Raw genomic sequence first — 72,089 nt, forward strand, 5'->3', positions numbered from 1 at the left:
ATTCTACCCACACACATTTCAAACTCTCCTGGCGTACCCTCACACATATTATTCCCTCATTTAGAGGATATTTCACAAAAAATTTAAATTTTCAAAAATCCAGAAAATTGGCTGAAAACAAATAAATATCAAGGACTCATTGGGCGAATCGCTCTGGAACTGAAATCGGAATGCTCACTGACATTTGCCCTATCTGAAAGTCTGATAAACGCCGGAAAAATGACTAAGTCCAAAAAAAAATTTTTTTTAACTTTTTTCATTTTTACCCCGTGGGATATATATTCTACCCACACACATTTTTAACTCTCCTGGGTTACCCTCACACATATTATTCCCTCATTTAGTGGATATTTAAACAAAAAAAGAGAAATTTTCAAAAATCCAGAAAATTGGCTGAAAACAAGTAAGTATCAAGGACTCATTGGGCGAATCGCTCTGGAACTGAAATCGGAACGCTCACTGACATTTCCCCTATCTGAAAGTCTGATAAACGCCGGAAAAATGACTAAGTTCAAAAAATAATTTTTTTCAACTTTTTTCAATTTTTCCCCGTGGGATATATATTCTACCCACACACATTTAGAACTCTCCTGGGATACCCTCACACATTTTTTTCCCTCATTTAGAGGATATTTCACAAAAAAGTGAAATTTTCAAAAATCCAGAAAATTGGCGGAAAACAAATAAATATCAAGGACTCATTGGGCGAATCGCTCTGGAACTGAAATCGGAATGCTCACTGAAATTTCCCCTATCTGAAAGTCTGATAAACGCCGGAAAAATGACTAAGTCCAAAAAAAAATTTTTTTCAATTTTACCCCCATGGGATATATATTCTACCCACACACATTTGGAACTCTGCTGGGGTGCCCTCACACATATTATTCCCTCATTTAGTGGATATTTTCACAAAAAAGTGAAATTTTCAAAAATCCAGAAAATTGGCTGAAAACGACTAAATATCAAGGACTCATTGGGCGAATCGCTCTGGAACTGAAATCGGAACACTCACTGACATTTCCCCTATCTGAAAGTCTGATTAATGGCGGAAAAATGATTAAGTCCAAAAAAAAAAAATGTCAACTTTTTTCAATTTTACCCCCGTGGGATATATATTCTACCCACACACATTTCGAACTCTCCTGGGGTACCCTCACACATATTATTCCCTCGTTTAGATATTTCACAAAAAAGTGAAATTTTCAAGAATCCAGAAAATTGGCTGAAAACAAATAAATATCAAGGACTCATTGGGCGAATCGCTCTGGAACTGAAATCGGAACGCTCACTGACATTTCCCCTATCTGAAAGTCTGATAAACGCCGGAAAAATGATTAAGTCCAAAAAAAAATTTTTTTCAACTTTTTTCAATTTTACCCCAGTGGGATATATATTCTACCCACACACATTTTTAACTCGCCTGGGGTACTCTCACACATATTATACCCTCATTTAGTGGATATTTTCACAAAAAAGTGAAATTTTCAAAAATCCAGAAAATTGGCTGAAAACGATTAAATATCAAGGACTCAATGGGCGAATCGCTCTGGAATTGGAATCGGAACGCTCACTGACATTTCCCCTATCTGAAAGTCTGATAAATGCCGGAAAAATAATTAAGTCCGAAAAAAAAAAATTTTTCAACTTTTTTCAATTTTACCCCCGTGGGATATATATTCTACCCACACACATTTGGAACTCTCCTGGGGTACCCTCACACATATTATTCCCTCATTTAGTGGATATTTTCACAAAAAAGTGAAATTTTCAAAAATCCAGAAAATTGGCTGAAAACGACTAAATATCAAGGACTCATTGGGTGAATCGCTCTGGAACTGAAATCAGAACGCTCACTGACATTTGCCCTATCTGAAATTCTGATAAACGCCGGAAAAATGACTAAGTCCAAAAAAAAATTTTTTTCAACTTTTTTAAAGTTTACTCCCGTGGGATAAATATTTTACCCACACATATTTGGAACTCTCCTGGGGTACCCTCACACATATTATTCTCTCATTTAGTGGATATTTGCACAAAAAAAGTGAAATTTTCAAAAATCCAGAAAATTGGCTGAAAACGACTAAATATCAAGGACTCATTGGGCGAATCGCTCTGGAACTGAAATCAGAACGCTCACTGACATTTCCCCTATCTGAAAGTCTGATAAACGCCGGAAAAATGACTAAGTTCAAAAAAATAATTTTTTTCAACTTTTTTCAATTTTTCCCCGTGGGATATATATTCTACCCACACACATTTGGAACTCTCCTGGGATACCCTCACACATTTTTTTCCCTCATTTAGAGGATATTTCACAAAAAAGTGAAATTTTCAAAAATCCAGAAAATTGGCTGAAAACAAATAAATATCAAGGACTCATTGGGCGAATCGCTCTGGAAATGAAATCGGAATGCTCACTGACATTTCCCCTATCTGAAAGTCTGACAAACGCCGGAAAAATGATTAAGTCCAAAAAAAAAAATTTTTCAACTTTTTTCAATTTTACCCCCGTGGGATGTATATTCTACCCACACACATTTGGAACTCTCCTGGGGTACCCTCACACATATTATTTCCTCATTTAGTGGATATTTTCACAAAAAAAGAGAAATTTTCAAAAATCCAGAAAATTGGCTGAAAATGACTAAATATCAAGGACTCATTGGGCGAATCACTCTGGAACTGAAATCGGAACGCTCACTGACATTTCCCCTATCTGAAAGTCTGATAAATGCCGGAAAAATGACTAAGTCCAAAAAAAAAAAATTTCAACTTTTTCCAATTTTACCCCCGTGGGATATATATTCTACCCACACACATTTCAAACTCTCCTGGGGTACCCTCACACATATTATTCCCTCATTTAGAGGATATTTCACAAAAAATTAAAATTTTCAAAAATCCAGAAAATTGGCTGAAAACAAATAAATATCAAGGACTCACTGGGCGAATCGCTCTGGAACTGAAATCGGAATGCTCACTGACATTTGCCCTATCTGAAAGTCTGATAAACGCCGGAAAAATGACTAAGTCCAAAAAAAAATTTTTTTTAACTTTTTTCATTTTTACCCCGTGGGATATATATTCCACCCACACACATTTTTAACTCTCCTGGGTTACCCTCACACTTATTATTCCCTCATTTAGTGGATATTTAAACAAAAAAAGAGAAATTTTCAAAAATCCAGAAAATTGGCTGAAAACAAGTAAGTATCAAGGACTCATTGGGCGAATCGCTCTGGAACTGAAATCGGAACGCTCACTGACATTTCCCCTATCTGAAAGTCTGATAAACGCCGGAAAAATGACTAAGTTCAAAAAATAATTTTTTTCAACTTTTTTCAATTTTTCCCCGTGGGATATATATTCTACCCACACACATTTGGAACTCTCCTGGGATACCCTCACACATTTTTTTCCCTCATTTAGAGGATATTTCACAAAAAGTGAAATTTTCAAAAATCCAGAAAATTGGCTGAAAACAAATAAATATCAAGGACTCATTGGGCGAATCGCTCTGGAACTGAAATCGGAATGCTCACTGAAATTTCCCCTATCTGAAAGTCTGATAAACGCCGGAAAAATGACTAAGTCCAAAAAAAAAATTTTTTAAACTTTTTTCATTTTTACCCCGTGGGATATATATTCTACCCACACACATTTGGAACTCTCCTGGGATACCCTCACACATTTTTTTCCCTCATTTAGAGGATATTTCACAAAAAAGTGAAATTTTCAAAAATCCAGAAAATTGGCTGAAAACGACTAAATATCAAGGACTCATTGGGCGAATCTGTTAGAACCTTGCTCTTAGTTTTTTTCCTTTGCTGGTCACATGACCTTGTTGGCCTATTTAATCCTGCTCCGCCCTTCTGGCTTTGCTGGACTTCATTGTATATCTACTTTCTAGCTAGCCTGTGCTCTGTGTCTTGCTCTGTTAGTTTGCTTGGTCTACGGACATCTATGTTCTATATATTTTGTTTGTTCGTCTGTCTGCTACTCTTTCTGTTAGGAGGTGTCCCATATTCCTCCCAGTCCTTAGTACTTGTAGGGATTCCTTCCCCACATCTATAGGTCTCCGTACAGACTAGCTTAGGACTTTAGCAGGTCTGATCGCAGGATCAGGTCCCCTGTTACATCGTAGGGATTAAGCTGAGTTCTATTGCAGGGACAGATTTCCTCTCTTTCCTTAGCTCTGGTAGCAGAACATAACAGTAAGTCCAGCCTGCAAATTCTCTAAGGAAAGATTTTTCTGTTCCATCATGGTGTCGGTTCAGGATTTGGCTCATCGCCTGCAGGGACTCTCTCTGGAGGTGGCCGAGCTCCGTCAGCACGTGAGTAACTGTCCTGGAGCACATTTCTTGGAGCCTAAGGTATGTTTGCCGGATTTATTTTTTGGTGAACACTGAGAATTTTTTTCATTTAAAAATGCTTGCTTGTTGTATTTTCGTTTGAGACCCAAGTCCTCTGGGGATGAATCCCAGCGCATAGGGTTCATAATGTCACTTTTGTGCAAAGAGCCTCAGGAGTGGGCCTTTTCTTTGCAACCTAGTGATACATGCTTCAGATCAGTGGATAGTTTTTTTTCTGCTTTGGGCCTATTATATGATGATCCTGACCGTGTCGCATCAGCTGAGACTGAGTTGAGACGTTTAAAACAAGGATCAGGCAATGTGGAAAAATATTGTACTCATTTCCGTCGGTGGTCTACTCAAACAGGGTGGAACGATTCTGCTCTGAAAAGTCTATTTCTTGCTGGGCTCAGTGAAAGGGTTAAAGACCTGCTAATTGCTTATCCTACACCTGAAGATTTGCAACAGGCTATGCAATTAGCTATACGGGTGGATAGAAGACTGCGTGCAAGGGTTAATGAGAGCAAATCCTCTGCTATGTCAGTTTCTGGTTATGAGAATGTATGTACTAACAGTGGTGAACCGATGGAGATTGGATCGGTGGCACCTCGCTCTCAAGAAAAAGATCGTCGATTTTTTGAAGGCTTGTGTTTCTATTGCGGAAAATCTGGTCATTTGATAAAAGCCTGTGAGCTTCGTATTAAGAAAGAAAAAAAAATGGTCAGTCACGCCCGTATTGCCTGTTTAAATTCCAAGGGTATATTTTTAGCTGCTTCCACGATTGCTCAGGAAAAAGTAATGGAATTTCGGGTGTTTGTTGATTGCGGGTCTACTCTGAATGTAATTGATGGGGGATTCTTGGAAAGACTCAATTTAAAACCCGAACCTTTGTCATCCCCCATTGCTGTGGTTTCTGTGGATGGTTCCCCTTTGAAGAATATTACTCTCAAGGTCAGTGAATTTCCTCTCACTATTAATGGTGTTCACCATGAGAAATTGGATTTGGTAGTGTTGAATAACTTGCCTTCTCCAGTAATATTGGGATTGCCCTGGTTAAAATTTCACAATCCTGTACTGGATTGATCTACCAGTGAAATTAAATCCTGGAGCCATAAATGTTATGACAAGTGTTGTAACGGGCGTATTGCAGCTTTGGATAGGGGAGAATTGCCTGTTCCTATTCAGGATTTTTGGAGAGTTTTTTCTGAGAAGGAATCGCAGGTTTTGCCTCCCCATAGAGACTATGATTGCTCTATTGAATTTGTCCCTGGAGCGACTCTTCCTAAAAGTTGTTTATTTAACCTTACTATTCCTGAGAGGAAGGCTTTGGAGGAATACATACAGACAAGTTTGGCCGCCGGTCACATTAGGCCCTCTAAGTCTCCTGTGGCGGTTGGATTTTTTTTTGTAAAAAAAAAGGACGGCGGTTTACGTCCTTGTCTGGATTTTCGTGAGATTAACAAAATTACTGTACGCAATCCTTACCCACTGCCATTGATTCCTGATCTGTTTAACCAGTTAATGGGGGCCAAGTGGTTCTCTAAAATTGACCTTAAGGGGGCATACAATCTGTTGCGCATGAAGGAGGGTGACGAATGGAAGACTGCTTTTAACACTCCTGTGGGTCATTTTGAGAATCTGGTTATGCCTTTTGGTCTTACCAATGCTTCTGCATTTTTTCAGAATCTTATTAATGACATCCTTGGGCCTTTGATCGGCAAAAATGTGGTTGTGTATTTGGATGACATTTTGATTTATTCGCCGGATCTGGAGTCTCATTGGCGGAGCGTACGTGAGGTATTACAGTTATTAATGGACAATTCGCTTTTTGCTAAGCTGGAGAAATGTGAATTCGCTGTACAGAGAATTAGTTTTTTGGGTTACATTATCTCCAGCGAAGGTTTTGAGATGGACCCGGTTAAAGTTCAAGCTATACAGGAATGGCCTAGGCCTATTGGTTTGAAATCGATACAGAGGTTTTTAGGTTTCGCCAATTATTACAGAAAATTCATAAAAATTTTTTCTAGTATTGTCAAACCTCTGACCGATCTCACCAGAAAAGGTGCTGATGCGGTTCAGTGGTCTGCTGAGGCCATTGAAGCTTTTGTGTATCTCAAGGAGAGGTTCACCTCTGCTCCCATCCTTATGCAGCCTGATGTGACTAAGCCGTTTTTGGTTGAGGTTGATGCTTCCTCTGTGGGGGTTGGAGCAGTATTGTCTCAGGATAACGGGGATGGATTACATCCCTGTGCCTTTTTTTCCAAAAAATTTTCGGAGACTGAACTGAATTACGATATTGGTAATCGGGAATTATTGGCTATTAAGCTCGCATTTGAACCCCGGCGCCACTTCTTGGAAGGTGCGGAATTTCCCGTTCAGGTTCTTACGGATCATAAAAATCTGATATATCTTGATGCTGCCAAGCGCCTGAATGCCCGTCAGGCTAGGTGGGCACTGTTTTTCTCGCGGTTTAATTTCTCCGTTACTTACATCCCTGGTACTAAGAATGTTAAGGCGGATGCCTTGTCTCGCAGTTTTTCTCCCATAGTCGGTGCTGAGAAAGAGGAGAACATTTTACAAGAAGGTGTTATGATATCTGCTTTAGACTCCGTTTTGGAAGATGAGATTCTTAAAGCACAGGAGAATGCCCCTTCTAACACTCCTCATGGGAGGTTGTTTGTGCCTGGGACCTTTAGGAGAGATTTGTCTGTTGAGTGTCACGAATCTCGGTTGGCAGGTCATCCCGGAATCTCTGAGACCAAGAGACTGGTGGGTCGCAGTTTTTGGTGGCCTGGATGGCAGAAGGAAGTCATTAAGTGGGTGCGCCAATGTACTATATGTGCTAGATCTAAGTCCTCACATACTCCTGCTGCGGGGTTGCTTTGTCCTTTGGAGGTCCCCAGTGCTCCTTGGACACATTTGGCTATGGACTTTATAACTGACCTTCCCCCCTCTGAGGGTTTTACTGTCATCTGGGTGGTCGTGGACCGTTTTAGCAAGATGTGTCACTTGGTTCCCTTCGTCAAACTGCCCTGCGCTAAAACTCTCGCTAAGGCCTTTGTCAAGGAAATTGTCAGACTTCATGGCGTTCCTACTGACATTGTTTCTGATAGGGGTCCTCAGTTTGTGGCTCGTTTTTGGCGTGCCTTTTGTGACAGGTTGGGAATTCATTTGTCGTTTTCGTCCGGATATCATCCTGAATCTAATGGCCAGACAGAAAGGAAAAACCAGGATGTTGAGCAGTTCTTGCGTTGTTTTGTGGCAGACAATCAAGAGGGGTGGTCTGAGTTTCTGCCACTTGCTGAATTTGCTCTGAACATTCATACATCTTCTTCTGCTGGTTGTTCGCCTTTTTTTTGTTGTTCTTGGAGACATCCGTCGTTTGGGTCGTTCTCCAAGTTGGGATCTGCCGTGCCTGAGGAGGAGAATTTTTCCGGTGATTTGGAGAGAGTTTGGACGGATGTGCGTGGTAATCTTCAGGAGGCCAACAGAAAATCTAAAGACTACTTTGATAGGAAACGACAGGAGGTTTTGTTCGCTGTTGGTGACATGGTTTGGTTGTCCTCTAGGAATCTGCGGTTGAGGATTCCTTCTAAGAAATTGGGTCCCAAGTTTGTAGGGCCCTTTAAGGTGCTTCAAGTTGTCAACCAATCTGCTGTTAGGTTGGAGGCTCCTACCTCCTGGAGAATTAATCCGGTATTTCATGTCTCTCTGTTAAAAAAAGCTGTTGTGTCGGATGGTGACGCCTCTGCCTCTGTTCCTCCGGTGGTGGAGTACGGGGAATATGAAATTTCTCGCATCCTTGACTCGAGACGGTATAGAGGTAGTTTGCAGTATCTTGTGGCCTGGAAAGGTTTCGGACCCGAGGATAACTCTTGGGTGAGGTCAGATGATGTTTCCGCGTCCAGACTTATCAGAGCGTTTCACAGGAGATTTCCTGATAAGCCTGGTCCTAGGGGATCCGGAGGATCCTCTTAGAAGGGGGGTACTGTTAGAACCTTGCTCTTAGTTTTTTTCCTTTGCTGGTCACATGACCTTGTTGGCCTATTTATTCCTGCTCCGCCCTTCTGGCTTTGCTGGACTTCATTGTATATCTACTTTCCAGCTAGCCTGTGCTCTGTGTCTTGCTCTGTTAGTTTGCTTGGTCTACGGACCTCTATGTTCTATATATTTTGTTTGTTCGTCTGTCTGCTACTATTTCTGTTAGGAGGTGTCCCATATTCCTCCCAGTCCTTAGTACTTGTAGGGATTCCTTCCCCACATCTATAGGTCTCCGTACAGACTAGCTTAGGACTTTAGCAGGTCTGATCGCAGGATCAGGTCCCCTGTTACATCGTAGGGATTAAGCTGAGTTCTATTGCAGGGACAGATCTCCTCTCTTTCCTTAGCTCTGGTAGCAGAACATAACAGAATCGGTCTGGAACTGAAATCAGAATGCTCACTGACATTTCCCCTATCTGAAAGTCTGATAAACGCCGGAAAAATGACTAAGTCCAAAAAAAAAATTTTTAAACTTTTTTCAATTTTACCCCCGTGGGATATATATTCTACCCACACACATTTTTAACTCTCCTGGGTTACCCTCACACATATTATTCCCTCATTTAGTGGATATTTTCACAAAACAGTGAAATTTTCAAAAATCCAGAAAATTGGCTTAAAACAAGTAAATATCAAGGACTCATTGGACAAATCACTCTGGAACTGAAATCGGAACGCTTACTGACATTTTCCCTATCTGAAAGTCTGATGAACGCCGGAAAAATGACTAAGTCCAAAAAAATTTTTTTTTCAACTTTTTTCAATTTTACCCCCATGGGATATATATTCTACCCACACACATTTGGAACTCTCCTGGGGTACCCTCACACATATTATTCCCTCATTTAGAGGATATTTCACAAAAAAGTGAAATTTTGAAAAATCCAGAAAATTGGCTGAAAACGAATAAATATTAAGGATTCATTGGGCGAATTGCTCTGGAACTGAAATCGGAACGCTCACTGATATTTGCCCTATCTGAAAGTCTGATAAACGCCGGAAAAATGACTAAGTCCAAAAAAAAAAATGTTTCAACTTTTTTCAATTTTACCCCCGTGGGATTTATATTCTACCCACACACATTTGGAACTCTGCTGGGGTGCCCTCACACATATTATTCCCTCATTTAGTGGATATTTTCACAAAAAAGTGAAATTTTCAAAAATCCAGAAAATTGGCTGAAAACAACTAAATATCAAGGACTCATTGGGCTAATCGCTCTGGAACTGAAATCAGAACGCTCACTGACATTTGCCCTATCTGAAAGTCTGATAAACGCCGGAAAAATGACTAAGTCCAAAAAAAAATTTTTTTTAACTTTTTTAAAGTTTACCCCCGTGGGATATATCTTTTACCACACACATTTGGAACTCTCCTGGGGTACCCTCACACATATTATTCTCTCATTTAGTGGATATTTTCACAAAAAAGTGAAATTTTCAAAAATCCAGAAAATTGGCTGAAAACGACTAAATATCAAGGACTCATTGGGCGAATCGCTCTGGAACTGAAATCGGAACGCTCACTGACATTTCCCCTATCTGAAAGTCTGATAAACGCCGGAAAAATGATTAAGTTCAAAAAATAATTTTTTTCAACTTTTTTCAATTTTACCCCGTGGGATATATATTCTACCCACACACATTTGGAACTCTCCTGGGATACCCTCACACATTTTTTTCCCTCATTTAGAGGATATTTCACAAAAAAGTGAAATTTTCAAAAATCCAGAAAATTGGCTGAAAACGACTAAATATCAAGGACTCATTGGGCAAATCGCTCTGGAACTGAAATCGGAATGCTCACTGACATTTCCCCTATCTGAAAGTCTGATAAACGCCGGAAAAATGACTAAGTCCAAAAAAAAATTTTTTTTTTACTTTTTTCAATTTTACCCCGTGGGATATATATTCTACCCACACACATTTTTAACTCTCCTGGGTTACCCTCACACATATTATTCCCTCATTTAGTGGATATTTTCACAAAACAGTGAAATTTTCAAAAATCCAGAAAATTGGCTGAAAACAAGTAAATATCAAGGACTCATTGGGCAAATCGCTCTGGAACTGAAATCGGAATGCTTACTGAAATTTTCCCTATCTGAAAGTCTGATAAACGCCGGAAAAATGACGAAGTCCAAAAAAAATTTTTTTTTTACTTTTTTCAATTTTACCCCGTGGGATATATATTCTACCCACACACATTTTTAACTCTCCTGGGTTACCCTCACACATATTATTCCCTCATTTAGTGGATATTTTCACAAAAAAAGAGAAATTTTCAAAAATTCAGAAAATTGGCTGAAAACAAGTAAATATCAAGGACTCATTGGACGAATCACTCTGGAACTGAAATCAGAACGCTCACTGACATTTCCCCTATCTGAAAGTCTGATAAACGCCGGAAAAATGACTAAGTCCAAAAAAAAATTTTTTTAAACTTTTTTCAATTTTACACCCGTGGGATATATTTTCTACCCACACACATTTGGAACTCTCCTGGGGTACCCTCACACATATTATTCCCTCATTTAGTGGATATTTTCACAAAAAAAGAGAAATTTTCAAAAATTCAGAAAATTGGCTGTAAAAAAGTAAATATCAAGGACTCATTGGGCGAATCGCTCTGGAACTGAAATCGGAACGCTCACTGACATTGGCCCTATCTGAAAGTCTGATAAACGCCGGAAAAATGACTAAGTCCAAAAAAAAAAAATTTTCAACTTTTTTTCAATTTTACCCCCGTGGGATATATATTCTACCCACACACATTTGGAACTCTCCTAGGGTACCCTCACACATATTATTCCCTCATTTAGTGGATATTTTCACAAAAAACTGAAATTTTCAAAAATCCAGAAAATTGGCTGAAAACGACTAAATATCAAAGACTCATTGGGCGAATCGCTCTGGAACTGAAATCAGAACGCTCACTGACATTTCCCCTATCTGAAAGTCTGATAAACGCCGGAAAAATGACTAAGTCCAAAAAAATATATTTTTTTAATTTTTTTCAATTTTCCCCCGTGGGATATATATTCTACCCACACACATTTGGAACTCTCCTGGGGTACCCTCACACATTTTATTCCCTCATTTAGAGGATATTTCACAAAAAAGTAAAATTTTCAAAAATCCAGAAAATTGGCTGAAAACAAATAAATATCAAGGACTCATTGGGCGAATCGCTCTGTAACTGAAATCGGAACGCTCACTGACATTTCCCCTATCTGAAAGTCTGATAAACGCCGGAAAAATGACTAAGTTCAAAAAATAATTTTTTTCAACTTTTTTCAATTTTACCCCGTGGGATATATATTCTACCCACACACAATTGGTACTCTCCTGGGATACCCTCACACATTTTTTTCCCTCATTTAGAGGATATTTTCACTAAAAAGTGAAATTTTCAAAAATCCAGAAAATTGGCTGAAAACGACTAAATATCAAGGACTCATTGGGCAAATCACTCTGGAACTGAAATCGGAACGCTCACTGACATTTTCCCTATCTGAAAGTCTGATAAACGCCGGAAAAATGACTAAGTCCAAAAAAAAAATTTTTTCAACTTTTTTCAATTTTACCCCCGTGGGATATATATTCTACCCACACACATTTTTAACCCTCCTGGGTTACCCTCACACATATTATTCCCTCATTTAGTGGATATTTTCACAAAAAGTTAAATTTTCAAAAATCCAGAAAATTGGCTGAAAACGACTAAATATCAAAGACTCATTGGGCGAATCGCTCTGGAACTGAAATCGGAACGCTCACTGACATTTCCCCTATCTGAAAGTCTGATAAACGCCGGAAAAATGACTAGGTTCAAAAAATAATTTTTTTCAACTTTTTTCAATTTTACCCCGTGGGATATATATTCTACCCACACACATTTGGAACTCTCCTAGGGTACCCTCACACATATTATTCCCTCATTTAGTGGATATTTTCACAAAAAACTGAAATTTTCAAAAATCCAGAAAATTGGCTGAAAACGACTAAATATCAAGGACTCATTGAGCGAATCGCTCTGGAACTGAAATCAGAACGCTCACTGACATTTCCCCTATCTGAAAGTCTGATAAACGCCGGAAAAATGACTAAGTCCAAAAAAAAAATTTTTTCAACTTTTTTCAATTTTACCCCCGTGGGATATATATTCTACCCACACACATTTTTAACCCTCCTGGGTTACCCTCACACATATTATTCCCTCATTTAGTGGATATTTTCACAAAAAGTTAAATTTTCAAAAATCCAGAAAATTGTCTGAAAACGACTAAATATCAAAGACTCAATGGGCGAATCGCTCTGGAACTGAAATCGGAACGCTCACTGACATTTCCCCTATCTGAAAGTCTGATAAACGCCGGAAAAATGACTAAGTTCAAAAAATAATTTTTTTCAACTTTTTTCAATTTTACCCCGTGGGATATATATTCTACCCACACACATTTGGAACTCTCCTGGGATACCCTCACACATTTTTTTCCCTCATTTAGAGGATATTTCACAAAAAAGTGAAATTTTCAAAAATCCAGAAAATTGGCTGAAAATGACTAAATATCAAGGACTCATTGGGCGAATCGCTCTGGAACTGAAATAAGAACGCTCACTGACATTTCCCCTATCTGAAAGTCTGATAAACGCCGGAAAAATGACTAAGTCCAAAAAAATATATTTTTTTAATTTTTTTCAATATTGCCCCCGTGGGATATATATTCTACCCACACACATTTTTAACCCTCCTGGGTTACCCTCACACATATTATTCCCTCATTTAGTGGATATTTTCACAAAAAAGTGAAATTTTCAAAAATCCAGAAAATTGGCTGAAAATGACTAAATATCAAGGACTCATTGGGCGAATCGCTCTGGAACTGAAATCAGAACGCTCACTGACATTTCCCCTATCTGAAAGTCTGATAAACGCCGGAAAAATGACTAAGTTCAAAAAATAATTTTTTTCAACTTTTTTAAATTTTACCCCGTGGGATATATATTCTACCCACCCACAATTGGAACTCTCCTGGGATACCCTCACACATTTTTTTCCCTCATTTAGAGGATATTTTCACTAAAAAGTGAAATTTTCAAAAATCCAGAAAATTGGCTGAAAACGACTAAATATCAAGGACTCATTGGGCGAATCGCTCTGGAGCTGAAATCGGAACGCTCACTGACATTTCCCCTATCTGAAAGTCTGATAAACGCCGGAAAAATGACTAAGTTCAAAAAATAATTTTTTTCAACTTTTTTCAATTTTACCCCGTGGGATATATATTCTACCCACACACATTTGGAACTCTCCTGGGTTACCCTCACACATATTATTCCCTCATTTAGTGGATATTTTCACAAAACAGTGAAATTTTCAAAAATCCAGAAAATTGGCTGAAAACAAATAAATATCAAGGACTCATTGGGCGAATCGCTCTGGAAGTGAAATCGGAACGCTCACTGACATTGGCCCTATCTGAAAGTCTGATAAACGCCGGAAAAATTACTAAGTCCAAAAAATAAATTTTTTTTAACTTTTTTCAATTTTACCCCGTGGGATATATATTCTACCCACACACATTTTTAACCCTCCTGGGTTACCCTCACACATATTATTCCCTCATTTAGTGGATATTTTCACAAAAAAGTGAAATTTTCAAAAATCCAGAAAATTGGCTGAAAATGACTAAATATCAAGGACTCATTGGGCGAATCGCTCTGGAACTGAAATCAGAACGCTCACTGACATTTCCCCTATCTGAAAGTCTGATAAACGCCAGAAAAATGACAGTCCAAAAAAAAAAATTTTTCAACTTTTTTCAATTTTACCCCCGTGGGATTTATATTCTACCCACACACATTTGGAACTCTGCTGGGGTGCCCTCACACATATTATTCCCTCATTTAGTGGATATTTTCACAAAAAAGTGAAATTTTCAAAAATCCAGAAAATTGGCTGAAAACGACTAAATATCAAGGACTCATTGGGCTAATCGCTCTGGAACTGAAATCAGAATGCTCACTGACATTTGCCCTATCTGAAAGTCTGATAAACGCCGGAAAAATGACTAAGCACAAAAAAAAATTTTTTTTAACTTTTTTCAATTTTAGCCCGTGGGATATATATTCTACCCACACACATTTTTAACTCTCCTAGGGTACCCTCACACATATTATTCCCTCATTTAGTGCATATTTTCACAAAAAAGTGAAATTTTCAAAAATCCAGAAAATTGGCTGAAAACGACTAAATATCAAGGACTCATTGGGCGAATCGCTCTGGAGCTGAAATCGGAACGCTCACTGACATTTCCCCTATCTGAAAGTCTGATAAACGCCGGAAAAATGACTAAGTTCAAAAAATATTTTTTTTCAACTTTTTTCAATTTTACCCCGTGGGATATATATTCTACCCACACACATTTGGAACTCTCCTGGGATACCCTCACACATTTTATTCCCTCATTTAGAGGATATTTCACAAAAAAGTAAAATTTTCAAAAATCCAGAAAATTGGCTGAAAACAAATAAATATCAAGGACTCATCGGGCGAATCGCTCTGGAACTGAAATCAGAACGCTCACTGACATTTCCCCTATCTGAAAGTCTGATAAATGCCGGAAAAATGACTAAGTCCAAAAAATATATTTTTTTAATTTTTTTCAATTTTGCCCCCGTGGGATATATATTCTACCCACACACATTTTTAACCCTCCTGGGTTACCCTCACACATATTATTCCCTCATTTAGTGGATATTTTCACAAAAAAGTGAAATTTTCAAAACTCCAGAAAATTGGCTGAAAACGACTAAATATCAAGGACTCATTGGGCGAATCGCTCTGGAGCTGAAATCGGAACGCTCACTGACATTTCCCCTATCTGAAAGTCTGATAAACCCCGGAAAAATGACTAAGTTCAAAAAATAATTTTTTTCAACTTTTTTCAATTTTACCCCGTGGGATATATATTCTACCCACACACATTTGGAACTCTCCTGGGATACCCTCACACATTTTTTTCCCTCATTTAGAGGATATTTCACAAAAAAGTGAAATTTTCAAAAATCCAGAAAATTGGCTGAAAATGACTAAATATCAAGGACTCATTGGGCGAATCGCTCTGGAACTGAAATCAGAACGCTCACTGACATTTCCCCTATCTGAAAGTCTGATAAACGCCGGAAAAATGACTAAGTCCAAAAAAATATATTTTTTTAATTTTTTTCAATTTTGCCCCCGTGGGATATATATTCTACCCACACACATTTGGAACTCTCCTGGGGTACCCTCACACATTTTATTCCCTCATTTAGAGGATATTTCACAAAAAAGTAAAATTTTCAAAAATCCAGAAAATTGGCTGAAAACAAATAAATATCAAGGACTCATTGGGCGAATCGCTCTGGAACTGAAATCGGAACGCTCACTGACATTGGCCCTATCTGAAAGTCTGATAAACGCCGGAAAAATTACTAAGTCCAAAAAAAATATTTTTTTAACTTTTTTCAATTTTACCCCGTGGGATATATATTCTACCCACACACATTTTTAACCCTCCTGGGTTACCCTCACACATATTATTCCCTCATTTAGTGGATATTTTCACAAAAAAGTGAAATTTTCAAAAATCCAGAAAATTGGCTGAAAACGACTAAATATCAAAGACTCATTGGGCGAATCGCTCTGGAACTGAAATCAGAACGCTCACTGACATTTCCCCTATCTGAAAGTCTGATAAACGCCGGAAAAATGATTAAGTTCAAAAAATAATTTTTTTCAACTTTTTTCAATTTTACCCCGTGGGATATATATTCTACCCACACACATTTGGAACTCTCCTGGGATACCCTCACAAATTTTTTTCCCTCATTTAGAGGATATTTCACAAAAAAGTGAAATTTTCAAAAATCCAGAAAATTGGCTGAAAATGACTAAATATCAAGGACTCATTGGACGAATCGCTCTGGAACTGAAATCAGAACGCTCACTGACATTTCCCCTATCTGAAAGTCTGATAAACGCCGGAAAAATGACTAAGTCCAAAAAAATATATTTTTTTAATTTTTTTCAATTTTGCCCCCGTGGGATATATATTCTACCCACACACATTTGGAACTCTCCTGGGGTACCCTCACACATTTTATTCCCTCATTTAGAGGATATTTCACAAAAAAGTAAAATTTTCAAAAATCCAGAAAATTGGCTGAAAACAAATAAATATCAAGGACTCATTGGGCGAATCGCTCTGGAACTGAAATCGGAACGCTCACTGACATTGGCCCTATCTGAAAGTCTGATAAACGCCGGAAAAAATACTAAGTCCAAAAAAAATATTTTTTTAACTTTTTTCAATTTTACCCCGTGGGATATATATTATACCCACACACATTTTTAACCCTCCTGGGTTACCCTCACACATATTATTCCCTCATTTAGTGGATATTTTCACAAAAAAGTGAAATTTTCAAAAATCCAGAAAATTGGCTGAAAACGACTAAATATCAAAGACTCATTGGGCGAATCGCTCTGGAACTGAAATCGGAACGCTCACTGACATTTCCCCTATCTGAAAGTCTGATAAACGCCGGAAAAATGACTAAGTTCAAAAAATAATTTTTTTCAACTTTTTTCAATTTTACCCCGTGGGATATATATTCTACCCACACACATTTGGAACTCTCCTGGGATACCCTCACACATTTTTTTCCCTCATTTAGAGGATATTTCACAAAAAAGTGAAATTTTCAAAAATCCAGAAAATTGGCTGAAAATGACTAAATATCAAGGACTCATTGGACGAATCGCTCTGGAACTGAAATCAGAACGCTCACTGACATTTCCCCTATCTGAAAGTTTGATAAACGCCGGAAAAATGACTAAGTCCAAAAAAATATATTTTTTTAATTTTTTTCAATTTTGCCCCCGTGGGATATATATTCTACCCACACACATTTGGAACTCTCCTGGGGTACCCTCACACATTTTATTCCCTCATTTAGAGGATATTTCACAAAAAAGTAAAATTTTCAAAAATCCAGAAAATTGGCTGAAAACAAATAAATATCAAGGACTCATTGGGCGAATCGCTCTGGAACTGAAATCGGAACGCTCACTGACATTGGCCCTATCTGAAAGTCTGATAAACGCCGGAAAAATTACTAAGTCCATAAAAAAATTTTTTTTAACTTTTTTCAATTTTACCCCGTGGGATATATATTCTACCCACACACATTTTTAACCCTCCTGGGTTACCCTCACACATATTATTCCCTCATTTAGTGGATATTTTCACAAAAAAGTGAAATTTTCAAAAATCCAGAAAATTGGCTGAAAATGACTAAATATCAAGGACTCATTGGACGAATCGCTCTGGAACTGAAATCAGAACGCTCACTGACATTTCCCCTATCTGAAAGTCTGATAAACGCCGGAAAAATGACTAAGTCCAAAAAAATATATTTTTTTAATTTTTTTCAATTTTGCCCCCGTGGGATATATATTCTACCCACACACATTTGGAACTCTCCTGGGGTACCCTCACACATTTTATTCCCTCATTTAGAGGATATTTCACAAAAAAGTAAAATTTTCAAAAATCCAGAAAATTGGCTGAAAACAAATAAATATCTAGGACTCATTGGGCGAATCGCTCTGGAACTGAAATCGGAACGCTCACTGACATTGGCCCTATCTGAAAGTCTGATAAACGCTGGAAAAATTACTAAGTCCAAAAAAAAAAATTTTTTAACTTTTTTCAATTTTACCCCGTGGGATATATATTCTACCCACACACATTTTTAACCCTCCTGGGTTACCCTCACACATATTATTCCCTCATTTAGTGGATATTTTCACAAAAAAGTGAAATTTTCAAAAATCCAGAAAATTGGCTGAAAACGACTAAATATCAAAGACTCATTGGGCGAATCGCTCTGGAACTGAAATCGGAACGCTCACTGACATTTCCCCTATCTGAAAGTCTGATAAACGCCGGAAAAATGACTAAGTTCAAAAAATAATTTTTTTCAACTTTTTTCAATTTTACCACGTGGGATATATATTCTACCCACACACATTTGGAACTCTCCTGGGATACCCTCACACATTTTTTTCCCTCATTTAGAGGATATTTCACAAAAAAGTGAAATTTTCAAAAATCCAGAAAATTGGCTGAAAATAACTAAATATCAAGGACTCATTGGACGAATCGCTCTGGAACTGAAATCAGAACGCTCACTGACATTTCCCCTATCTGAAAGTCTGATAAACGCCGGAAAAATGACTAAGTCCAAAAAAATATATTTTTTTAATTTTTTTCAATTTTGCCCCCGTGGGATATATATTCTACCCACACACATTTGGAACTCTCCTGGGGTACCCTCACACATTTTATTCCCTCATTTAGAGGATATTTCACAAAAAAGTAAAATTTTCAAAAATCCAGAAAATTGGCTGAAAACAAATAAATATCAAGGACTCATTGGGCGAATCGCTCAGGAACTGAAATCGGAACGCTCACTGACAGTTCCCCTATCTGAAAGTCTGATAAACGCCGGAAAAATGACTAAGTTCAAAAAATAATTTTTTTCAACTTTTTTCAATTTTACCCCGTGGGATATATATTCTACCCACACACAATTGGAACTCTCCTGGGATACCCTCACACATTTTTTTCCCTCATTTAGTGGATATTTTCACAAAAAAGTGAAATTTTCAAAAATCCAGAAAATTGGCTGAAAACGACTAAATATCAAGGACTCATTGGGCGAATCGCTCTGGAGCTGAAATCGGAATGCTCACTGACATTTCCCCTATCTGAAAGTCTGATAAACGCCGGAAAAATAACTAAGTTCAAAAAATAATTTTTTTCAACTTTTTTCAATTTTACCCCGTGGGATATATATTCTACCCACACACATTTGGAACTCTCCTGGGATACCCTCACACATTTTTTTCCCTCATTTAGAGGATATTTCACAAAAAAGTGAAATTTTCAAAAATCCTGAAAATTGGCTGAAAATGACTAAATATCAAAGACTCATTGGGCGAATCGCTCTGGAACTGAAATCAGAACGCTCACTGACATTTCCCCTATCTGAAAGTCTGATAAACGCCGGAAAAATGACTAAGTCCAAAAAAATATATTTTTTTAATTTTTTTCAATTTTGCCCCCGTGGGATATATATTCTACCCACACACATTTGGAACTCTCCTGGGGTACCCTCACACATTTTATTCCCTCATTTAGAGGATATTTCACAAAAAAGTAAAATTTTCAAAAATCCAGAAAATTGGCTGAAAACAAATAAATATCAAGGACTCATTGGGCGAATCGCTCTGGAACTGAAATCGGAACGCTCACTGACATTGGCCCTATCTGAAAGTCTGATAAACGCCGGAAAAATTACTAAGTCCAAAAAAAAAATTTTTTTAACTTTTTTCAATTTTACCCCGTGGGATATATATTCTACCCACACACAATTGGAACTCTCCTGGGATACCCTCACACATTTTTTTCCCTCATTTAGTGGATATTTTCACAAAAAAGTGAAATTTTCAAAAATCCAGAAAATTGGCTGAAAACGACTAAATATCAAGGACTCATTGGGCGAATCGCTCTGGAGCTGAAATCGAAACGCTCACTGACATTTCCCCTATCTGAAAGTCTGATAAACGCCGGAAAAATGACTAAGTTCAAAAAATAATTTTTTTCAACTTTTTTCAATTTTACCCCGTGGGATATATATTCTACCCACACACATTTGGAACTCTCCTGGGATACCCTCACACATTTTTTTCCCTCATTTAGAGGATATTTCACAAAAAAGTGAAATTTTCAAAAATCCAGAAAATTGGCTGAAAATGACTAAATATCAAGGACTCATTGGGCGAATCGCTCTGGAACTGAAATCAGAACGCTCACTGACATTTCCCCTATCTGAAAGTCTGATAAACGCCGGAAAAATGACTAAGTCCAAAAAAATATATTTTTTTAATTTTTTTCAATTTTGCCCCCGTGGGATATATATTCTACCCACACACATTTGGAACTCTCCTGGGGTACCCTCACACATTTTATTCCCTCATTTAGAGGATATTTCACAAAAAAGTAAAATTTTCAAAAATCCAGAAAATTGGCTGAAAACAAATAAATATCAAGGACTCATTGGGCGAATCGCTCTGGAACTGAAATCGGAACGCTCACTGACATTGGCCCTATCTGAAAGTCTGATAAACGCCGGAAAAATTACTAAGTCCAAAAAAAATTTTTTTTTAACTTTTTTCAATTTTACCCCGTGGGATATATATTCTACCCACACACATTTTTAACCCTCCTGGGTTACCCTCACACATATTATTCCCTCATTTAGTGGATATTTTCACAAAAAAGTGAAATTTTCAAAAATCCAGAAAATTGGCTGAAAACGACTAAATATCAAGGACTCATTGGGCGAATCGCTCTGGAACTGAAATCGGAATGCTCACTGACATTTCCCCTATCTGAAAGTCTGATAAACGCCGGAAAAATGACTAAGTACAAAAAAAAAAAAAATTTCAACTTTTTTCAATTTTACCCCCGTGGGATATATATTCTACCCACACACATTTGGAACTCTCCTGGGGTACCCTCACACATATTATTCCCTCATTTAGTGGATATTTTCACAAAAAAGTGAAATGTTAAAAAATCCAGAAAATTGGCTGAAAACAAGTAAATATCAAGGACTCATTGGGCGAATCGCTCTGGAACTGAAATCGGAACGCTCACTGACATTTCCCCTATCTGAAAGTCTGAAAAACGCCGGAAAAATTACTAAGTTCAAAAAATAATTTTTTTCAACTTTTTTCAATTTTACCCCGCGGGATATATATTCTACCCACACACATTTTTAACTCTCCTGGGGTATCCTCACACATATTATTCCCTCATTTAGTGCATATTTTCACAAAAAAGTGAAATTTTCAAAAATCCAGAAAATTGGCTGAAAACGACTAAATATCAAGGACTCATTGGGCGAATCACTCTGGAACTGAAATCAGAACGCTCACTGACATTTCCCCTATCTGAAAGTCTGATGAACGCCGGAAAAATGACTAGGTCAAAAAAAAAAATTTTTTTCAACTTTTTTCAATTTTACCCCCGTGGGATATATATTCTACCCACACACATTTGGAACTCTCCTGGGGTACCCTCACACATATTATTCCCTCATTTAGAGGATATTTTCACAAAAAAGTGAAATTTTCAAAAATCCAGAAAATTGGCTGAAAACAAGTAACTATCAAGGACTCATTGGGCGAATCGCTCTGGAACTGAAATCGGAACGCTCACTGATATTTCCCCTATCTGAAAGTCTGATGAACGCCGGAAAAATGACTAAGTTCAAAAAATTATTTTTTTTAACTTTTTTCAATTTTACCCCGTGGGATATATATTCTACCCACACACATTTTTAACTCTCCTGGGGTACCCTCACACATATTATTCCCTCATTTAGTGGATATTTTCACAAAAAAAGAGAAATTTTCAAAAATTCAGAAAATTGGCTGAAAACAAGTAAATATCAAGGACTCATTGGACGAATCACTCTGGAACTGAAATCAGTACGCTCACTGACATTTCCCCTATCTGAAAGTCTGATAAACGCCGGAAAAATGACGAAGTCCAAAAAAAAAAAATTTTTCAACTTTTTTCAATTTTACCCCCGTGGGATATATATTCTACCCACACACATTTTTAACTCTCCTGGGGTACCCTCACACATATTATTCCCTCATTTAGTGGATATTTTCACAAACAAGTGAAATTTTCAAAAATCCAGAAAATTGGCTGAAAACGACTAGATATCAAGGACTCATTGGGCGAATCGCTCTGGAACTGAAATCAGAATGCTCACTGACATTTCCCCTATGTGAAAGTCTTAAAAACGCCAGAAACATGACTAAGTCCAAAAAAAAATTTTTTTAAACTTTTTTCAATTTTACCCCCGTGGGATATATTTTCTACCCACACACATTTGGAACTCTCCTGGGGTACCCTCACACATATTATTCCCTCATTTAGTGGATATTTTCACAAAAAACGAGAAATTTTCAAAAATTCAGAAAATTGGCTGAAAACAAGTAAATATCAAGGACTCATTGGACGAATCACTCTGGAACTGAAATCAGAACGCTCACTGACATTTCGCCTATCTGAAAGTCTGATAAACGCCAGAAAAATGACTAAGTCCAAAAAAAATTTTTTTTAACTTTTTTCAATTTTACCCCGTGGGATATATATTCTACCCACACACATTTGGAACTCTGCTGGGGTACCCTCACACATATTATTCCCTCATTTAGTGGATATTTAAACAAAAAAAGAGAAATTTTCAAAAATCCAGAAAATTGGCTGAAAACAAGTAAATATCAAGGACTCATTGGGCGAATCGCTCTGGAGCTGAAATCGGAACGCTCACTGACATTTCCCCTATCTGAAAGTCTGAAAAACGCCGGAAAAATGACTAAGTCTAAAAAAAAATTTTTTTCAACTTTTTTCAATTTTACTCCTGTGGGATATATATTCTACCCACACATTTTTAACTCTCCTGGGGTACCCTCACACATATTATTCCCTCACTTAGAGGATATTTTCACAAAAAAGTGAAATTTTCAAAAATCCAGAAAATTGGCTGAAAACGACTAAATATCAAGGATTCATTGGGCGAATCGCTCTGGAACTGAAATCGGAATGCTCACTGATATTTCCCAAATCTGAAAGTCTGATAAACGCTAGAAAAATGACTAAGTCCAAAAAAAAAATTTTTTCAACTTTTTTCAATTTTACCCCCGTGGGATATGTATTCTACCCACACACATTTTTAACTCTCCTGGGGTACCCTCACACACATTATTCCCTCATTTAGTGGATATTTTCACAAAAAAGGGAAATTTTCAAAAATCCAGAAAATTGGCTGAAAACTACTAAATATCAAGGACTCATTGGGTGAATCGCTCTGGAACTGAAATCAGAACGCTCACTGACATTTCCCCTATCTGAAAGTCTGATAAACGCCGGAAAAATGACTAAGTCCAAAAAAAAAAGTTTTTAAACTTTTTTCAATTTTACCCCCGTGGGATATATTTTCTACCCACACACATTTGGAACTCTCCTGGGGTACCCTCACACATATTATTCCCTCATTTAGTGGATATTTTCACAAAAAAGTAAAATTTTCAAAATCCAGACAATTGTCTGAAAACGACTAAATATCAAGGACTCATTGGGCGAATCGCTCTGGAACTGAAATCGGAACGCTCACTGACATTTCCCCTATCTGAAAGTCTGATAAACGCCGGAAAAATGACAGTCCAAAAAAAAAAATTTTTCAACTTTTTTCAATTTTACCCCCGTGGGATATATATTCTACCCACACACATTTGGAACTCTCCTGGGTTACCCTCACACATATTATTCCCTCATTTAGTGGATATTTTCACAAAAAAGTGAAATTTTCAAAAATCCAGAAAATTGGCTGAAAACGACTAATTATCAAGGACTCATTGGTCGAACCACTCTGGAACTGAAATCTGAACGCTCACTGACATTTGCCCTATCTGAAAGTCTGATACACGCCGGAAAAATGACTAAGTCCCCCAAAATATTTTTTTTCACTTTTTTCAATTTTACCCCCGTGGGATATATATTCTACCCACACACATTTGGAACTCTCCTGGGGTACCCTCACACATATTATTCCCTCATTTAGTGGATATTTTCACAAAAAAGTGAAATTTTCAAAAATCCAGAAAATTGGCTGAAAACGACTAAATATCAAGGACTCATTGGGCGAATCGCTCTGGAACTGAAATCAGAACGCTCACTAATATTTCCCCTATCTGAAAGTCTGATAAACGCCGGAAAAATGACTAAGTCCAAAAAAAATAATTTTTCAACTTTTTTCAATTTTACCCCCTTGGGATATATATTATACCCACACACATTTGGAACTCTCCTGGGGTACCCTCACACATATTATTCCCTCATTTAGTGGATATTTTCACAAAAAAGTGAAATTTTCAAAAATCCAGAAAATTGGCTGAAAACGACTAATTATCAAGGACTCATTGGTCGAACCACTCTGGAACTGAAATCTGAACGCTCACTGACATTTGCCCTATCTGAAAGTCTGATACACGCCGGAAAAATGACTAAGTCCCCCAAAATATTTTTTTTCACTTTTTTCAATTTTACCCCCGTGGGATATATATTCTACCCACACACATTTGGAACTCTCCTGGGGTACCCTCACACATATTATTCCCTCATTTAGTGGATATTTTCACAAAAAAGTGAAATTTTCAAAAATCCAGAAAATTGGCTGAAAACGACTAAATATCAAGGACTCATTGGGCGAATCGCTCTGGAACTGAAATCGGAATGCTCACTGACATTTGCCCTATCTGAAAGTCTGATAAACGGCGGAAAAATGACTAAGTCCAAAAAAATAATTTTTTCAACTTTTTTGAATTTTACCCCGTGGGATATATATTCTACCCACACACATTTGGAACTCTCCTGGGGTACCCTCACACATATTATACCCTCATTTAGTGGATATTTTCACAAAAAAGTGAAATTTTCAAAAATTTAGGAAATTGGCTGAAAACGACTAGATATCAAGGACTCATTGGGCGAATCGCTCTGGAACTGAAATCGGAATGCTCACTGACATTTGCCCTATCTGAAAGTCTGATTAACGCCGGAAAAATGACTAAGTCCAAAAAAATAATTTTTTCAACTTTTTTGAATTTTACCCCGTGGGATATATATTCTACCCACACACATTTGGAACTCTCCTGGGGTACCCTCACACATATTATACCCTCATTTAGTGGATATTTTCACAAAAAAGTGAAATTTTCAAAAATTTAGGAAATTGGCTGAAAACGACTAGATATCAAGGACTCATTGGGCGAATCGCTCTGGAACTGAAATCGGAATGCTCACTGACATTTGCCCTATCTGAAAGTCTGATAAACGCCGGAAAAATGACTAAGTCCAAAAAAATAATTTTTTCAACTTTTTTGAATTTTACCCCGTGGGATATATATTCTACCCACACACATTTGGAACTCTCCTGGGGTACCCTCACACATATTATACCCTCATTTAGTGGATATTTTCACAAAAAAGTGAAATTTTCAAAAATTTAGGAAATTGGCTGAAAACGACTAGATATCAAGGACTCATTGGGCGAATCGCTCTGGAACTGAAATCAGAACGCTCACTGACATTTCCCCTATCTGAAAGTCTGATAAACGCCGGAAAAATGTCTAAGTCCAAAAAAAAAAGTTTTTAAACTTTTTTCAATTTTACCCCCGTGGGATAAATATTCTACCCACACACATTTTTAACTCTCCTGGGGTACCCTCACACATATTATTCCCTCATTTAGTGGATATTTTCCCAAAAAAGTGAAATTTTCAAAAATCCAGAAAATTGGCTGAAAACAACTAAATATCAAGGACTCATTGGGCGAATCGCTCTGGAAATGAAATCAGAACGCTCACTAACATTTCCCCTATCTGAGAGTCTGATAAACGCCAGAAAAATGACTAAGTCCAAAAAAAAAAGTTTTTAAACTTTTTTCAATTTTACCCCCATGGGATATATATTCTACCCACACACATATTTAACTCTCCTGGGGTACCCTCACACATATTATTCCCTCATTTAGTGGATATGTTCACAAAAAAGTGAAATTTTCAAAAATCCAGAAAATTGGCTGAAAACGACTAAATATCAAGGACTCATTGGGCGAATCGCTCTGGAACTGAAATCAGAACGCTCACTGACATTTCCCCTCTCTGAAAGTCTGATAAACACCGGAAAAATGACTAAGTTAAAAAAAAAAATGTTTTCAACTTTTTTCAATTTTACCCCCGTGTGATTTATATTCCACCCACACACATTTTTAACTCTCCTGAGGTACCCTCACACATATTATTCCCTCATTTAGTGGATATTTTCACAAAAAAGTGAAATTTTCAAAAATCCAGAAAATTGGCTGAAAACGACTAAATATCAAGGACTCATTGGGCGAATCGCTCTGGAACTAAAATCGGAACGCTCACTGACATTTGCGCTATCTGAAAGTCTGATAAACGCCGGAAAAATGACTAAGTCCAAAAAAAAAATTTTTTCAACTTTTTTAAATTTTACCCCGTGGGATATATATTCTACCCACACACATTTGGAACTCTCCTGGGGTACCCTCACACATATTATTCCCTCATTTAGTGGATATTTTCACAAAAAAGTGAAATTTTCAAAAATTTAGGAAATTGGCTGAAAACGACTAAATATCAAGGACTCATTGGGCGAATCGCTCTGGAACTGAAATCGGAATGCTCACTGATATTTCCCAAATCTGAAAGTCTGATAAACGCCAGAAAAATGACTAAGTCCAAAAAAAAAAGTTTTTCAACTTCTTTCAATTTTACCCCCGTGGGATATATATTCTACCCACACACATTTTTAACTCTCCTGGGGTACCCTCACACACATTATTCCCTCATTTAGTGGATATTTTCACAAAAAAGGGAAATTTTCAAAAATCCAGAAAATTGGCTGAAAACTACTAAATATCAAGGACTCATTGGGCGAATCGCTCTGGAACTGAAATCAGAACGCTCACTGACATTTCCCCTATCTGAAAGTCTGATAAACGCTGGAAAAATGACTAAGTCCAAAAAAAAAAGTTTTTAAACTTTTTTCAATTTTACCCCCGTGGGATAAATATTCTACCCACACACATTTTTAACTCTCCTGGGGTACCCTCACACATATTATTCCCTCATTTAGTGGATATTTTCCCAAAAAAGTGAAATTTTCAAAAATCCTGAAAATTGGCTGAAAACAACTAAATATCAAGGACTCATTGGGCGAATCGCTCTGGAAATGAAATCAGAACGCTCACTGACATTTCCCCTATCTGAAAGTCTGATAAACGCCGGAAAAATGACTAAGTCCAAAAAAAAAAGTTTTTAAACTTTTTTCAATTTTACCCCCATGGGATATATATTCTACCCACACACATATTTAACTCTCCTGGGGTACCCTCACACATATTATTCCCTCATTTAGTGGATATGTTCACAAAAAAGTGAAATTTTCAAAAATCCAGAAAATTGGCTGAAAACGACTAAATATCAAGGACTCATTGGGCGAATCGCTCTGGAACTGAAATCAGAACGCTCACTGACATTTCCCCTCTCTAAAAAGTCTGATAAACACCGGAAAAATGACTAAGTCCAAAAAAATAATTTTTTCAACTTTTTTCAATTTTACCCCCGTGGGATATATATTCTACCCACACACATTTTTAACTCTCCTGGGGTACCCTCACACATATTATTCCCTCATTTAGTGGATATTTTCACAAAAAAGTGAAATTTTCAAAAATCCAGAAAATTGGCTGAAAACGACTAAATATCAAGGACCCATTGGGCGAATCGCTCTGGAACTAAAATCGGAACGCTCACTGACATTTGCGCTATCTGAAAGTCTGATAAACGCCGGAAAAATGACTAAGTCCAAAAAAATAATTTTTTCAACTTTTTTAAATTTTACCCCGTGGGATATATATTCTACCCACACACATTTGGAACTCTCCTGGGGTACCCTCACACATATTATACCCTCATTTAGTGGATATTTTCACAAAAAAGTGAAATTTTCAAAAATTTAGGAAATTGGCTGAAAACGACTAAATATCAAGGACTCATTGGGCGAATCGCTCTGGAACTGAAATCGGAATGCTCACTGATATTTCCCAAATCTGAAAGTCTGATAAACGCCAGAAAAATGACTAAGTCCAAAAAAAAAATTTTTTCAACTTTTTTCAATTTTACCCCCGTGGGATATATATTCTACCCACACACATTTTTAACTCTCCTGGGGTACCCTCACACACATTATTCCCTCATTTAGTGGATATTTTCACAAAAAAGGGAAATTTTCAAAAATCCAGAAAATTGGCTGAAAACTACTAAATATCAAGGACTCATTGGGCGAATCGCTCTGGAACTGAAATCAGAACGCTCACTGACATTTCCCCTATCTGAAAGTCTGATAAACGCCGGAAAAATGACTAAGTCCAAAAAAAAAAGTTTTTAAACTTTTTTCAATTTTTCCCCCGTGGGATAAATATTCTACCCACACACATTTTTAACTCTCCTGGGGTACCCTCACACATATTATTCCCTCATTTAGTGGATATTTTCCCAAAAAAGTGAAATTTTCAAAAATCCTGAAAATTGGCTGAAAACAACTAAATATCAAGGACTCATTGGGCGAATCGCTCTGGAAATGAAATCAGAACGCTCACTAACATTTCCCCTATCTGAGAGTCTGATAAACGCCAGAAAAATGACTAAGTCCAAAAAAAAAAGTTTTTAAACTTTTTTCAATTTTACCCCCATGGGATATATATTCTACCCACACACATATTTAACTCTCCTGGGGTACCCTCACACATATTATTCCCTCATTTAGTGGATATGTTCACAAAAAAGTGAAATTTTCAAAAATCCAGAAAATTGGCTGAAAACGACTAAATATCAAGGACTCATTGGGCGAATCGCTCTGGAACTGAAATCAGAACGCTCACTGACATTTCCCCTCTCTAAAAAGTCTGATAAACACCGGAAAAATGACTAAGTCCAAAAAAATAATTTTTTCAACTTTTTTCAATTTTACCCCCGTGGGATATATATTCTACCCACACACATTTTTAACTCTCCTGGGGTACCCTCACACATATTATTCCCTCATTTAGTGGATATTTTCACAAAAAAGTGAAATTTTCAAAAATCCAGAAAATTGGCTGAAAACGACTAAATATCAAGGACCCATTGGGCGAATCGCTCTGGAACTAAAATCGGAACGCTCACTGACATTTGCGCTATCTGAAAGTCTGATAAACGCCGGAAAAATGACTAAGTCCAAAAAAATAATTTTTTCAACTTTTTTAAATTTTACCCCGTGGGATATATATTCTACCCACACACATTTGGAACTCTCCTGGGGTACCCTCACACATATTATACCCTCATTTAGTGGATATTTTCACAAAAAAGTGAAATTTTCAAAAATTTAGGAAATTGGCTGAAAACGACTAAATATCAAGGACTCATTGGGCGAATCGCTCTGGAACTGAAATCGGAATGCTCACTGATATTTCCCAAATCTGAAAGTCTGATAAACGCCAGAAAAATGACTAAGTCCAAAAAAAAAATTTTTTCAACTTTTTTCAATTTTACCCCCGTGGGATATATATTCTACCCACACACATTTTTAACTCTCCTGGGGTACCCTCACACACATTATTCCCTCATTTAGTGGATATTTTCACAAAAAAGGGAAATTTTCAAAAATCCAGAAAATTGGCTGAAAACTACTAAATATCAAGGACTCATTGGGCGAATCGCTCTGGAACTGAAATCAGAACCCTCACTGACATTTCCCCTATCTGAAAGTCTGATAAACACCGGAAAAATGACTAAGTCCAAAAAAAAAAGTTTTTAAACTTTTTTCAATTTTAACCCGTGGGATAAATATTCTACCCACACACATTTTTAACTCTCCTGGGGTACCCTCACACATATTATTCCCTCATTTAGTGGATATTTTCCCAAAAAAGTGAAATTTTCAAAAATCCTGAAAATTGGCTGAAAACAACTAAATATCAAGGACTCATTGGGCGAATCGCTCTGGAAATGAAATCAGAACGCTCACTGACATTTCCCCTATCTGAAAGTCTGATAAACGCCGGAAAAATGACTAAGTCCAAAAAAAAAAGTTTTTAAACTTTTTTCAATTTTACCCCCATGGGATATATATTCTACCCACACACATATTTAACTCTCCTGGGGTACCCTCACACATATTATTCCCTCATTTAGTGGATATGTTCACAAAAAAGTGAAATTTTCAAAAATCCAGAAAATTGGCTGAAAACGACTAAATATCAAGGACTCATTGGGCGAATCGCTCTGGAACTGAAATCAGAACGCTCACTGACATTTCCTCTCTCTAAAAAGTCTGATAAACACCGGAAAAATGACTAAGTCCAAAAAAAAAATTTTTTCAACTTTTTTCAATTTTACCCCCGTGGGATATATATTCTACCCACACACATTTTTAACTTTCCTGGGGTACCCTCACACATATTATTCCCTCATTTAGTGGATATTTTCACAAAAAAGTGAAATTTTCAAAAATCCAGAAAATTGGCTGAAAACGACTAAATATCAAGGACTCATTGGGCGAATCGCTCTGGAACTAAAATCGGAACGCTCACTGACATTTGCGCTATCTGAAAGTCTGATAAACGCCGGAAAAATGACTAAGTCCAAAAAAATAATTTTTTCAACTTTTTTAAATTTTACCCCGTGGGATATATATTCTACCCACACACATTTGGAACTCTCCTGGGGTACCCTCACACATATTATACCCTCATTTAGTGGATATTTTCACAAAAAAGTGAAATTTTCAAAAATTTAGGAAATTGGCTGAAAACGACTAAATATCAAGGACTCATTGGGCGAATCGCTCTGGAACTGAAATCGGAATGCTCACTGATATTTCCCAAATCTGAAAGTCTGATAAACGCCAGAAAAATGACTAAGTCCAAAAAAAAAATTTTTTCAACTTTTTTCAATTTTACCCCCGTGGGATAAATATTCTACCCACACACATTTTTAACTCTCCTGGGGTACCCTCACACACATTATTCCCTCATTTAGTGGATATTTTCACAAAAAAGGGAAATTTTCAAAAATCCAGAAAATTGGCTGAAAACTACTAAATATCAAGGACTCATTGGGCGAATCGCTCTGGAACTGAAATCAGAATGCTCACTGACATTTCCCCTATCTGAAAGTCTGATAAACGCCGGAAAAATGACTAAGTCCAAAAAAAAAAGTTTTTAAACTTTTTTCAATTTTTCCCCCGTGGGATAAATATTCTACCCACACACATTTTTAACTCTCCTGGGGTACCCTCACACATATTATTCCCTCATTTAGTGGATATTTTCCCAAAAAAGTGAAATTTTCAAAAATCCTGAAAATTGGCTGAAAACAACTAAATATCAAGGACTCATTGGGCGAATCGCTCTGGAAATGAAATCAGAACGCTCACTAACATTTCCCCTATCTGAGAGTCTGATAAACGCCAGAAAAATGACTAAGTCCAAAAAAAAAATTTTTAAACTTTTTTCAATTTTACCCCCATGGGATATATATTCTACCCACACACATATTTAACTCTCCTGGGGTACCCTCACACATATTATTCCCTCATTTAGTGGATATGTTCACAAAAAAGTGAAATTTTCAAAAATCCAGAAAATTGGCTGAAAACGACTAAATATCAAGGACTCATTGGGCGAATCGCTCTGGAAATGAAATCAGAACGCTCACTGACATTTCCCCTATCTGAAAGTCTGATAAACGCCGGAAAAATGACTAAGTCCAAAAAAAAAAGTTTTTAAACTTTTTTCAATTTTACCCCCATGGGATATATATTCTACCCACACACATATTTAACTCTCCTGGGGTACCCTCACACATATTATTCCCTCATTTAGTGGATATGTTCACAAAAAAGTGAAATTTTCAAAAATCCAGAAAATTGGCTGAAAACGACTAAATATCAAGGACTCATTGGGCGAATCGCTCTGGAACTGAAATCAGAACGCTCACTGACATTTCCTCTCTCTAAAAAGTCTGATAAACACCGGAAAAATGACTAAGTCCAAAAAAATAATTTTTTCAACTTTTTTCAATTTTACCCCCGTGGGATATATATTCTACCCACACACATTTTTAACTTTCCTGGGGTACCCTCACACATATTATTCCCTCATTTAGTGGATATTTTCACAAAAAAGTGAAATTTTCAAAAATCCAGAAAATTGGCTGAAAACGACTAAATATCAAGGACTCATTGGGCGAATCGCTCTGGAACTAAAATCGGAACGCTCACTGACATTTGCGCTATCTGAAAGTCTGATAAACGCCGGAAAAATGACTAAGTCCAAAAAAATAATTTTTTCAACTTTTTTAAATTTTACCCCGTGGGATATATATTCTACCCACACACATTTGGAACTCTCCTGGGGTACCCTCACACATATTATACCCTCATTTAGTGGATATTTTCACAAAAAAGTGAAATTTTCAAAAATTTAGGAAATTGGCTGAAAACGACTAAATATCAAGGACTCATTGGGCGAATCGCTCTGGAACTGAAATCGGAATGCTCACTGATATTTCCCAAATCTGAAAGTCTGATAAACGCCAGAAAAATGACTAAGTCCAAAAAAAAAATTTTTTCAACTTTTTTCAATTTTACCCCCGTGGGATAAATATTCTACCCACACACATTTTTAACTCTCCTGGGGTACCCTCACACACATTATTCCCTCATTTAGTGGATATTTTCACAAAAAAGTGAAATTTTCAAAAATCCTGAAAATTGGCTGAAAACAACTAAATATCAAGGACTCATTGGGCGAATCGCTCTGGAAATGAAATCAGAACGCTCACTAACATTTCCCCTATCTGAGAGTCTGATAAACGCCAGAAAAATGACTAAGTCCAAAAAAAAAATTTTTAAACTTTTTTCAATTTTACCCCCATGGGATATATATTCTACCCACACACATATTTAACTCTCCTGGGGTACCCTCACACATATTATTCCCTCATTTAGTGGATATGTTCACAAAAAAGTGAAATTTTCAAAAATCCAGAAAATTGGCTGAAAACGACTAAATATCAAGGACTCATTGGGCGAATCGCTCTGGAAATGAAATCAGAACGCTCACTGACATTTCCCCTATCTGAAAGTCTGATAAACGCCGGAAAAATGACTAAGTCCAAAAAAAAAAGTTTTTAAACTTTTTTCAATTTTACCCCCATGGGATATATATTCTACCCACACACATATTTAACTCTCCTGGGGTACCCTCACACATATTATTCCCTCATTTAGTGGATATGTTCACAAAAAAGTGAAATTTTCAAAAATCCAGAAAATTGGCTGAAAACGACTAAATATCAAGGACTCATTGGGCGAATCGCTCTGGAACTAAAATCGGAACGCTCACTGACATTTGCGCTATCTGAAAGTCTGATAAACTCCGGAAAAATGACTAAGTCCAAAAAAATAATTTTTTCAACTTTTTTCAATTTTACCCCGTGGGATAAATATTCTACCCTCACACATTTGGAACTCTCCTGGGGTACCCTCTCACATATTATACCCTCATTTAGTGGATATTTTCACAAAAAAGTGAAATTTTCAAAAATTTAGAAAATTGGCTGAAAACGACTAAATATCAAGGACTCATTGGGCGAATCGCTCTGGAACTGAAATCGGAATGCTCTCTGATATTTCCCAAATCTGAAAGTCTGATAAACGCCAGAAAAATGACTAAGTCCAAAAAAAAAATTTTTTAGACTTTTTTCAATTTTACCCCCGTGGGATATATATTCTACCCACACACATTTTTAACTCTCCTGGGGTACCCTCACACATATTATTCCCTCATTTAGTGGATATTTTCACAAAAAAGTGAAATTTTCAAAAATTCAGAAAATTGGCTGAAAATGACTAAATATCAAGGACTCATTGGGCGAATCGCTCTGGAACTGAAATCAGAATGCTCACAGACATTTCCCCTATCTGAAAGTCTGATAAACGCCAGAAAAATGACTAAATAAAAAAAAAATAATTTTTCAACTTTTTCAATTTTACCCCCTTGGGATATATATTCTACCCACACACATTTGGAACTCTCCTGGGGTACCCTCACACATATTATTCCCTCATTTAGTGGATATTTTCACAAAAAAGTGAAATTTTCAAAAATCCAGAAAATTGCCTGAAAATGACTAAATATCAAGGACTCATTGGGCGAATCGCTCTGGAACTGAAATCGGAACGCTCACTGACATTTGCCCTATCTGAAAGTCTGATAAACGCCGGAAAAATGACTAAGTCCAAAAAAAAGATGTTTTCAACTTTTTTCAATTTTACCCCCGTGGTATATATATTCTACCCACACACATTTGGAACTCTTCTGGGGTACCCTCACACATATTATTCCCTCATTTAGTGGATATTTTCACAAAAAAGTGAAATTTTCAAAAATCCAGAAAATTGGCTGAAAACGACTAAATATCAAGGACTCATTGGGCGAATCGCTCTGGAACTGAAATCGGAATGCTCACTGACATTTCCCCTATCTGAAAGTCTGATAAACGCCAGAAAAATGACTAAATCCAAAAAAATAATTTTTTCAACTTTTTTCAATTTTACCCCGTGGGATAAATATTCTACCCACACACATTTGGAACTCTCCTGGGGTACCCTCACACATATTATACCCTCTTTTAGTGCATATTTTCACAAAAAAGTGAAATTTTCAAAAATTCAGAAAATTGGCTGAAAACGACTAAATATCAAGGACTCATTGGGCGAATAGCTCTGGAACTGAAATCGGAATGCTCCCTGATATTTGCCAAATCTGAAAGTCTGATAAACGCCAGAAAAATGACTAAGTCCAAAAAAAAAATTTTTTAAACTTTTTTCAATTTTACCCCCGTGTGATTTATATTCCACCCACACACATTTTTAACTCTCCTGAGGTACCCTCACACATATTATTCCCTCATTTAGTGGATATTTTCACAAAAAAGTGAAATTTAAAAAATCCAGAAAGTTGGCTGAAAACGACTAAATATCAAGGACTCATTGGGCGAATCGCTCTGGAACTAAAATCGGAACGCTCACTGACATTTGCGCTATCTGAAAGTCTGATAAACGCCGGAAAAATGACTAAGTCCAAAAAAAAGATGTTTTCAACTTTTTTCAATTTTACCCCGTGGGATAAATATTCTACCCACACACATTTGGATCTCTCCTGGGGTACCCTCACACATATTATACCCTCATTTAGTGGATATTTTCACAAAAAAGTGAAATTTTCAAAAATTTAGAAAATTGGCTGAAAACGACTAAATATCAAGGACTCATTGGGCGAATCGCTCTGGAACTGAAATCGGAATGCTCTCTGATATTTCCCAAATCTGAAAGTCTGATAAACGCCAGAAAAATGACTAAGTCCAAAAAAAAAATTTTTTAGACTTTTTTCAATTTTACCCCCGTGGGATATATATTCTACCCACACACATTTTTAACTCTCCTGGGGTACCCTCACACATATTATTCCCTCATTTAGTGGATATTTTCACAAAAAAGTGAAATTTTCAAAAATTCAGAAAAATGGCTGAAAATGACTAAATATCAAGGACTCATTGGGCGAGTCGCTCTGGAACTGAAATCAGAATGCTCACAGACATTTCCCCTATCTGAAAGTCTGATAAACGCCAGAAAAATGACTAAATAAAAAAAAAATAATTTTTCAACTTTTTTCAATTTTACCCCCTTGGGATATATATTCTACCCACACACATTTGGAACTCTCCTGGGGTACCCTCACACATATTATTCCCTCATTTAGTGGATATTTTCACAAAAAAGTGAAATTTTCAAAAATCCAGAAAATTGCCTGAAAATGACTAAATATCAAGGACTCATTGGGCGAATCGCTCTGGAACTGAAATCGGAACGCTCACTGACATTTGCCCTATCTGAAAGTCTGATAAACGCCGGAAAAATGACTAAGTCCAAAAAAAAGATGTTTTCAACTTTTTTCAATTTTACCCCCGTGGTATATATATTCTACCCACACACATTTGGAACTCTTCTGGGGTACCCTCACACATATTATTCCCTCATTTAGTGGATATTTTCACAAAAAAGTGAAATTTTCAAAAATCCAGAAAATTGTCTGAAAACGACTAAATATCAAGGACTCATTGGGCGAATCGCTCTGGAACTGAAATCGGAATGCTCACTGACATTTCCCCTATCTGAAAGTCTGATAAACGCCAGAAAAATGACTAAGTCCAAAAAAATAATTTTTTCAACTTTTTTCAATTTTACCCCGTGGGATAAATATTCTACCCACACACATTTGGAACTCTCCTGGGGTACCCTCACACATATTATACCCTCTTTTAGTGCATATTTTCACAAAAAAGTGAAATTTTCAAAAATTCAGAAAATTGGCTGAAAACGACTAAATATCAAGGACTCATTGGGCGAATAGCTCTGGAACTGAAATCGGAATGCTCCCTGATATTTGCCAAATCTGAAAGTCTGATAAACGCCAGAAAAATGACTAAGTCCAAAAAAAAAATTTTTTAAACTTTTTTCAATTTTACCCCCGTGTGATTTATATTCCACCCACACACATTTTTAACTCTCCTGAGGTACCCTCACACATATTATTCCCTCATTTAGTGGATATTTTCACAAAAAAGTGAAATTTAAAAAATCCAGAAAGTTGGCTGAAAACGACTAAATATCAAGGACTCATTGGGCGAATCGCTCTGGAACTAAAATCGGAACGCTCACTGACATTTGCGCTATCTGAAAGTCTGATAAACGCCGGAAAAATGACTAAGTCCAAAAAAAAGATGTTTTCAACTTTTTTCAATTTTACCCCGTGGGAGAAATATTCTACCCACACACATTTGGAACTCTCCTGGGGTACCCTCACACATATTATACCCTCATTTAGTGGATATTTTCACAAAAAAGTGAAATTTTCAAAAATTTAGAAAATTGGCTGAAAACGACTAAATATCAAGGACTCATTGGGCGAATCGCTCTGGAACTGAAATCGGAATGCTCTCTGATATTTCCCAAATCTGAAAGTCTGATAAACGCCAGAAAAATGACTAAGTCCAAAAAAAAAATTTTTTAGACTTTTTTCAATTTTACCCCCGTGGGATATATATTCTACCCACACACATTTTTAACTCTCCTGGGGTACCCTCACACATATTATTCCCTCATTTAGTGGATATTTTCACAAAAAAGTGAAATTTTCAAAAATTCAGAAAATTGGCTGAAAATGACTAAATATCAAGGACTCATTGGGCGAATCGCTCTGGAACTGAAATCAGAATGCTCACAGACATTTCCCCTATCTGAAAGTCTGATAAACGCCAGAAAAATGACTAAATAAAAAAAAAATAATTTTTCAACTTTTTTCAATTTTACCCCCTTGGGATATATATTCTACCCACACACATTTGGAACTCTCCTGGGGTACCCTCACACATATTATTCCCTCATTTAGTGGATATTTTCACAAAAAAGTGAAATTTTCAAAAATCCAGAAAATTGCCTGAAAATGACTAAATATCAAGGACTCATTGGGCGAATCGCTCTGGAACTGAAATCGGAACGCTCACTGACATTTGCCCTATCTGAAAGTCTGATAAACGCCGGAAAAATGACTAAGTCCAAAAAAAAGATGTTTTCAACTTTTTTCAATTTTACCCCCGTGGTATATATATTCTACCCACACACATTTGGAACTCTTCTGGGGTACCCTCACATATATTATACCCTCTTTTAGTGCATATTTTCACAAAAAAGTGAAATTTTCAAAAATTCAGAAAATTGGCTGAAAACGACTAAATATCAAGGACTCATTGGGCGAATAGCTCTGGAACTGAAATCGGAATGCTCCCTGATATTTGCCAAATCTGAAAGTCTGATAAACGCCAGAAAAATGACTAAGTCCAAAAAAAAAATTTTTTAAACTTTTTTCAATTTTACCCCCGTGGGATATATATTCTACCCACACACATTTTTAACTCTCCTGGGGTACCCTCACACATATTATTCCCTCATTTAGTGGATATTTTCACAAAAAAGTGAAATTTTCAAAAATTCAGAAAATTGGCTGAAAATGACTAAATATCAAGGACTCATTGGGCGAATCGCTTTGGAACTGAAATCAGAATGCTCACAGACATTTCCCCTATCTGAAAGTCTGATAAACGCCAGAAAAATGACTAAATAAAAAAAAAATAATTTTTCAACTTTTTTCAATTTTACCCCCTTGGGATATATATTCTACCCACACACATTTGGAACTCTCCTGGGGTACCCTCACACATATTATTCCCTCATTTAGTGGATATTTTCACAAAAAAGTGAAATTTTCAAAAATCCAGAAAATTGGCTGAAAACGACTAAATATCAAGGACTCATTGGGCGAATCGCTCTGGAACTAAAATCGGAACGCTCACTGACATTTGCGCTATCTGAAAGTCTGATAAACGCCGGGAAAATGACTAAGTCCAAAAAAAAGATGTTTTCAACTTTTTTCAATTTTACCCCGTGGGATAAATATTCTACCCACACACATTTGGAACTCTCCTGGGGTACCCTCACACATATTATACCCTCATTTAGTGGATATTTTCACAAAAAAGTGAAATTTTCAAAAATTCAGAAAATTGGCTGAAAACGACTAAATATCAAGGACTCATTGGGCGAATAGCTCTGGAACTGAAATCGGAATGCTCCCTGATATTTGCCAAATCTGAAAGTCTGATAAACGCCAGAAAAATGACTAAGTCCAAAAAAAAAATTTTTTAAACTTTTTTCAATTTTACCCCCGTGGGATATATATTCTACCCACACACATTTTTAACTCTCCTGGGGTACCCTCACACATATTATTCCCTCATTTAGTGGATATTTTCACAAAAAAGTGAAATTTTCAAAAATCCAGAAAATTGGCTGAAAACGACTAAATATCAAGAACTCATTGGGCGAATCGCTCTGGAACTGAAATCGGAACGCTCACTGACATTTGCCCTATCTGAAAGTCTGATAAACGCCGGAAAAATGACTAAGTCCAAAAAAATAATTTTTTCCATTTTTTTCAATTTTACCCCGTGGGATAAATATTCTACCCACACACATTTGGAACTCTCCTGGGGTACCCTCACACATATTATACCCTCTTTTAGTGCATATTTTCACAAAAAAGTGAAATTTTCAAAAATTCAGAAAATTGGCTGAAAACGACTAAATATCAAGGACTCATTGGGCGAATAGCTCTGGAACTGAAATCGGAATGCTCCCTGATATTTGCCAAATCTGAAAGTCTGAAAAACGCCAGAAAAATGACTAAGTCCAAAAAAAAAATTTTTTAAACTTTTTTCAATTTTACCCCCGTGGGATATATATTCTACCCACACAAATTTTTAGCTCTCCTGGGGTACCCTCACACATATTATTCCCTCATTTAGTGGATATTTTCACAAAAAAGTGAAATTTTCAAAAATCCAGAAAATTGGCTGAAAACGACTAAATATCAAGGATTCATTGGGCGAATCGCTCTGGAACTGAAATCGGAACGCTCACTGACATTTCCCCAATCTGAAAGTCTGATAAATGCCGGAAAAATGACTAAGTCCAAAAATAAAAAATGTTTCAACTTTTTTCAATTTTACCCGCGTGGGATATATATTCTACCCACACACATTTGGAACTCTCCTGGGGTACCCTCACACACATTATTCCCTCATTTAGTGGATATTTTCACAAAAAAGGGAAATTTTCAAAAATCCAGAAAATTGGCTGAAAACGACTAAATATCAAGGACTCATTGGGCGAATCGCTCTGGAACTAAAATCGGAATGCTCACTGACATTTGCGCTATCTGAAAGTCTGATAAACGCCGGAAAAATGACTAAGTCCAAAAAAATAATTTTTTCAACTTTTTTCAATTTTACCCCGTGGGATAAATATTCTACCCACACACATTTGGAACTCTCCTGGGGTACCCTCACACATATTATACCCTCATTTAGTGGATATTTTCACAAAAAAGTGAAATTTTCAAAAATTTAGAAAATTGGCTGAAAACGACTAAATATCAAGGACTCATTGGGCGAATCGCTCTGGAACTGAAATCGGAATGCTCTCTGATATTTCCCAAATCTGAAAGTCTGATAAACGCCAGAAAAATGACTAAGTCCAAAAAAAAAATTTTTTAGACTTTTTTCAATTTTACCCCCGTGGGATATATATTCTACCCACACACATTTTTAACTCTCCTGGGGTACCCTCACACATATTATTCCCTCATTTAGTGGATATTTTCACAAAAAAGTGAAATTTTCAAAAATTCAGAAAATTGGCTGATAATGACTAAATATCAAGGACTCATTGGGCGAATCGCTCTGGAACTGAAATCAGAATGCTCACAGACATTTCCCCTATCTGAAAGTCTGATAAACGCCAGAAAAATGACTAAATAAAAAAAAAATAATTTTTCAACTTTTTTCAATTTTACCCCCTTGGGATATATATTCTACCCACACACATTTGGAACTCTCCTGGGGTACCCTCACACATATTATTCCCTCATTTAGTGGATATTTTCACAAAAAAGTGAAATTTTCAAAAATCCAGAAAATTGCCTGAAAATGACTAAATATCAAGGACTCATTGGGCGAATCGCTCTGGAACTGAAATCGGAACGCTCACTGACATTTGCCCTATCTGAAAGTCTGATAAACGCCGGAAAAATGACTAAGTCCAAAAAAAAGATGTTTTCAAGTTTTTTCAATTTTACCCCCGTGGTATATATATTCTACCCACACACATTTGGAACTCTTCTGGGGTACCCTCACACATATTATTCCCTCATTTAGTGGATATTTTCACAAAAAAGTGAAATTTTCAAAAATCCAGAAAATTGGCTGAAAACGACTAAATATCAAGGACTCATTGGGCGAATCGCTCTGGAACTGAAATCGGAATGCTCACTGACATTTCCCCTATCTGAAAGTCTGATAAACGCCAGAAAAATGACTAAGTCCAAAAAAATAATTTTTTCAACTTTTTTGAATTTTACCCCGTGGGATAAATATTCTACCCACACACATTTGGAACTCTCCTGGGGTACCCTCACTTATATTATACCCTCTTTTAGTGCATATTTTCACAAAAAAGTGAAATTTTCAAAAATTCAGAAAATTGGCTGAAAACGACTAAATATCAAGGACTCATTGGGCGAATAGCTCTGGAACTGAAATCGGAATGCTCCCTGATATTTGCCAAATCTGAAAGTCTGATAAACGCCAGAAAAATGACTAAGTCCAAAAAAAAAATTTTTTAAACTTTTTTCAATTTTACCCCTGTGGGATATATATTCTACCCACACACATTTTTAACTCTCCTGGGGTACCCTCACACATATTATTCCCTCATTTAGTGGATATTTTCACAAAAAAGTGAAATTTTCAAAAATTCAGAAAATTGGCTGAAAATGACTAAATATCAAGGACTCATTGGGCGAATCGCTTTGGAACTGAAATCAGAATGCTCACAGACATTTCCCCTATCTGAAAGTCTGATAAACGCCAGAAAAATGACTAAATAAAAAAAAAATAATTTTTCAACTTTTTTCAATTTTACCCCCTTGGGATATATATTCTACCCACACACATTTGGAACTCTCCTGGGGTACCCTCACACATATTATTCCCTCATTTAGTGGATATTTTCACAAAAAAGTGAAATTTTCAAAAATCCAGAAAATTGGCTGAAAACGACTAAATATCAAGGACTCATTGGGCGAATCGCTCTGGAACTAAAATCGGAACGCTCACTGACATTTGCGCTATCTGAAAGTCTGATAAACGCCGGGAAAATGACTAAGTCCAAAAAAAAGATGTTTTCAACTTTTTTCAATTTTACCCCGTGGGATAAATATTCTACCCACACACATTTGGAACTCTCCTGGGGTACCCTCACACATATTATACCCTCATTTAGTGGATATTTTCACAAAAAAGTGAAATTTTCAAAAATTCAGAAAATTGGCTGAAAACGACTAAATATCAAGGACTCATTGGGCGAATAGCTCTGGAACTGAAATCGGAATGCTCCCTGATATTTGCCAAATCTGAAAGTCTGATAAACGCCAGAAAAATGACTAAGTCCAAAAAAAAAATTTTTTAAACTTTTTTCAATTTTACCCCCGTGGGATATATATTCTACCCACACACATTTTTAACTCTCCTGGGGTACCCTCACACATATTATTCCCTCATTTAGTGGATATTTTCACAAAAAAGTGAAATTTTCAAAAATCCAGAAAATTGGCTGAAAACGACTAAATATCAAGAACTCATTGGGCGAATCGCTCTGGAACTGAAATCGGAACGCTCACTGACATTTGCCCTATCTGAAAGTCTGATAAACGCCGGAAAAATGACTAAGTCCAAAAAAATAATTTTTTCCATTTTTTTCAATTTTACCCCGTGGGATAAATATTCTACCCACACACATTTGGAACTCTCCTGGGGTACCCTCACACATATTATACCCTCTTTTAGTGCATATTTTCACAAAAAAGTGAAATTTTCAAAAATTCAGAAAATTGGCTGAAAACGACTAAATATCAAGGACTCATTGGGCGAATAGCTCTGGAACTGAAATCGGAATGCTCCCTGATATTTGCCAAATCTGAAAGTCTGAAAAACGCCAGAAAAATGACTAAGTCCAAAAAAAAAATTTTTTAAACTTTTTTCAATTTTACCCCCGTGGGATATATATTCTACCCACACAAATTTTTAGCTCTCCTGGGGTACCCTCACACATATTATTCCCTCATTTAGTGGATATTTTCACAAAAAAGTGAAATTTTCAAAAATCCAGAAAATTGGCTGAAAACGACTAAATATCAAGGATTCATTGGGCGAATCGCTCTGGAACTGAAATCGGAACGCTCACTGACATTTCCCCAATCTGAAAGTCTGATAAATGCCGGAAAAATGACTAAGTCCAAAAATAAAAAATGTTTCAACTTTTTTCAATTTTACCCGCGTGGGATATATATTCTACCCACACACATTTGGAACTCTCCTGGGGTACCCTCACACACATTATTCCCTCATTTAGTGGATATTTTCACAAAAAAGGGAAATTTTCAAAAATCCAGAAAATTGGCTGAAAACGACTAAATATCAAGGACTCATTGGGCGAATCGCTCTGGAACTAAAATCGGAATGCTCACTGACATTTGCGCTATCTGAAAGTCTGATAAACGCCGGAAAAATGACTAAGTCCAAAAAAATAATTTTTTCAACTTTTTTCAATTTTACCCCGTGGGATAAATATTCTACCCACACACATTTGGAACTCTCCTGGGGTACCCTCACACATATTATACCCTCATTTAGTGGATATTTTCACAAAAAAGTGAAATTTTCAAAAATTTAGAAAATTGGCTGAAAACGACTAAATATCAAGGACTCATTGGGCGAATCGCTCTGGAACTGAAATCGGAATGCTCTCTGATATTTCCCAAATCTGAAAGTCTGATAAACGCCAGAAAAATGACTAAGTCCAAAAAAAAAATTTTTTAGACTTTTTTCAATTTTACCCCCGTGGGATATATATTCTACCCACACACATTTTTAACTCTCCTGGGGTACCCTCACACATATTATTCCCTCATTTAGTGGATATTTTCACAAAAAAGTGAAATTTTCAAAAATTCAGAAAATTGGCTGATAATGACTAAATATCAAGGACTCATTGGGCGAATCGCTCTGGAACTGAAATCAGAATGCTCACAGACATTTCCCCTATCTGAAAGTCTGATAAACGCCAGAAAAATGACTAAATAAAAAAAAAATAATTTTTCAACTTTTTTCAATTTTACCCCCTTGGGATATATATTCTACCCACACACATTTGGAACTCTCCTGGGGTACCCTCACACATATTATTCCCTCATTTAGTGGATATTTTCACAAAAAAGTGAAATTTTCAAAAATCCAGAAAATTGCCTGAAAATGACTAAATATCAAGGACTCATTGGGCGAATCGCTCTGGAACTGAAATTGGAACGCTCACTGACATTTGCCCTATCTGAAAGTCTGATAAACGCCGGAAAAATGACTAAGTCCAAAAAAAAGATGTTTTCAAGTTTTTTCAATTTTACCCCCGTGGTATATATATTCTACCCACACACATTTGGAACTCTTCTGGGGTACCCTCACACATATTATTCCCTCATTTAGTGGATATTTTCACAAAAAAGTGAAATTTTCAAAAATCCAGAAAATTGGCTGAAAACGACTAAATATCAAGGACTCATTGGGCGAATCGCTCTGGAACTGAAATCGGAATGCTCACTGACATTTCCCCTATCTGAAAGTCTGATAAACGCCAGAAAAATGACTAAGTCCAAAAAAATAATTTTTTCAACTTTTTTCAATTTTACCCCGTGGGATAAATATTCTACCCACACACATTTGGAACTCTCCTGGGGTACCCTCACTTATATTATACCCTCTTTTAGTGCATATTTTCACAAAAAAGTGAAATTTTCAAAAATTCAGAAAATTGGCTGAAAACGACTAAATATCAAGGACTCATTGGGCGAATAGCTCTGGAACTGAAATCGGAATGCTCCCTGATATTTGCCAAATCTGAAAGTCTGATAAACGCCAGAAAAATGACTAAGTCCAAAAAAAAAATTTTTTAAACTTTTTTCAATTTTACCCCCGTGGGATATATATTCTACCCACACAAATTTTTAGCTCTCCTGGGGTACCCTCACACATATTATTCCCTCATTTAGTGGATATTTTCACAAAAAAGTGAAATTTTCAAAAATCCAGAAAATTGGCTGAAAACGACTAAATATCAAGGATTCATTGGGCGAATCGCTCTGGAACTGAAATCGGAACGCTCACTGACATTTCCCCAATCTGAAAGTCTGATAAATGCCGGAAAAATGACTAAGTCCAAAAATAAAAAATGTTTCAACTTTTTTCAATTTTACCCGCGTGGGATATATATTCTACCCACACACATTTGGAACTCTCCTGGGGTACCCTCACACACATTATTCCCTCATTTAGTGGATATTTTCACAAAAAAGGGAAATTTTCAAAAATCCAGAAAATTGGCTGAAAACGACTAAATATCAAGGACTCATTGGGCGAATCGCTCTGGAACTAAAATCGGAATGCTCACTGACATTTGCGCTATCTGAAAGTCTGATAAACGCCGGAAAAATGACTAAGTCCAAAAAAATAATTTTTTCAACTTTTTTCAATTTTACCCCGTGGGATAAATATTCTACCCACACACATTTGGAACTCTCCTGGGGTACACTCACACATATTATACCCTCTTTTAGTGCATATTTTCACAAAAAAGTGAAATTTTCAAAAATTCAGAAAATTGGCTGAAAACGACTAAATATCACGGACTCATTGGGCGAATAGCTCTGGAACTGAAATCGGAATGCTCCCTGATATTTGCCAAATCTGAAAGTCTGAAAAATGCCAGAAAAATGACTAAGTCCAAAAAAAAAATTTTTTAAACTTTTTTCAATTTTACCCCCGTGGGATATATATTCTACCCACACACATTTGGAACTCTCCTGGGGTACCCTCACACACATTATTCCCTCATTTAGTGGATATTTTCACAAAAAAGGGAAATTTTCAAAAATCCAGAAAATTGGCTGAAAACGACTAAATATCAAGGACTCATTGGTCGAATCGCTCTGGAACTGAAATCAGAATGCTCACTGACATTTCCCCTATCTGAAAGTCTGATAAACGCCAGAAAAATGACTAAATAAAAAAAAAATAATTTTTCAACTTTTTTCAATTTTACCCCCTTGGGATATATATTCTACCCACACACATTTGGAACTCTCCTGGGGTACCCTCACACATATTATTCCCTCATTTAATGGATATTTTCACAAAAAAGTGAAATTTTCAAAAATCCAGAAAATTGGCTGAAAATGACTAAATATCAAGGACTCATTGGGCGAATCGCTCTGGAACTGAAATCGGAACGCTCTCTGACATTTGCCCTATCTGAAAGTCTGATAAACGCCGGAAAAATGACTAAGTCCAAAAAAAAGATGTTTTCAACTTTTTTCAATTTTACCCCGTGGGATAAATATTCTACCCACACACATTTGGAACTCTCCTGGGGTTCCCTCACACATATTATACCCTCATTTAGTGGATATTTCCACAAAAAAGTGAAATTTTCAAAAATTTAGAAAATTGGCTGAAAACGACTAAATATCAAGGAATCATTGGGCGAATCGCTCTGGAACTGAAATCGGAATGCTCACTGATATTTCCCAAATCTGAAAGTCTGATAAACGCCAGAAAAATGACTAAATAAAAAAAAAATAATTTTTCAACTTTTTTCAATTTTACCCCCTTGGGATATATATTCTACCCACACACATTTGGAACTCTCCTGGGGTACCCTCACACATATTATTCCCTCATTTAGTGGATATTTTCACAAAAATGTGAAATTTTCAAAAATCCAGAAAATTGGCTGAAAACGACTAAATATCAAGGACTCATTGGGCGAATCGCTCTGGAACTAAAATCGGAATGCTCACTGACATTTGCGCTATCTGAAAGTCTGATAAACGCCAGAAAAATGACTAAGTCCAAAAAAATAATTTTTTCAACTTTTTTCAATTTTACCCCGTGGGATAAATATTCTACCCACACACATTTGGAACTCTCCTGGGGTACCCTCACACATATTATACCCTCATTTAGTGGATATTTTCACAAAAAAGTGAAATTTTCAAAAATTTAGAAAATTGGCTGAAAACGACTAAATATCAAGGACTCATTGGGCGAATCGCTCTGGAACTGAAATCGGAATGCTCTCTGATATTTCCCAAATCTGAAAGTCTGATAAACGCCAGAAAAATGACTAAGTCCAAAAAAAAAATTTTTTAGACTTTTTTCAATTTTACCCCCGTGGGATATATATTCTACCCACACACATTTTTAACTCTCCTGGGGTACCCTCACACATATTATTCCCTCATTTAGTGGATATTTTCACAAAAAAGTGAAATTTTCAAAAATTCAGAAAATTGGCTGATAATGACTAAATATCAAGGACTCATTGGGCGAATCGCTCTGGAACTGAAATCAGAATGCTCACAGACATTTCCCCTATCTGAAAGTCTGATAAACGCCAGAAAAATGACTAAATAAAAAAAAAATAATTTTTCAACTTTTTTCAATTTTACCCCCTTGGGATATATATTCTACCCACACACATTTGGAACTCTCCTGGGGTACCCTCACACATATTATTCCCTCATTTAGTGGATATTTTCACAAAAAAGTGAAATTTTCAAAAATCCAGAAAATTGCCTGAAAATGACTAAATATCAAGGACTCATTGGGCGAATCGCTCTGGAACTGAAATCGGAACGCTCACTGACATTTGCCCTATCTGAAAGTCTGATAAACGCCGGAAAAATGACTAAGTCCAAAAAAAAGATGTTTTCAAGTTTTTTCAATTTTACCCCCGTGGTATATATATTCTACCCACACACATTTGGAACTCTTCTGGGGTACCCTCACACATATTATTCCCTCATTTAGTGGATATTTTCACAAAAAAGTGAAATTTTCAAAAATCCAGAAAATTGGCTGAAAACGACTAAATATCAAGGACTCATTGGGCGAATCGCTCTGGAACTGAAATCGGAATGCTCACTGACATTTCCCCTATCTGAAAGTCTGATAAACGCCAGAAAAATGACTAAGTCCAAAAAAAAGATGTTTTCAACTTTTTTCAATTTTACCCCGTGGGATAAATATTCTACCCACACACATTTGGAACTCTCCTGGGGTACCCTCACACATATTATACCCTCATTTAGTGGATATTTCCACAAAAAAGTGAAATTTTCAAAAATTTAGAAAATTGGCTGAAAACGACTAAATATCAAGGAATCATTGGGCGAATCGCTCTGGAACTGAAATCGGAATGCTCACTGATATTTCCCAAATCTGAAAGTCTGATAAACGCCAGAAAAATGACTAAATAAAAAAAAAAAAATTTTTCAACTTTTTTCAATTTTACCCCCTTGGGATATATATTCTACCCACACACATTTGGAACTCTCCTGGGGTACCCTCACACATATTATTCCCTCATTTAGTGGATATTTTCACAAAAAAGTGAAATTTTCAAAAATTTAGAAAATTGGCTGAAAACGACTAAATATCAAGGACTCATTGGGCGAATCGCTCTGGAACTGAAATCGGAATGCTCTCTGATATTTCCCAAATCTGAAAGTCTGATAAACGCCAGAAAAATGACTAAGTCCAAAAAAAAAATTTTTTAGACTTTTTTCAATTTTACCCCCGTGGGATATATATTCTACCCACACACATTTTTAACTCTCCTGGGGTACCCTCACACATATTATTCCCTCATTTAGTGGATATTTTCACAAAAAAGTGAAATTTTCAAAAATTCAGAAAATTGGCTGATAATGACTAAATATCAAGGACTCATTGGGCGAATCGCTCTGGAACTGAAATCAGAATGCTCACAGACATTTCCCCTATCTGAAAGTCTGATAAACGCCAGAAAAATGACTAAATAAAAAAAAAATTATTTTTCAACTTTTTTCAATTTTACCCCCTTGGGATATATATTCTACCCACACACATTTGGAACTCTCCTGGGGTACCCTCACACATATTATTCCCTCATTTAGTGGATATTTTCACAAAAAAGTGAAATTTTCAAAAATCCAGAAAATTGGCTGAAAATGACTAAATATCAAGGACTCATTGGGCGAATCGCTCTGGAACTGAAATCGGAACGCTCACTGACATTTGCCCTATCTGAAAGTCTGATAAACGCCGGAAAAATGACTAAGTCCAAAAAAATAATTTTTTCAACTTTTTTCAATTTTACCCCGTGGGATAAATATTCTACCCACACACATTTGGAACTCTCCTGGGGTACCCTCACACATATTATTCCCTCATTTAGTGGATATTTTCACAAAAAAGTGAAATTTTCAAAAATCCAGAAAATTGGCTGAAAACGACTAAATATCAAGGATTCATTGGGCGAATCGCTCTGGAACTGAAATCGGAACGCTCACTGACATTTCCCCAATCTGAAAGTCTGATAAATGCCGGAAAAATGACTAAGTCCAAAAATAAAAAATGTTTCAACTTTTTTCAATTTTACCCGCGTGGGATATATATTCTACCCACACACATTTGGAACTCTCCTGGGGTACCCTCACACACATTATTCCCTCATTTAGTGGATATTTTCACAAAAAAGGGAAATTTTCAAAAATCCAGAAAATTGGCTGAAAACGACTAAATATAAAGGACTCATTGGGCGAATCGCTCTGGAACTGAAATCAGAATGCTCACTGACATTTCCCCTATCTGAAAGTCTGATAAACGCCAGAAAAATGACTAAATAAAAAAAAAATAATTTTGCAACTTTTTTCAATTTTACCCCCTTGGGATATATATTCTACCCACACACATTTGGAACTCTCCTGGGGTACCCTCACACATATTATTCCCTCATTTAGTGGATATTTTCACAAAAAAGTGAAATTTTTGAAAAATCCAGAAAATTGGCTGAAAATGACTAAATATCAAGGTCTCATTGGGCGAATCGCTCTGGAACTGAAATCGGAACGCTCTCTGACATTTGCCCTATCTGAAAGTCTGATAAACGCCGGAAAAATGACTAAGTCCAAAAAAAAGATGTTTTCAACTTTTTTCAATTTTACCCCCGTGGTATATATATTCTACCCACACACATTTGGAACTCTCCTGGGGTACCCTCACATATATTATACCCTTTTTTAGTGCATATTTTCACAAAAAAGTGAAATTTTCAAAAATTCAGAAAATTGGCTGAAAACGACTAAATATCAAGGACTCATTGGGCGAATAGCTCTGGAACAGAAATCGGAATGCTCCCTGATATTTGCCAAATCTGAAAGTCTGATAAACGCCAGAAAAATGACTAAGTCCAAAAAAAAAATTTTTTAAACTTTTTTCAATTTTACCCCCGTGGGATATATATTCTACCCACACACATTTTTAGCTCTCCTGGGGTACCCTCACACATATTATTCCCTCATTTAGTGGATATTTTCACAAAAAAGTGAAATTTTCAAAAATCCAGAAAATTGGCTGAAAACGACTAAATATCAAGGATTCATTGGGCGAATCGCTCTGGAACTGAAATCGGAACGCTCACTGACATTTCCCCAATCTGAAAGTCTGATAAATGCCGGAAAAATGACTAAGTCCAAAAATAAAAAATGTTTCAACTTTTTTCAATTTTACCCGCGTGGGATATATATTCTACCCACACACTTTTGGAACTCTCCTGGGGTACCCTCACACACATTATTCCCTCATTTAGTGGATATTTTCACAAAAAAGGGAAATTTTCAAAAATCCAGAAAATTGGCTGAAAACGACTAAATATCAAGAACTCATTGGGCGAATCGCTCTGGAACTGAAATCAGAATGCTCACTGACATTTCCCCTATCTGAAAGTCTGATAAACACCAGAAAAATGACTAAATAAAAAAAAAATAATTTTTCAACTTTTTTCAATTTTACCCCCTTGGGATATATATTCTACCCACACACATTTGGAACTCTCCTGGGGTACCCTCACACATATTATTCCCTCATTTAGTGGATATTTTCACAAAAAAGTGAAATTTTCAAAAATCCAGAAAATTGGCTGAAAATGACTAAGTATCAAGGACTCATTGGGCGAATCGCTCTGGAACTGAAATCGGAACGCTCACTGACATTTGCCCTATCTGAAAGTCTGATAAACGCCGGAAAAATGACTAAGTCCAAAAAAAAGATGTTTTCAACTTTTTTCAATTTTACCCCCGTGGTATATATATTCTACCCACACACATTTGGAACTCTCCTGGGGTACCCTCACACATATTATTCCCTCATTTAGTGGATATTTTCACAAAAAAGTGAAATTTTCAAAAATCCAGAAAATTGGCTGAAAACGACTAAATATCAAGGACTCATTGGGCGAATCGCTCTGGAACTGAAATCGGAATGCTCACTGACATTTCCCCTATCTGAAAGTCTGATAAACGCCAGAGAAATGACTAAGTCCAAAAAAATAATTTTTTCAACTTTTTTCAATTTTACCCCGTGGGATAAATATTCTACCCACACACATTTGGAACTCTCCTGGGGTACCCTCACACATATTATACCCTCTTTTAGTGCATATCTTCACAAAAAAGTGAAATTTTCAAAAATTAAGAAAATTGGCTGAAAACGACTAAATATCAAGGACTCATTGGGCGAATAGCTCTGGAACTGAAATCGGAATGCTCCCTGATATTTGCCAAATCTGAAAGTCTGATAAACGGCAGAAAAATGATTGTCCAAAAAAAAAACTTTTTAAACTTTTTTCAATTTTACCCCCGTGGGATATATATTCTACCCACACACATTTTTAGCTCTCCTGGGGTACCCTCACACATATTATTCCCTCATTTAGTGGATATTTTCACAAAAAAGTGAAATTTTCAAAAATCCAGAAAATTGGCTGAAAACGACTAAATATCAAGGACTCATTGGGCGAATCGCTCTGGAACTGAAATCGGAACGCTCACTGCCATTTGCCCTATCTGAAAGTCTGATAAACGCCGGAAAAATGACTAAGTCCAAAAAAATAATTTTTTCAACTTTTTTCAATTTTACCCCGTGGGATAAATATTCTACCCACACACATTTGGAACTCTCCTGGGGTACCCTCACACATATTATACCCTCTTTTAGTGCATATTTTCACAAAAAAGTGAAATTTTCAAAAATCCAGAAAATTGGCTGAAAACGACTAAATATCAAGGACTCATTGGGCGAATCGCTCTGGAACTGAAATCAGAATGCTCACTGACATTTGCCCTATCTGAAAGTCTGATAAACGCCCGAAAAATGACTAAGTCCAAAAAAAAATTTATTTCAACTTTTTTCCATTTTACCCCGTGGGATATATATTCTACCCACACACATTTGGAACTCTCCTGGGGTACCCTCACACATATTATTCCCTCATTTAGTGTATATTTTCACAAAAAAGTGAAATTTTCAAAAATCCAGAAAATTGGCTGAAAACGACTAAATATCAAGGACTCATTGGGCGAATCGCTATGGAACTGAAATCAGAATGCTCACTGACATTTCCCCTATCTGAAAGTCTGATAAACGCCGGAAAAATGACTAAGTCCAAAAAAAAAAATTTTTTCAACTTTTTTCAATTTTACCCCCTTTAGATATATATTCTACCCACACACATTTTTAACTCTCCTGGGGTACCCTCACACATATTATTCCCTCATTTAGTGGATATTTTCACAAAAAAGTGAAATTTTCAAAAATTCAGAAAATTGGCTGAAAACGACTAAATATCAAGGACTCATTGGGCGAATCGCTCTGGAACAGAAATCGGAATGCTCACTGACATTTCCCCTACCTGAAAGTCTGATAAACGCCGAAAAAATGACTAAGTCCAAAAAAAAAAATGTTTCAACTTTTTTCAATTTTACCCCCGTGGGATATATATTCTACCCACACACATTTGGAACTCTCCTGGTGTACCCTCACACATATTATTCCCTCATTTAGTGGATATTTTCACAAAAAAGTGAAATTTTCAAAAATCCAGAAAATTGGCTGAAAATGACTACATATCATGGACTCATTGGGCGAATCGCTCTGGAACTGAAATCGGAACGCTCACTGACATTTGCCCTATCTGAAAGTCTGATAAACGTCGGAAAAATGACTAAGTAGAAAAAAAAAAATTAAACTTTTTTCAATTTTACCCCCGTGGGATAAATATTCTACCCACACACATTTGGAACTCTCCTGGGGTAACCTCACACATATTATACCCTCATTTAGTGGATATTTTCACAAAAAAGTGAAATTTTCAAAAATTTAGAAAATTGGCTGAAAACGACTAAATATCAAGGACTCATTGGGCGAATCACTCTGGAACTGAAATCGGAATGCTCACTGATATTTCCCAAATCTGAAAGTCTGATAAACGCCAGAAAAATGACTAAGTCCAAAAAAAAAAATTTTTAGACTTTTTTCAATTTTACCCCCGTGGGATATATATTCTACCCACACACATTTTTAACTCTCCTGGGGTACCCTCACACATATTATTCCCTCATTTAGTGGATATTTTCACAAAAAGTGAAATTTTCAAAAATTCAGAAAATTGGCTGAAAATGACTAAATATCAAGGACTCATTGGGCGAATCACTCTGGAACTGAAATTGGAACGCTCACTGACATTTGCCCTATCTGAAAGTCTGATAAACGCCGGAAAAATGACTAAGTCCAAAAAATAATTTTTTTCAACTTTTTTCAATTTTACCCCCGTTGGATATATATTCTACCCACACACATTTGGAACTCTCCTGGGGTACCCTCACACATATTATTCCCTCATTTAGTGGATATTTTCACAAAAAAGTGAAATTTTCAAAAATCGAAAATATTGGCTGAAAACGACTAAATATCAAGGACACATTGGGCAAATCGCTCTGGAACTGAAATCAGAACGCTCACTGACATTTGCCCTATCTGAAAGTCTGATAAACGCCGGAAAAATGACTAAGTCCAAAAAAATTTTTTTTTCAATTTTACCCCGCGGGATATATATTCTACCCACACACATTTGGAACTCTCCTGGGGTACCCTCACACATATTATTCCCTCATTTAGAGGATATTTTCACAAAAAAGTGAAATTTTCAAAAATCCAGAAAATTGGCTGAAAACTACTAAATATCAAGGACTCATTGGGCGAATAGCTCTGGAACTGAAATCAGAACGCTCACTGACATTTCCCCTATCTGAAAGTCAGATAAATGTCGGAAAAATGACTAAGTAGAAAAAAAAAAATTTCAACTTTTTTCAATTTTACCCCCTTGGGATATATATTCTACCGACACACATTTGGAACTCTCCTGGGGTACTCTCACACATATTATTCCCTCATTTAGTGGATAATTTCACAAAAAAGAGAAATTTTCAAAAATCCAAAATATTGGCTGAAAACGACTAAATATCAAGGACTCATTGGGCGAATCGCTCTGGAACTGAAATCAGGACGCTCACTGACATTTCCCCTATCTGAAAGTCTGATAAACGCCAGAAAAATGACTAACTCCAAAAAAAAAATTTTTTCAACTTTTTTCAATTTTTCCCCCGTGGTATATATATTCTACCCACACACATTTGGAACTCTCCTGGGGTACCCTCACACATATTATTCCCTCATTTAGTGGATATTTTCACAAAAAAGTGAAATTTAAAAAAAAAATCCAGAAAATTGGCTGAAAACGACTAAATATCAAGGACTCATTGGTCGAATCGCTCTGGAACTGAAATCGGAATGCTCACTGACAGTTCCCCTATCTGAAAGTCTGATAAACGCCGGAAAAATGACTAAGTCCAAAAAAAAAAATTTTTTCAAATTTTTTCAATTTTACCCCGTGGGATAAATATTCTACCCACACACATTTGGAACTCTGCTGGGGTACCCGCACAGATATTATTCCCTCATTTAGTGGATATTTTCACAAAAAAGAGAAATTTTCAATAATCCAGAAAATTGGCTGAAAATGACTAAATATCAAGGACTCATTGTTCGAATCGCTCGGGAACTGAAATCGGAATGCTCACTAATATTTGCCAAATCTGAAAGTCTGATAAACACCAGAAAAATGACTAAGTCCAAAAAAAAAATGTTTTCAACTTTTTTCAATTTTACCCCCGTGGGATATATATTCTACCCACACACATTTGGAACTCTCCTGGGGTACCCTCACACATATTATTCCCTCATTTAGTGGATATTTTCACAAAAAAAGTGAAATTTTCAAAAATCCAGAAAATTGGCTGAAAATGACTAAATATCAAGGACTCATTGGGCGAATCGCTCTGGAACTGAAATCGGAACTCTCACTGACATTTCCCCTATCTGAAAGTCTGATAAACACCGGAAAAATGACAGTCCAAAAAAAATTTTTTTCAACTTTTTTCAATTTTACCCCCGTGGGATATATATTCTACCCACACACATTTGGAACTCTCCTGAAGTACCCTCACACATATTATTCCCTCATTTAGTGCATATTTTCACAAAAAAGTGAAATTTTCAAAAATCCAGAAAATTGGCTGAAAACGACTAAATATCAAGGACTCATTGGGCGAATCGCTCTGGAACTGAAATCGGAACGCTCACTGACATTTCCCCTATCTGAAAGTCTGATAAACACCGGAAAAATGACAGTCCAAAAAAATTTTTTTCAACTTTTTTCAATTTTACCCCCGTGGGATATATATTCTACCCAAACACATTTGGAACTCTCCTGGGGTACCCTCACACATATTATTCCCTCATTTAATGGATATTTTCACAAAAAAGAGAAATTTTCAATAATCCAGAAAATTGGCTGAAAACGACCAAATATCAAGGACTCATTGGAAGAATCGCTCGGGAACTGAAATCGGAATGCTCACTAATATTTGCCAAATCTGAAAGTCTGATAAACACCAGAAAAATGACTAAGTCCAAAAAAAAAAATTTTTCAACTTTTTTCAATTTTACCACCGTGGGATATATATTCTACCCACACACATTTGGAACTGTGCTGGGGTGCCCTCACACATATTATTCCCTCATTTAGTGGATATTTTCACAAAAAAAGAGAAATTTTCAAAAATCCAGAAAATTGGCTGAAAACGACTAAATATCAAGGACTCATTGGGCGAATCGCTCTGGAACTGAAATCGGAATGCTCACTGACATTTGCCCTATCTGAAAGTCTGATAAACGCTGGTAAAATGACTAAGTCCAAAAAAAAATTTGTTTCAACTTTTTTCAATTTTACCCCCGTGGGATATATATTCTACCCACACACATTTGGAACTGTGCTGGGGTGCCCTCACACATATTATTCCCTCATTTAGTGGATATAATCACAAAAAAGTGAAATTTACAAAAATCCAGAAAATTGGCTGAAAACGACTAAATATCAAGGACTCATTGGGCGAATCGCTCTGGAACTGAAATCAGAACGCTCACTGACATTTCCCCTTTCTGAAAGTCTGATAAACGCCGGAAAAATGACTAAGTCCAAAAAAAATTTTTTTTTTACTTTTTTCAATTTTACCCCGTGGGATATATATTCTACCCACACACATTTTTAACTCTCCTGGGGTACCCTCACACATATTATTCCCTCATGTAAAGGATATTTTCACAAAAAAGTGAAATTTTCAAAAATCCAGAAAAGTGGCTGAAAACGACTAAATATCAAGGACTCATTGCGCGAATCGCTCTGGAACTGAAATCAGAACGCTCACTGACATTTTCCCTATCTGAAAGTCTGATAAACGCCAGAAAAATGACTAAGTCCAAAAAAATTTTTTTTTTAACTTTTTTCAATTTTACCCCGTGGGATATATATTCTACCCACACATATTTTTAACTCTCCTGGGGTACCCGCACACATATTATTCCCTCATTTAGTGGATATTTTCACAAAAAAAGAGAAATTTTCAAAAATCCAGAAAATTGGCTGAAAATGACTAAATATCAAGGACTCATTGGGCGAATCGCTCTGGAACTGAAATCGGAATGCTCACTGACATTTGCCCTATCTGAACGTCTGATAAACACCGGTAAAATGACTAAGTCCAAAAAAAAATTTGTTTCAACTTTTTTCAATTTTACCCCCGTGGGATATATATTCTGCCCACACACATTTGGAACTTTGCTGGGGCACCCTCACACATATTATTCCCTCATTTAGTGGATATTTTCACAAAAAAGTGAAATTTTCAAAAATCCAGAAAATTGGCTGAAAATGACTAAATATCAAGGACTCATTGGGCGAATCGCTCTGGAACTGAAATCGGAACGCTCTCTGACATTTCCCCTATCTGAAAGTCTGATAAACGCCGGAAAAATAACTAAGTACAAAAAAAAATTTTTTTTCAACTTTTTTCAATTTTACCCCCGTGGGATATATATTCTACCCACACACATTTGGAACTCTCCTGGGGTACCCTCACACATATTATTCCTTCATTCAGTGGATATTTTCACAAAAAAGTGAAATTTTCAAAAATCCAGAAAATTGGCTGAAAACGACTAAATATCAAGGACTCATTGGGCGAATCGCTCTGGAACTGAAAGCGGAATGCTCACTGACATTTTCCTTATCTGAAAGTCTGATAAACGCCGGAAAAATGACTAAGTACAAAAAAAAATGTCAACTTTTTTCAATTTTACCCCCGTGGGATATATATTCTACCCACACACATTTGGAACTCTCCTGGGGTACCCTCACACATATTATTCCCTCATTTAGTGGATATTTTCACAAAACAGTGAAATTTTCAAAAATCCACAAAATTGGCTGAAAACGACTAAATATCAAGGACTCATTGGGCGAATCGCTCTGGAACTGAAATCGGAACGCTCACTGACATTTCCCCTATCTGAAAGTCTGATAAACGCCGGTAAAATGACTAAGTCCAAAAAAAAATTTGTTTCAACTTTTTTCAATTTTACCCCCGTGGGATATATATTCTACCCACACACATTTTTAACTCTCCTGGGGTACCCTCACACATATTATTCCCTCATTTAGTGGATATTTTCACAAAAAAGTGAAATTTTCAAAAATCCAGAAATTTGGCTGAAAACGACTAAATAACAAGGACTCATTGGGCGAATCGCTCTGGAACTGTAATCGGAATGCTCACTGACATTTGCCCCCTCTGAAAGTCTGATAAACGCCGATAAAATGACTAAGTCCAAAAAAAATTTTTTTTAAACTTTTTTAAATTTTACCCCCGTGGGATACATATTCTACCCACACACATTTGGAACTCAGCTGGGGTACCCTCACACATATTATTCCCTCATTTAGTGGATATTTTCACAAAAAAGTGAAATTTTCAAAAATCCAGAAAATTGGCTGAAAATGACTAAATATCAAGGACTCATTGGGCGAATCGCTCTGGAACTGAAATCGGAATGCTCACTCACATTTCCCCTATCTGAAAGTCTAATAAACGCCGGAAAAATGACTAAGTCCAAAAAAAAACAATTTTCAGCTTTTTTCAATTTTACTCCCGTGGGATATATATTCTACCCACACACATTTGGAACTCTCCTGGGGTACCCTCACACATATTATTCCCTCATTTAGTGGATATTTTCACAAAAAAGTGAAATGTTCAAAAATCCAGAAAATTGTCTGAAAACGACTAAATATCAAGGACTCATTGGGCGAATCGCTCTGGAACTGAAATCGGAACGCTCACTGTCATTTGCCCTTTCTGAAAGTCTGATAAACGCCGGTAAAATAACTAAGTCCAAAAAAAAATTTTTTTCAACTTTTTTCAATTTTACCCCCGTGGGATATATATTCTACCCACACACATTTGGAACTCTGCTGGGGTACCCTCACACATATTATTCCCTCATTTAGTGGATATTTTCACAAAAAAGTGAAATTTTCAAAAATCCTGAAAATTGGCTGAAAACGACTAAATATCAAGGACTCATTGGGCAAATTGCTCTGGAACTGAAATCGGAACGCTCACTGACATTTCCCCTATCTGAAAGTCTGATAAACACCGGAAAAATGACTAAGTACAAAAAAAAATTTTTTCAACTTTTTTAAATTTTACCCCCGTGGGATACTTATTCTACCCACACACATTTGGAACTCAGCTGGGGTACCCTCACACATACTATTCCCTCATTTAGTGGACATTTTCACAAAAAAGTGAACTTTTCAAAAATCCAGAAAATTGGCTGAAAACGACTAAATATCAAGGACTCATTGGGCGAATCACTCTGGAACTGAAATCGGAACGCTCACTGACATTTGCCCTATCTGAAAGTCTGATAAACGCCGGAAAAATGACTAAGTCCAAAAAATTTTTTGTTTTTACTTTTTTCAATTTTACCCCGTGGGATATATATTCTACCCACACACATTTTTAAGTCTCCTGGGGTACCCTCACACATATTATTCCCTCATTTAGTGGATATTTTCACAAAAAAATGAAATTTTCAAAAATCCAGAAAAGTGGCTGAAAACGACTAAATATCAAGGACTCATTGGGCGAATCGCCCTGAAACTGAAATCAGAACGCTCACTGACATTTTCACTATCTGAAAGTCTGATAAACGCCGGAAAAATGACTAAGTCCGAAAAAAAATTTTTTTCAACTTTTTTCAATTTTACCCCGTGGGATATGTATTCTACCCACACACATTTTTAACTCTCCTGGGGTACCCTCACACATATTATTCCCTCATTTAGTGGATATTTTCACAAAAAAAGTGAAATTTTCAAAAATCCACAAAATTGGCTGAAAACGACTAAATATCAAGGACTCATTGGGCGAATCGCTCTGGAACTGAAATCGGAACGCTCACTGACATTTCCCCTATCTGAAAGTCTGATAAACGCCGGTAAAATGACTAAGTCCAAAAAAAAATTTGTTTCAACTTTTTTCAATTTTACTCCCGTGGGATATATATTCTACCCACACACATTTGGAACTCTGCTGGTGTACCCTCACACATATTATTCCCTCATTTAGTGGATATTTTCACAAAAAAGTGAAATTTTCAAAAATCCAGAAATTTGGCTGAAAACGACTAAATATCAAGGACTCATTGGGCGAATCGCTCTGGAACTGAAATCGGAATGCTCACTGACATTTGCCCCCTCTGAAAGTTTGCTAAACGCCGGTAAAATGACTAAGTCCAAAAAAAAATTTTTTTAAACTTTTTTAAATTTTACCCCCGTGGGATACATATTCTACCCACACACATTTGGAACTCAGCTGGGGTACCCTCACACATATTATTCCCTCATTTAGTGGATATTTTCACAAAAAAAGTGAAATTTTCAAAAATCCAGAAAATTGGCTGAAAACGACTAAATATCAAGGACTCATTGGGCGAATCGCTCTGGAACTGAAATCGGAACGCTCACTGACATTTCCCCTATCTGAAAGTCTGATAAACGCCGGAAAAATGACTAAGTCCAAAAAAAAAAATTTTTCAACTTTTTTCAATTTTACCCCCGTGGGATATATATTCTACCCACACACATTTGGAACTCTCCTGGGGTACCCTCACACATATTATTCCCTCATTTAGTGGATATTTTCACAAAAAAAGTGAAATTTTCAAATATCCAGAAAATTGGCTGAAAACGACTAAATATCTAGGACTCATTGGGCGAATCGCTCTGGAACTGAAATCGGAATGCTCACTCACATTTCCCCTATCTGAAAGTCTGATAAACGCCGGAAAAATGACTAAGTCCAAAAAAATTTTTTTTTAAACTTTTTTCAATTTTACACCGTCGGATATATATTCTACCCACACACATTTTTAACTCTCCTGGGGTACCCTCACACATATTATTCCCTCATTTAGTGGATATTTTCACAAAAAAAGAGAAATTTTCAAAAATCCAGAAAATTGGCTGAAAACGACTAAATATCAAGGACTCATTGGGCGAATCGCTCTGGAACTGAAATCGGAACGCTCACTGACATTTGCCCTATCTGAAAGTCTGATAAACGCCGGTAAAATGACTAAGTCCAAAAAAAAATTTGTTTCAACTTTTTTCAATTTTACCCCCGTGGGATATATATTCTACCCACACACATTTGGAACTCTGCTGGGGTACTCTCACACATATTATTCCCTCATTTAGTGGATATTTTCACAAAAAAGTGAAATTTTCAAAAATCCAGAAAATTGTCTGAAAATGACTAAATATCAAGGACTCATTGGGCGAATCGCTCTGGAACTGAAATCGGAATGCTCACTGACATTTCCCCTATCTGAAAGTCTGATAAACGCCGGTAAAATGGCTAAGTCCAAAAAAAAAAATTTTTCAACTTTTTTCAATTTTACCCCCGTGGGATATATATTCTACCCACACACATTTGGAACTCTGCTGGTGTACCCTCACACATATTATTCCCTCATTTAGTGGATATTTTCACAAAAAAGTGAAATTTTCAAAAATCCAGAAATTTGGCTGAAAACGACTAAATATCAAGGACTCATTGGGCGAATCGCTCTGGAACTGAAATCGGAATGCTCACTGACATTTGCCCCCTCTGAAAGTTTGCTAAACGCCGGTAAAATGACTAAGTCCAAAAAAAAATTTTTTTAAACTTTTTTAAATTTTACCCCCGTGGGATAAATATTCTACCCACACACATTTGGAACTCAGCTGGGGTACCCTCACACATATTATTCCCTCATTTAGTGGATATTTTCACAAAAAAAGTGAAATTTTCAAAAATCCAGAAAATTGGCTGAAAACGACTAAATATCAAGGACTCATTGGGCGAATCGCTCTGGAACTGAAATCGGAATGCTCACTCACATTTCCCCTATCTGAAAGTCTGATAAACGCCGGAAAAATGACTAAGTCCAAAATAAATTTGTTTCAACTTTTTCAATTTTTCCCCCGTGGGATATATATTCTACCCAAACACATTTGGAACTGTGCTGGGGTGCCCTCACACATATTATTCCCTCATTTAGTGGAAATAATCACAAAAAAGTGAAATTTACAAAAATCCAGAAAATTGGCTGAAAACGACTAAATATCAAGGACTCATTGGGCGAATCGCTCTGGAACTGAAATCGGAATGCTCACTCACATTTCCCCTATCTGAAAGTCTGATAAACGCCGGAAAAATGACTAAGTCCAAAAAAAAAATTTATTCAACTTTTTTCAATTTTACCCCCGTGGGATATATATTCTACCCACACACATTTGGAACTCTGCTGGTGTACCCTCACACATATTATTCCCTCATTTAGTGGATATTTTCACAAAAAAGTGAAATTTTCAAAAATCCAGAAATTTGGCTGAAAACGACTAAATATCAAGGACTCATTGGGCGAATCGCTCTGGAACTGAAATCGGAATGCTCACTGACATTTGCCCTCTCTGAAAGTCTGATAAACGCCGGTAAAATGACTAAGTCCAAAAAAAAATTTGTTTCAACTTTTTTCAATTTTACCCCGGTGGGATATATATTCTACACACACACATTTGGAACTCTGCTGGGGTACCCGCACACATATTATTCCCTCATTTAGTGGATATTTTCACAAAAAAGTGAAATTTACAAAAATCCAGAAAATTGGCTGAAAATGACTAAATATCAAGGACTCATTGGGCGAATCGCTCTGGAACTGAAATCGGAATGCTCACTGACATTTCCCCTATCTGAAAGTCTGATAAACGCCGGAAAAATGACTAAGTCCAAAAAAAAAATTTTTTTCAACTTTTTTCAATTTTACCCCCGTGGGATATATATTCTACCCACACACATTTGGAACTCTGCTGGTGTACCCTCACACATATTATTCCCTCATTTAGTGGATATTTTCACAAAAAAGTGAAATTTTCAAAAATCCAGAAATTTGGCTGAAAACGACTAAATAACAAGGACTCATTGGGCGAATCGCTCTGGAACTGAAATCGGAATGCTCATTGACATTTGCCCCCTCTGAAAGTCTGATAAACGCCGGTAAAATGACTAAGTCCAAAAAAAAAATTTTTTAAACTTTTTTAAATTTTACCCCCGTGGGATACATATTCTACCCACACACATTTGGAACTCAGCTGGGGTACCCTCAAACATATTATTCCCTCATTTAGTGGATATTTTCACAAAAAAATGAAATTTTCAAAAATCCAGAAAATAGGCTGAAAACGACTAAATATCAAGGACTCATTGCGCGAATCGCTCTGGAACTGAAATCGGAACGCTCACTGACATTTCCCCTATCTGAAAGTCTGATAAACGCCGGAAAAATGACTAAGTCCAAAATAAATTTGTTTCAACTTTTTCAATTTTTCCCCCGTGGGATATATATTCTACCCACACACATTTGGAACTGTGCTGGGGTGCCCTCACACATATTATTCCCTCATTTAGTGGAAATAATCACAAAAAAGTGAAATTTACAAAAATCCAGAAAATTGGCTGAAAACGACTAAATATCAAGGACTCATTGGGCGAATCGCTCTGGAACTGAAATCAGAACGCTCACTGACATTTCCCCTATCTGAAAGTCTGATAAACGCCGGAAAAATGACTAAGTCCAAAAAAATTTTTTTTTAAACTTTTTTCAATTTTACACCGTCGGATATATATTCTACCCACACACATTTTTAATTCTCCTGGGGTACCCTCACACATATTATTCCCTCATGTAAAGGATATTTTCACAAAAAAGTGAAATTTTCAAAAATCCAGAAAAGTGGCTGAAAACTACTAAATATCAAGGACTCATTGGGCGAATCACTCTGGAACTGAAATCAGAACGCTCACTGACATTTTCCCTATCTGAAAGTCTGATAAACGCCGGAAAAATGACTAAGTCCAAAAAATTTTTTTTTTTAACTTTTTTCAATTTTACCCCGTGGGATATATATTCTACCCACACATATTTTTAACTCTCCTGGGGTACCCTCACACATATTATTCCCTCATTTAGTGGATATTTTCACAAAAAAAGAGAAATTTTCAAAAATCCAGAAAATTGGCTGAAAACGACTAAATATCAAGGACTCATTGGGCGAATTGCTCTGGAACTGAAATCGGAACGCTCACTGACATTTGCCCTATCTGAAAGTCTGATAAACGCCGGTAAAATGACTAAGTCCAAAAAAAAATTTGTTTCAACTTTTTTCAGTTTTACCCCATGGGATATATATTCTACCCACACACATTTGGAACTCTGCTGGGGTACCCTCACACATATTATTCCCTCATTTAGTGGATATTTTCACAAAAAAGTGAAATTTTCAAAAATCCAGAAAATTGGCTGAAAATGACTAAATATCAAGGACTCATTGGGCGAATCGCTCTGGAACTGAAATCGGAACGCTCACTGACATTTCCCCTATCTGAAAGTCTGATAAACGCCGGAAAAATTACTAAGTCCAAAAAAAAATTTGTTTCAACTTTTTTCAATTTTACCCCCGTGTGATGTATATTCTACCCACACACATTTGGAACTCTGCTGGGGTACCCTCAAACATATTATTCCCTCATTTAGTGGATATTTTCACAAAAAAATGAAATTTTCAAAAATCCAGAAAATAGGCTGAAAACGACTAAATATCAAGGACTCATTGCGCGAATCGCTCTGGAACTGAAATCGGAACGCTCACTGACATTTCCCCTATCTGAAAGTCTGATAAACGCTGGAAAAATGACTAAGTCCAAAAAAAAAAATTTTTCAACTTTTTTCAATTTTACCCCCGTGGGATATATATTCTACCCACACACATTTGGAACTCTCCTGGGGTACCCTCACACATATTATTCCCTCATTTAGTGGATATTTTCACAAAAAAAGTGAAATTTTCAAATATCCAGAAAATTGGCTGAAAATGACTAAATATCTAGGACTCATTGGGCGAATCGCTCTGGAACTGAAATCGGAATGCTCACTCACATTTCCCCTATCTGAAAGTCTGATAAACGCCGGAAAAATGACTAAGTCCAAAAAAATTTTTTTTTTTACTTTTTTCAATTTTACCCCGTGGGATATATATTGTACCCACACACATTTTTAACTCTCCTGGGGTACCCTCACACATATTATTCCCTCATTTAGTGGATATTTTCACAAAAAAATGAAATTTTCAAAAATCCAGAAAAGTGGCTGAAAACGACTAAATATCAAGGACTCATTGGGCAAATCGCCCTGGAACTGAAATCAGAACGCTCACTGACATTTTCCCTATCTGAAAGTCTGATAAACGCCGGAAAAATGACTAAGTCCAAAAAATTTTTTTTTTTAACTTTTTTCAATTTTACCCCGTGGGATATATATTCTACCCACACATATTTTTAACTCTCCTGGGGTACCCTCACACATATTATTCCCTCATTTAGTGGATATTTTCACAAAAAAAGAGAAATTTTCAAAAATCCAGAAAATTGGCTGAAAACGACTAAATATCAAGGACTCATTGGGCGAACCGCTCTGGAACTGAAATCGGAACGCTCACTGACATTTGCCCTATCTGAAAGTCTGACAAACGCCGGTAAAATGACTAAGTCCAAAAAAAAATTTGTTTCAACTTTTTTCAATTTTACCCCCGTGGGATATATATTCTACCCACACACATTTGGAACTCTGCTGGGGTACCCTCACACATATTATTCCCTCATTTAGTGGATATTTTCACAAAAAAGTGAACTTTTCAAAAATCCAGAAAATTGGCTGAAAATGACTAAATATCAAGGACTCATTGGGCGAATCGCTCTGGAACTGAAATCGGAACGCTCACTGACATTTCCCCTATCTGAAAGTCTGATAAACGCCGGAAAAATGACTAAGTCCAAAAAAAAATTTGTTTCAACTTTTTTCAATTTTACCCCCGTGGGATATATATTCTACCCACACACATTTGGAACTCTGCTGGGGTACCCTCACACATATTATTCCCTCATTTAGTGGATATTTTCACAAAAAAGTGAACTTTTCAAAAATCCAGAAAATTGGCTGAAAATGACTAAATATCAAGGACTCATTGGGCGAATCGCTCTGGAACTGAAATCGGAACGCTCACTGACATTTCCCCTATCTGAAAGTCTGATAAACGCCGGAAAAATGACTAAGTCCGAAAAAAATTTTTTTTCAACTTTTTTCAATTTTACCCCCGTGGGATATATATTCTGACCAAACACATTTGGAACTCTCCTGGGGTACCCTCAAACATATTATTCCCTCATTTAGTGGATATTTTCACAAAAAAAGTGAAATTTTCAAAAATCCAGAAAATTGGCTGAAAACCACTAAATATCAAGGACTCATTGGGCGAATCGCTCTGGAACTGAAATCGGAATGCTCACTCACATTTCCCCTATCTGAAAGTCTGATAAACGCCGGAAAAATGACTAAGTCCAAAAAAATTTTTTTTTTTACTTTTTTCAATTTTACCCCGTGGGATATATATTCTACCCGCACACATTTTTAACTCTCCTGGGGTACCCTCACACATATTATTCCCTCATTTAGTGGATATTTTCACAAAAAAATGAAATTTTCAAAAATCCAGAAAAGTGGCTGAAAACGACTAAATATCAAGGACTCATTGGGCGAATCGCCCTGGAACTGAAATCAGAACGCTCACTGACATTTTCCCTATCTGAAAGTCTGATAAACGCCGGAAAAATGACTAAGTCCCAAAAAATTTTTTTTTTTACTTTTTTCAATTTTACCCCGTGGGATATATATTCTACCCACACATATTTTTAACACTCCTGGGGTACCCTCACACATATTATTCCCTCATTTAGTGAATATTTTCACAAAAAAAGTGAAATTTTCAAAAATCCAGAAAATTGGCTGAAAACGACTAAATATCAAGGACTCATTGGGCGAATCGCACTGGAACTGAAATCGGAATGCTCACTCACATTTCCCCTATCTGAAAGTCTGATAAACGGCGGAAAAATGACTAAGTCCAAAAAAATTTTTTTTTTTACTTTTTTCAATTTTACCCCGTGGGATATATATTCTACCCACACACATTTTTAACTCTCCTGGTGTACCCTCACACATATTATTCCCTCATTTAGTGGATATTTTCACAAAAAAATGAAATTTTCAAAAATCCAGAAAAGTGGCTGAAAACGACTAAATATCAAGGACTCATTGGGCGAATCGCCCTGGAACTGAAATCAGAACGCTCACTGACATTTTCCCTATCTGAAAGTCTGATAAACGCCGGAAAAATGACTAAGTCCAAAAAATTTTTTTTTTTTAACTTTTTTCAATTTTACCCCGTGGGATATATATTCTACCCACACATATTTTTAACTCTCCTGGGGTACCCTCACACATATCATTCCATCATTTAGTGGATATTTTCACAAAAAAAGAGAAATTTTCAAAAATCCAGAAAATTGGCTGAAAACGACTAAATATCAAGGACTCATTGGGCGAATCGCTCTGGAACTGAAATCGGAACGCTCACTGACATTTGCCCTATCTGAAAGTCTGATAAACGCCGGTAAAATCACTAAGTCCAAAAAAAAATTTGTTTCAACTTTTTTCAATTTTACCCCCGTGGGATATATATTCTACCCACACACATTTGGAACTCTGCTGGGGTACCCTCACACATATTATTCCCTCATTTAGTGGATATTTTCACAAAAAAGTGAACTTTTCAAAAATCCAGAAAATTGGCTGAAAATGACTAAATATCAAGGACTCATTGGGCGAATCGCTCTGGAACTGAAATCGGAACGCTCAGTGACATTTCCCCTATCTGAAAGTCTGATAAACGCCGGAAAAATGACTAAGTCCAAAAAAAAATTTGTTTCAACTTTTTTCAATTTTACCCCCGTGGGATATATATTCTACCCAAACACATTTGGAACTGTGCTGGGGTGCCCTCACACATATTATTCCCTCATTTAGTGGAAATAATCACAAAAAAGTGAAATTTACAAAAATCCAGAAAATTGGCTGAAAACGACTAAATATCAAGGACTCATTGGGCGAATCGCTCTGGAACTGAAATCGGAATGCTCACTCACATTTCCCCTATCTGAAAGTCTGATAAACGCCGGAAAAATGACTAAGTCCAAAAAAAAAATTTATTCAACTTTTTTCAATTTTACCCCCGTGGGATATATATTCTACCCACACACATTTGGAACTCTGCTGGTGTACCCTCACACATATTATTCCCTCATTTAGTGGATATTTTCACAAAAAAGTGAAATTTTCAAAAATCCAGAAATTTGGCTGAAAACGACTAAATATCAAGGACTCATTGGGCGAATCGCTCTGGAACTGAAATCGGAATGCTCACTGACATTTGCCCTCTCTGAAAGTCTGATAAACGCCGGTAAAATGACTAAGTCCAAAAAAAAATTTGTTTCAACTTTTTTCAATTTTACCCCGGTGGGATATATATTCTACACACACACATTTGGAACTCTGCTGGGGTACCCGCACACATATTATTCCCTCATTTAGTGGATATTTTCACAAAAAAGTGAAATTTACAAAAATCCAGAAAATTGGCTGAAAATGACTAAATATCAAGGACTCATTGGGCGAATCGCTCTGGAACTGAAATCGGAATGCTCACTGACATTTCCCCTATCTGAAAGTCTGATAAACGCCGGAAAAATGACTAAGTCCAAAAAAAAAATTTTTTTCAACTTTTTTCAATTTTACCCCCGTGGGATATATATTCTACCCACACACATTTGGAACTCTGCTGGTGTACCCTCACACATATTATTCCCTCATTTAGTGGATATTTTCACAAAAAAGTGAAATTTTCAAAAATCCAGAAATTTGGCTGAAAACGACTAAATAACAAGGACTCATTGGGCGAATCGCTCTGGAACTGAAATCGGAATGCTCATTGACATTTGCCCCCTCTGAAAGTCTGATAAACGCCGGTAAAATGACTAAGTCCAAAAAAAAAATTTTTTAAACTTTTTTAAATTTTACCCCCGTGGGATACATATTCTACCCACACACATTTGGAACTCAGCTGGGGTACCCTCAAACATATTATTCCCTCATTTAGTGGATATTTTCACAAAAAAATGAAATTTTCAAAAATCCAGAAAATAGGCTGAAAACGACTAAATATCAAGGACTCATTGCGCGAATCGCTCTGGAACTGAAATCGGAACGCTCACTGACATTTCCCCTATCTGAAAGTCTGATAAACGCCGGAAAAATGACTAAGTCCAAAATAAATTTGTTTCAACTTTTTCAATTTTTCCCCCGTGGGATATATATTCTACCCACACACATTTGGAACTGTGCTGGGGTGCCCTCACACATATTATTCCCTCATTTAGTGGAAATAATCACAAAAAAGTGAAATTTACAAAAATCCAGAAAATTGGCTGAAAACGACTAAATATCAAGGACTCATTGGGCGAATCGCTCTGGAACTGAAATCAGAACGCTCACTGACATTTCCCCTATCTGAAAGTCTGATAAACGCCGGAAAAATGACTAAGTCCAAAAAAATTTTTTTTTAAACGTTTTTCAATTTTACACCGTCGGATATATATTCTACCCACACACATTTTTAATTCTCCTGGGGTACCCTCACACATATTATTCCCTCATGTAAAGGATATTTTCACAAAAAAGTGAAATTTTCAAAAATCCAGAAAAGTGGCTGAAAACTACTAAATATCAAGGACTCATTGGGCGAATCACTCTGGAACTGAAATCAGAACGCTCACTGACATTTTCCCTATCTGAAAGTCTGATAAACGCCGGAAAAATGACTAAGTCCAAAAAATTTTTTTTTTTAACTTTTTTCAATTTTACCCCGTGGGATATATATTCTACCCACACATATTTTTAACTCTCCTGGGGTACCCTCACACATATTATTCCCTCATTTAGTGGATATTTTCACAAAAAAAGAGAAATTTTCAAAAATCCAGAAAATTGGCTGAAAACGACTAAATATCAAGGACTCATTGGGCGAATTGCTCTGGAACTGAAATCGGAACGCTCACTGACATTTGCCCTATCTGAAAGTCTGATAAACGCCGGTAAAATGACTAAGTCCAAAAAAAAATTTGTTTCAACTTTTTTCAGTTTTACCCCATGGGATATATATTCTACCCACACACATTTGGAACTCTGCTGGGGTACCCTCACACATATTATTCCCTCATTTAGTGGATATTTTCACAAAAAAGTGAAATTTTCAAAAATCCAGAAAATTGGCTGAAAATGACTAAATATCAAGGACTCATTGGGCGAATCGCTCTGGAACTGAAATCGGAACGCTCACTGACATTTCCCCTATCTGAAAGTCTGATAAACGCCGGAAAAATTACTAAGTCCAAAAAAAAATTTGTTTCAACTTTTTTCAATTTTACCCCCGTGTGATGTATATTCTACCCACACACATTTGGAACTCTGCTGGGGTACCCTCAAACATATTATTCCCTCATTTAGTGGATATTTTCACAAAAAAATGAAATTTTCAAAAATCCAGAAAATTGGCTGAAAATGACTAAATATCTAGGACTCATTGGGCGAATCGCTCTGGAACTGAAATCGGAATGCTCACTCACATTTCCCCTATCTGAAAGTCTGATAAACGCCGGAAAAATGACTAAGTCCAAAAAAATTTTTTTTTTTACTTTTTTCAATTTTACCCCGTGGGATATATATTGTACCCACACACATTTTTAACTCTCCTGGGGTACCCTCACACATATTATTCCCTCATTTAGTGGATATTTTCACAAAAAAATGAAATTTTCAAAAATCCAGAAAAGTGGCTGAAAACGACTAAATATCAAGGACTCATTGGGCAAATCGCCCTGGAACTGAAATCAGAACGCTCACTGACATTTTCCCTATCTGAAAGTCTGATAAACGCCGGAAAAATGACTAAGTCCAAAAAATTTTTTTTTTTAACTTTTTTCAATTTTACCCCGTGGGATATATATTCTACCCACACATATTTTTAACTCTCCTGGGGTACCCTCACACATATTATTCCCTCATTTAGTGGATATTTTCACAAAAAAAGAGAAATTTTCAAAAATCCAGAAAATTGGCTGAAAACGACTAAATATCAAGGACTCATTGGGCGAACCGCTCTGGAACTGAAATCGGAACGCTCACTGACATTTGCCCTATCTGAAAGTCTGACAAACGCCGGTAAAATGACTAAGTCCAAAAAAAAATTTGTTTCAACTTTTTTCAATTTTACCCCTGTGGGATATATATTCTACCCACACACATTTGGAACTCTGCTGGGGTACCCTCACACATATTATTCCCTCATTTAGTGGATATTTTCACAAAAAAGTGAACTTTTCAAAAATCCAGAAAATTGGCTGAAAATGACTAAATATCAAGGACTCATTGGGCGAATCGCTCTGGAACTGAAATCGGAACGCTCACTGACATTTCCCCTATCTGAAAGTCTGATAAACGCCGGAAAAATGACTAAGTCCAAAAAAAAATTTGTTTCAACTTTTTTCAATTTTACCCCCGTGGGATATATATTCTACCCACACACATTTGGAACTCTGCTGGGGTACCCTCACACATATTATTCCCTCATTTAGTGGATATTTTCACAAAAAAGTGAACTTTTCAAAAATCCAGAAAATTGGCTGAAAATGACTAAATATCAAGGACTCATTGGGCGAATCGCTCTGGAACTGAAATCGGAACGCTCACTGACATTTCCCCTATCTGAAAGTCTGATAAACGCCGGAAAAATGACTAAGTCCGAAAAAAAATTTTTTTCAACTTTTTTCAATTTTACCCCCGTGGGATATATATTCTGACCAAACACATTTGGAACTCTCCTGGGGTACCCTCAAACATATTATTCCCTCATTTAGTGGATATTTTCACAAAAAAAGTGAAATTTTCAAAAATCCAGAAAATTGGCTGAAAACCACTAAATATCAAGGACTCATTGGGCGAATCGCTCTGGAACTGAAATCGGAATGCTCACTCACATTTCCCCTATCTGAAAGTCTGATAAACGCCGGAAAAATGACTAAGTCCAAAAAAATTTTTTTTTTTACTTTTTTCAATTTTACCCCGTGGGATATATATTCTACCCGCACACATTTTTAACTCTCCTGGGGTACCCTCACACATATTATTCCCTCATTTAGTGGATATTTTCACAAAAAAATGAAATTTTCAAAAATCCAGAAAAGTGGCTGAAAA

Source organism: Phyllobates terribilis, unplaced genomic scaffold (assembly GCF_046119375.1).
Source record: "Phyllobates terribilis strain yellow unplaced genomic scaffold, ASM4611937v1 Scaffold_3__8_contigs__length_932513732, whole genome shotgun sequence".
In the NCBI taxonomy this organism is placed as follows: Eukaryota; Metazoa; Chordata; class Amphibia; order Anura; family Dendrobatidae; genus Phyllobates; species Phyllobates terribilis.